Source organism: Cupressus sempervirens, chromosome 2 (assembly GCF_028749045.1).
Source record: "Cupressus sempervirens isolate cs-2001-9-10 chromosome 2, ASM2874904v1, whole genome shotgun sequence".
NCBI lineage: Eukaryota > Viridiplantae > Streptophyta > Pinopsida > Cupressales > Cupressaceae > Cupressus > Cupressus sempervirens.
In genome coordinates this window covers 217,617,061-217,689,149 of record NC_143119.1, presented here as the reverse complement: position 1 = coordinate 217,689,149, position 72,089 = coordinate 217,617,061, and positions in this window count along the sequence as shown.

Genomic DNA, 72,089 nt, shown 5'->3' with positions numbered 1-72,089 from the left:
GTCCTAGGACCTTAGGGACACATGTTGTGATGAAGTGGGTCGAATGGGGTCTTAGGTTAGCCTACAACCCCATTTGATCCATTGCATGAATTACTCTATGTCCCTAGGGGTCCTACTACCCTAGGGACACATGTCATGATGTAATGAGTTGAATGGGGTTTTAGGTTAGCCTACAACCCCATTTGACCTATATGATTGATTACCCACATGTTCCTAGCCTAACCTACGACCCCATTTGACTCATTGCATCATTACATGTGTCCCTAAGGGGCCTAGGATGACCCCATTTGACCCATTGCATGGAAACATGTGTCCCTAGGGATCCTTCCTAGGATGACCCATTGCATGGAAAAATGTGTCCCTAGGGGTCTTAAGACTGCTAGGGACACATGTCTCAATGGAATGGGTTTAATGGGGTCATAGGTTATCCTATGACTCCACTAGTTTATGACCCCATTTGACCCATTACATCGATTACCCTATGTTGCTAGGGGTCCTAGGACCCCACATATCATGATGCAGTGGGTTGAATGGGGTTGTAGGGTAGCCTATGACCCCATTTGACCCATTACATTGATTACCCTATGTCCCTAAGGGTCTCAGGACCCCTAGGGACACATGTCATAATGGAATGGGTCGAATGGGGTCATAGGACCCCTAGGGACTCATGTCATGATGCAATGGGTTGAATGGGGTAATTGGTTAGCCTATGATCCTATTCAACCCATATGATTGACTATATTAATATTATTATAATAATATTAATCATATATTACTATATATTATATAATAATAATATTAATATATTATTATATTATTATATTTCCCACACTAATTGATTTTATATATTAATATATAATATATAATAGTAGTTGATTTCCCACACGTTCCCAATTAATTTCCCTCTAAATTTTGGGTAATATTTTCAAGTATCTGATATTAGATACCTGATATGAAATTGAATACCCAATATAGGATTAGGTATCAAAACTATTTTACTGGTAAACCTTCCCCAAAATATTCTCTATCACTACAAACTCGACAATCACCCTTTTTTTGGCATTTTCATGGGTTTAGAGAAAAAAGCTTGTTTGGGGCCCATTGTCTGAAAAGGTTGTTACAAGGTTTGGTTAGGTGTCTAGTATTGTTTTTGGAATGGGATCAATAGTGGTCAAAAGGCTAAATGCAAAAGGAAGGTATTGAATGAAGACATTGTAACATATAGAGAAAGATATAGGGTAAATTAATGAAGGAAGAGACAAGATATGTTAAATGTGAATCAATTTGATGATGTATTGATCAAAGTTGAAATCATAGAGTTAGAAAATGAATATGTTAAGTTGGGGAATGAAAATGTACCAATTAATAATAACAATGCTAGGATTGAAATTTGGAGAATGAAAATTTACCAGTTTATAATGTAAATGCCATGATTGACCATGTCAAAAATGAAAATGCATAGGAATGTTACATATCTCCTAATTATAACCGAAATGAAGGTCCTAGAACACCAAAATGGATAATTGAAATTGATGAAATGATTATTACTAATTTGGAAGGAAAAGAATCACAAAGAAGCATTTAGTTATGGGATTCAAGACTATATAAGATGTTTTTTGGCAACAAGACAGTGGTGGAGCAATTCCAACTTTTTATGCACTTATTAAAGATGCAAAATATGAGACCTATGCTTTCCAAATTGAAGATTTGTGTCAATAATAAAATGGAAAGAAATGCCATTATTGTGAAGAATTTTTTTAGTGCTCTCAATAGCATTGGGAAAAATAGCAGGGAGAAGGATAAGAGAGTTGCTTGAAGCTTTATTACAACCCCTTTGGTAAGTCTTCATTTTAGAAAGGGTAGATATATTAGAAAAACTTGTATTGACTTGAACCTAAATCATACTACTTTAAGAAGAGCACTTACTGGACAAGAGAGAATTGATTATCCTCTTCAAAATGATACATGGGCTTTTGGTTGGATACTTCCATATTTTGATAAGAAGTTAACTAATGATGTGAAGTAAGAAATTACACACTTTTGGCACTCTATCTCAAGAGTCTCACCCAATGCTAAAGATGTGTTGAAGTTTAGAATTAGCATTAGAGACTGCAAGCCACATCCTAAACATTATTTGGAGGTAATTCAAACTATGTTGTTCAAAGAATTTAGAGAGAGTCATCCAAGATTGCATATATCACAAAGGGCTTTTGAATCTTTGAAGCCATTTTATTGTGTGCCACTTAATACATAATATATATTATTGCAAATATCATGTAGAGTTTTCTATGCACCATGAACTATTACACTCCATCTATTCTACTTTGCATAGTAATGAAATGTTGGAGAATTTTGGTGCTAGTGGGCTTCCAAAATCATCAAGAGACTTGCTAGATCAATTTTTCTATCCTAGAGTTGATGGCTATTTCTTTTATAGAAATGCTTGCTTAAATGAGAAGCACTTAGAATGTGGTGGCTTATCGAAGTTTGACATATATTTCCATGAGGTATGTTAACAACATCTTGGGAGGACAATAGTGAAAAAAATGGTATATGAAATGGTAAAATATACATTGAAGAGTGGAGGTGAGGAATCTAGATGTGAATTGGTTGCAAATTAAATCATTGTGGTGTTGGTAAATAGATTTTTCTTCACTCAATAAACCACTTGGTTTAACTCTTCAAACCCAAAATCAACCCAAAGACAAAATAGAACCAATAGTTGGGTTGCATTGAAATGAGATTGTGCAAGCGCCCTCTGAATTTTAAATGGTACAACTCCCTGATTAGATATACAAAGAATGACTTCAACAAATGGTTTTAACCTAAAAGAAAAGGTTGCCCCAGCTATTCTTGGATAGGGGAAAATAACTATTACCTAGTTCACATAAACACCTCACAACCAAGGTAAAGACGTGCAATCCTTTACTTTATTATGAGCTAAGAGCATAAAAGAGATGACAAATACACAAAAATGATACACTTATAACTGCTGAACAAAATCAATGCACAAGGAAATAAAGATCTTAAAATACTCCATGATTCACACCATAACCATGAAATGAAGAATAGAATGCATAGTCTCAATATCCTTCAAGGTACTATTTCATTTCAAAAATAGACATATCTCATAATATCATGTACAGTTTCATTATTCAGAAAAACCACAAGAAACAAAAACTACTATTTTAACTTTCCATTTCTTTCCCTTCCCAACATAAAATTTGGTAAGATAAGAAGATAGAAAATGACTCCTCCTATCATGCAACACCCTGTCTATAGAAAAGTGGAACCTTGGACTCAGATTTCAATTGCATATTTATGCTCCTCTTCTAGTAAGTTCTTTTCAGTTATTAAAATTGATTCTCATACATCCTTTATCACATTTATTCTTGACACCTTTTTCCCTTTAACATTTGGTGTTTTATAAACACTCCATTTACAAGGATGGAAATGAAGACATTTATCAATTCAAGAGCCTGTATAATCTGGACAACCATCATGTAACTTAATTTTTATTTTTTTTGGCCCAACTATTGATAGGGGCTGTGTTCATAATATCTTTCCATTTCTCTTCTCAATATCATAAGCAAGTGTAACTTAATGAGTGATGCTCTATCTCATTATATTTGTGTGATTCTCAGGTTCCATGTTGGTGTTATGACCCTTGACTTTTATATTTAACTTCATGGATTGAAGGAATTGAGAGAAGTCAATCACCAAGCAAGTGGTATGAGATGCCACTGAGAAAACATAATTGGAAGCTCTGCAGTCATACTTCCATTAGAGGCTCGAGATATTGCAAGGTATTTGGGTATTGACAATGACTTAATTTTGATGGTTTTAATGCAATTCTGTCATCAAAAATTTGCACTCAATGTTTGAGTGATATTTCTTTTTGCAAAATGAGTCTTTCAAACATTTTAATGTCCATTGGCAATGGAGTCACCTTCAGTGTCTACTAGGATTCTTGATTCATAGTTTAGATGAATCACCCAAACAATGATCTCACCCCTGTCAATGAAGTTGAATTCATTGATGTCATTGAAATGTAAACCAAAACACATTTCAAAGAACTTAATCATTGGTGTCATTTTGTGAACATGCACAGTCGATAGATATGAAGAAAAAGTGATGAGTGATTGTTTAAAATGGGTTTTGAAGACATTGAAAACCTGATCATGTAATTCCTTTGAGGGTACACCTCTAGTCTGAATGTACATTTGGTGTCATGATGCTTTTACCATGTGTTGGTCTATGGTTTTCACCTTAAGATCAAGCCATATCCTCACCATTTGACAATGACATCTCTATTACATCTCATACTGGGTGAGCCCAACCTTCAATACACCTATTAGTTTCAATACCTTACTAACCCAATCATCACAACACTCTATCAAATGATTCACATGTGTTTTTTGTGCTTTCACATATTGATCTTGTAAACTATCATCAGGTTCCTTCTTTATTGCTGGGTTGAGCCTTGATTCCTATCATGATCCAATATGTTTGAAAATGAATACAAAATGTGTACCCAAAGATTTGAGGGTTGGGTACTGTAGGAGCATCACAAAGCCTTATTCTTCATACTCACTATTGGGGACTCTTTTATGTTTTTGACATTACCATTCCAACTATTATGTTGATCAAGACTTTCTACCTCTTTAAATAGTTGTTGTGACCTCATATTTATTGGAATCATGTTTCTGATATTAACAATTTTTAACTTCCACTTTTGAAAACTTTGCCCCAAATTCCTCTTAAATGTTTATGACATTCTAAAGACTTACAAGCATGTATTATTATATCTTTAGAGAACAACAATGAATAGGGTTTTTCCATTGATATTAAATTTGTGAACTCATTGAAATCTACAGGTAGGTCAAACACATCAAATGGGATGGAGCACACCTTTTACTTTGACCTATTAATTATTTTAGAATCTAGATTTAAATTGGTGTATATTAAATAATCTAGTTGAGGAGCATTTGAACTCAAAAACCTTTATGATCTGGAGTGTTTGAACCTTTGTGAGAATCTACACAAGTCAATTTTAACCATATTTTTCTGGATGGAGAATCTGCATTTGAGTTTATTTTGATGTAACAATGAACCATTGTATTTGAATATTGAATCTTCTTGTACCAATTGTACTAGATTGAACTACTAAAGCTATGAACTCTTTGTAACTAAAACACTAAAATGTTGAATCTGAACTTTTGAAATCTGAAACCTCATATTGTGATGTCCACCACTGAAGATATGAACTTCAAGATCTTAATCAATGATGGAGTCAATATAAACATGAATCCTTGAATCCTTGAACTACATTTCAAACTTGACAAGGTGAACCTCTGAACTTTTGAACTAGTTCAAATGGTACAAAGGGGTTTGGAACCACTTCATACTAGTTTGAGACTATTATAAAACTAGTGAGTTGACCCAACATCCAAAACTTGTCTTCCACAGTATAAATTTACATAATATTTCCAATATAAATTGAAGGAGAATCAAAGAAAACCAATGAAAGGCCATTAGGAGGATTGGATCTTCAAGTTTAAAATTGGAGTTCAAAACACCAACTAACATGTGGCTAGTTTTATTTCATATTTCAAGACAAATATTTTCTACAAGTATGCAAAGCATATTCACAAGTCTTAGTAGTTGGATCAACAATTTAGATTGTGTAAGGAGACTTTTCCCATTGGCACTATTATATTAGTTGTTGACTTTGCAAAGAACTACACATTGCAGCCTCAAAATGAGACACAATCTCAATATTACAAACTCCATTAAGATTTCTATTTTTGTCCACATAACATATAGTCAATATAAACTTGAATCCTTGAATTGAATTTTAAACTTGACAAGGTGAACCTCTGAACTTTTGAAATAGTTCAAATGGAACAAAGTGGTTTGGAACCACTTTATACTAGTCTAAGACTATTATAAAACTAGTGAGTTACCCAACATCCAAAACCTACCTTCCACAATATAACTTTACACAATATTTCCAATATAAATTGAAGGAGAATCAAAGAAAACCAATGAAAGGCCATTAGGAGGATTGGATCTTCAAGTTTAAAATTGGGGTTCAAAACACCAACTAACATGTGGCGAGTTTGATTTTATATTTCAAGAAAAATATTTTCTACAAGTATGTAAGGCATATTCACAGGTCTTAGTGGTTGGATCAACAATTTAGAATGTGTAAGGAGACTTTTTCCATTGGCACTATTAAATTATTGTTGACTTTGCAAATAACTACACATTGTAGCCCCAAAATGAGACACAATCTCAATATTACAAACTCCATTAAGATTGCTATTTTTGTCCACATAACATATAGACATGCCCCTAATAGTGTGGAAGATAATTGAAATATTATTAGAGAGTGCCATTTTTACATGAGTGATGATAGATCTCACTTGATGTAACAACTAGTCTTGCTTCTACCCTAGCTTCTTCTAGGGTCTCCTTAGGTCTTTCTCTTGACCTAATAGGGTTTCTAGTTACCCTAATCTCCTTAGGATCCTATCTATGAGATCCTAGCCCATTCAACTAGTGTACACCAATTAGGTAGAACAACAATTCTTCCACTACTTCCTGGGCTTGCTAGGCCTTCTTGCTTTCTTGACAACAACTCCAAAATCATACCTCCTTTTGATCAAAAAGAACCCCATGAACATACATATGTATTTTTGGAGGTTAGTTGAACCCTTTTAAGATCCAAAACCACTTTGTAGATGGGAACCCTAATCAATTTCACAAAAACATATTTGCTCCCAAAACTGCCAAATGGGGCTACAAGCAATTAGCCCTCCTAATGATGAAAAATTGGAATAACTTGGAAAATTCATTAATAAGGGGGTAACCTAATCAATTATTTAGAAAAAAAAATTATAGAATTTAAGGATTCTTGGGGTCTCATCCTTCCAAGACATATGTATAGTACGACCTATAATAGTGCCTAAAAATCAGGGTTTGCATAGAATTTAAACTAGTTTGACAAGAATTAAGTGTTACCATCCATAGAACCTTTATCAATGCCTCCTCTTGTAGTTAGGTATTCAACACACATCCCTCTATCAAATTACAAGCTTTTATTGAAGCATACCAAGCATTCAATCCCTCCTAACACCCTTGCATTCAACTGTGATCCCTAACCATGCATCTCTGGCTCACCTAGGGCATCACCAAAAAAACACTTCCTTTGCTTCCCATGGACCCTCCTTCACTATAAAATATATAAAATTATTCATCTTCCTATTCCCAAGGCTTGTGCAAGGTCCACAGTGGGAAGAGGAACTATGACTCCATTTTTGCTCAGTTGCCTGATTCAAAACAACATATAGGTAGGAAGCAAAAGAATTTTATTAACCAAAAAAAACTTTGTCAAATCACAAAATATTAATCTAAAAAATCTTAAAATGAACTCCTCTAATATTTATAATCACTTATAACCAAATTTCAATCCATGAAAGTGCCAAAATACTTAGAAAGCATAAATTGTAATTGATTCCTTTTTGTTCAGTCCGTACACACCAAAAACCAAAAACATCCAAAATTTTCAAAAGGTTGAGGTTGGCCTTAAATACACATCCCTTGTCCCATCCTAATTATTTTATAAAATTTCAAAGCCCCATCTACAAATTTTCTTGAATGCAACAAAAAGTTGTCAATGTTTTCAATGACAACATTGACAATTTTTTAGCAACTTTTACATCTCTTAGTATTTTTCCTTCAAACTTGGTCCAAAGCCTCCAAAAATTTACCAAAAGCCTTTAATGGAATTAAAACATGTAAAAAGGACCTTAAAACACTTAATTTTCCATTCTACCCTCCAAAAAAAAAAAAATCCCTATTGACCTAATCATGCAACTAGGAGCAACTAAGGCCTAATGAGGCTTTCCACACTTAAATTATCTCACCTTAGGATTGGGACCTTAGTAATAGACTAGTCCCATTATTGTTCTAGTGGTGTGGCTAGCATCACTATAAGAAAAAATAACCAAGGATCCCTAGGTCTATCATGAGCCCTACCTAGGTGCCCTGCACCATACTCCTCCACAAAAGAAAACTATGTCACTCTTGGGGACAATAGGTCTTGAGGGATGCCTACTTTATTGAAGTCCACCTTAGCAACCCAATTTTCTTTTTAATCTAACTTGTGCCTCCACTTGATGAGGTGTTCCATGTACACCTTGTGTTTGGTGGCTTTCTTGACCCTCGAGTCCAACACCTTTTTAGCTTCTAACTTGCATGTTGAAGGTACTGTTGTAGGCTCAAGATCATCACTAAATCCCTTACTATTGTGAGAATCTTGAGGTATCGTACCTTTGAATTCAACTAGATTTTTCATATTGAAAACAAGAGAGATGCCCAAATCTAATGGCAAATCAATTTTATAAGCATTGGCCCCATATTTGGCTATGATTTTGCAAGGCCCCACTCTTTTTATTTGTAGCTTAGTTGACACACCCTTCTACAACTTGGACTTGTTCAAATGCACCATGAAATAATCTCCAAAATAAAACAAAATGTCCTTCCTCCTTTCATCTACCTTGGCTTTCAATTTTTGGTTCCTATCTTGAATAGTTTTCTTCACTTGTTCTTGGATTTCTTTCATGGTTTTGGCAAAATCTTTAGCATGTCCACTTCTATATTCCATTCCCCCGAGATCCCCCAACTCACATACACCCCTTGGATGCATTCCATACACAATTTCAAATGGGCTTCTACCTATGTTCCTATTCTTGTTGTCATTATAAGCATACTCTGCTTGGGGAATGATCACATCCTATGTTTTCCCATACTCCATAGATAGGGACCTCAAGAGGTTACCCAACACCTCATTAACCACCTCAGTCTGGCCATTAGTTTGAGGATGGTATGTTGAAATGTAAATGAAAGGTTTGAATGAAATATTCTCCACAAAGTCTTCCAAAAGTGACTCATGAACTTTACATATCTATATGAAACTATTCTCAAGGGAAGCCCATGAATCCTCACAACCTCCTTAAAGAATAAATGTGCAATGTGACTAGAATCATTGGTAGTCTTGCATGAAATGAAGTTCCCCATCTTACTAAATCTTTCAACCTACCCCTATTGTGTCTTGGGAAGACCTGCTATGAAATCCATGCTCACACACTCCCATGGCCTATTTGGAACTGATAAGGGCTAATAGAAACTTGCATTACTCATTCCACCCTTATCTTTCATACACAACATGCATTTCTCAACATATCTAGTCACATCCTTGACTAGTTTAGGCCAATACTAGAGCCTTTGAACTAATTCTAAAGTTTTTCTCAAACCAAAGTGACCACTTAGACTCCCATTGTGCTTTTTCTAAATTAGGCTCTCCCTTATTGATCCCCTTGGTACACACAAGTGATTTCCCTTAAATAAAAATCCATTATGTAAGGTAAATTCAAAGAACTTGCTATGGAAACGGTTCTCAAAGTCATAACATAACTTATATGCTTCTCTAAACTCTTCATCCTCCTTATAGAGACTCTTGAAGCTCTCTATCTCAATGCTATGCAACTAAACCTCTTAGAAAGTTAGCAATCTCCTTCTTAAGGCATCTACCACTTTGTTCATCTGCCCTTTCTTATGCTTAATTGTGAAAGTGAAAGCTTGTAAGTACTCCATCCATTTCAAGTGCCTATTAAACAAATTTTCTTGAGTGTTGATATAGCTAAGAGCTTGATTTTCAATAATTAGAACAAATTCCTTGGGCAATAGAAAATGTCTCCACTTCCTAAGAGACTAAACTAGGGCATAAAGTTATAGGTCATATAAAGAATACTTCTTTTTGGCTTCATTTAGTTTTTCACTAAACTAGGAAAATGAAAAAAAGGTTGGGTAGCTACTTGTTTCTTTAGCATCTCAAAGGATCTATCTGCTTCTAGAGTCCACTTAAACTTAGACCTAACTCCACCCTTAATGGTATCTAGCAAAGATGCGCATATGCCACTAAAATTCCTAATGAACTTCCTATAAAATTGTGCTAGACCATGAAAAATTATTACCTCAATAGATGTAGTAGGTGGTGGCTAGTTGAGAATAGTTGCTACCTTCTATTGACCCATCTTCAAGGACCCTTTTGACACCTCAAAGCCCAAATACAAAAGCTCTTATTTAAAGAAGTCACACTTCTCAAGATTAATGGGAAGCTTCTCCTCATGCAACCTCTACAATATTGCTTCTACATTTTTGATGTGCTCCTCCTTTGTTTTTCTGAATATTAGTATATCATCTAGATACACAACCACAAACCTTACAGTGAAATCCTTAATCACTTCATTCATGAGCCTCGTGAATGTGCTAGTAGCATTTAAGAGACCAAATGCTATCACAAGCCACTCATACAACCCATTTGTTGTCTTGAATGATTTCTCCCATTCATCACCCTCCTTGATCCTGATTTGGTGGTATCCATTCTTCAACTCCAACATGGTGAAGTATATTGCCCCCCCAAGACAATCCATAAGATCCTCAATCCTAGGTACGGGAAACCTATATCTGATAGTGATCCTATTTATAGCCCTTTAGTATGTGCATAGACTCCATTTTCCTCCCTTCTTCAATGCTAGTACAACAAGGACTACACATGGGCTTATACTTTCTTGATCAATCCTTGATCCAAAAGTTCTTGCACTTGTCTTGCTACTTCCAAGTTTTTTTCTGGAGTAAGCTTATATGTTGCTTTGTTTGGTAGGGATGCAGTAGTGAAAAAGTATATTTCATGGCTTATCACCCTTCTTGGAGGTAAGGTGGTAGGAGTTCCATCACTCACAATGTCTTTGTACTTTTCAAGAAATGCTCGTATCTCTGCAAAAAATGGGTCTTTGACTATCTTATATTCTCCCTTGGACTTCAACACAACTACATAGCTTTGGCTCTCATCATCTTTGAGATCCTTGACAAATTATTTTCCACACCATTGCAACACACTAGGCACCTTAGACTATGGTTGATCTCCCTCCAACAAAGATTGGATTTTAAACGTTTTACCTCCTTTCTTGAAAGATATGGAGTTTTCCTTCCCTTCATATACTGCCTCTCTATCAAATTACCAAGGCCTACCTAATAGAAGATGGAAAGCATCCATGGGTAAGATGTCACACATTATCCTATCCTTGTACCCTACTATGGAGGAATCAACCCAAGTCTATCTATTCACCAGTATACTTTGACCCTTGTTGAGCCAAGTCACCTTATATGGATTCACATGGGTATCTTGGTCAACTTGAGCTTGTTGACTGATTCCTCTAACATTATGTTATTAGTAGACCTTGAATCCACCACTACCTTGTAGACCTTCCCAAGAATCTTGCATGTAATCCTAAACAAGGCCCTCCTCTACTTTGGTTCATCAAGAGCTAGTTGCTTGATCAATACCCTCCTAAACATGAGGTTTTCTCCTTTTTATGATTCTATGTGATCCACTTCATTTTCCTTGCCACTAGAATTATCCTCTTGAGCATATGCCACTCTATTGTTATGGGTTGAAGAAGAAGAATTTTTAGGGCATCTATATGCTGGATGACCTAGCTGACCACAGTTATAACATGCCATGCTAGAAAAGTAAGAGTTACTTCTACCTGATCCTCTACCTCTACTAGAACCTCCTTGGTTACCTCTTCCTCTACTATAACCTCCTCTAGGAATTCTTTCAGTGGCTTTCTCAGTGAGCTTGGTCTTACCTTAGTTCCTCTACTCATTACCTATACTTTGATATCCCCCTCTTTGTCTCCTCTAACTTCTTTCCTTTCCTCTATCCTTGAAGTTAGAATCCCCCTTCTTCCTAGTCTTCTCTTACACCTTTAGGGCTAGTGGATGGAACCTTTGAATAGTGGTAGGTGTCCATAGGCTTATCTCATCTTGGATATTCCTCTTTAGACCACCCAAGTATCTAGCCACCTTGATTGGCTCTTCTTCTTGCTTCTTCGATCTAAGGCATAACCTATGAAAATCCTCTATATAAGAGGCCACATCCAAGTCTCTTTGTTTTAGTCCTTGTCTCCTCTTGTGAAGTTGAATTTCAAAATCCTCATGTAGGAAATTCTCCTTTAGTTTGGTTACCACGGCATTCCAATTCCCTATAGGCTTCTTTCCCATCCTAACCCTTTCATCTTGGACATATTTCTACCATGTCAATGTTGAACCTCTAAGTCTTGACTTAGCTACTTTGATCTTTTGTTCTTCTAACACCCCTTCACATTCAAAGTGATTCCCCATCCCATCTAACCAATCCATCACTACATCTATGTCTATCTTCCCACTAAATAGGGGCACACCTTCTAAAGACTTCCCTCCTAGGGCTTTTATGGCTTTCAAGAAAGGCTCTTCATTCAAGAAAGGGTTTGGCTTAGGGAAAACATTTTCTTCTATTATCTCCTTACACCTAATATTGCTTTCTTGTTCCTTTTTCTTAGCTACAACAACTGTATCCAACTTTATCTTCACCTCTTCTAAGGCTTATTCAAGGAATCTATTCTTCTCCTTTTTCTCATCAACCTCTTTGGATATATCTACATTTGTCACCATGCTTCACTCACCCATTGATTCTCCAATAGCTCCAGACATACACTAACTTCCCAAGTCTTTAACTAGCTCCAATACCACTCTGATGTAACAACTAGTCTTTTTCCTACCCTAGCTTCTTCTAGGTTCTCCTTAGGTCTTTCTCTTTACCTAATAGGTTTTCAAGTTACCCTACTCTCCTTAGGATCCTATCTATGAGGTCTTAGCCCATTCAATGAGTGTACACTAATTAGGTAGAACAACAATTCTTCCACTACTTCTTAGGCTTGTTAGCCCTTCTTGATTTCTTGACAAGAACTCCAAAATCATACCTCCTTTTGATCAAAAAGCACCCCATGAATAGGAATAGTTCTTTTTGGAGGTCATTTGAATCCCTTCTAAGATCCAAAACCACTTTGGAGATGGGAACCCTAACCGAGTTCACAAAAACACAACATTTGCTCCCAAAACTGCCAAACAAGGCTATAAGCAATTAGCCCTCCTAATGATGAAAAATTGGAATAATTTGGAAACTTCCTTAATAGGGGGGTAACCTAATCACTAATTCATACACCCTTTTTAGAGAACTAAAGGAGTTTTGAGGTCTTAGCCTCCCAAGTCATTTGTACAATACAACCTATAATAATGCCTAAAAATTAGGGTTTGGATAGAATTTAAACCAGTCTGACAAGAATTGAGTGTTACACTCCATAGAACCTTCACCAATGCCTCCCCTTGTAGTTTGGGCTTCAAAAAAAATCCCTCTATCACATTCCAAGCTTTTATTGAAGCATTCCAACCATTCAATGCCTCCTAACACCCTTCCATTCAACTGTGATCCCTAGCCATGCATCTCTGGCTCACCTATGGAATCACCATAAAAAAAAACTTCCTTTTTCTTCCGAGGGCCCCTCCTTCACTATTAAATATGAAAAGGAGTCATCTTCCTAATCCCAAAGGCTCATACAAGTTCCACGATGGGAAGAGGAGCTATGATTCCATTTTTGCTCAGTTGCCTGATTCAAAACAATAGACAAATAGGAAGCAAAAAACATTTATCAACTAAAAATATCTTGTGAAATCACAAAATATTAATCTAAATAATCTTAAAATGAAATCCTATAATACTTCTAATCATTAAAAATCCATTTTCAACCCATGAAAGTGCCAAAATACTCAAAAAGCATAAACTGTAATCGATTCCTTGTTGTTTAGTCCGTACACACCAAAAGCCAAAAACTTCCAACCCTTTCAAAAGGTCAAGGGTGACCTTAAATACAAGTCCCTAATCCCATCCTAACTATTTTAGATAGTTTCCAAGACCCATCTACAAGGTTTCTTGAATGAAACAAAAAGTTGTTAATGTTGTCAATGACAACATTAACAATTTTTTAGCAACTTTTACATCTTTTAATGTTTTTCCCTCAAACTTGGTCCAAAGGCTCCCAAAATTTACCAAAAGCCTTAAATGGAATTTAATGTGTGAAAAGGACCTAAAAACATTAATTGGCCATTCTACCCTCCAAAACACAAAAATGCCCTACTAACCTAATCATGTAACTAAGAGCAATTAAGGCCTAATGAGGCTTTCCACACTTAAACTACCTCACCTTAGGACTAGACTAGTCCCATTATTGTCCTAGTGGTGTGGCTAGTATGGCTACAAACCAAAATAACCAAGGAGCCCTAGGTCTATCATGAGCCCTACCTAGGTTCCCCTACACCATCACTCTCACAAGTTTGTGCAACATTGTTTCGAGAATTATTTTGATTTCTTATAGGAGCATGACATTGCAATGGATACACATATAATTTGTTCAGATAATTCACAGGTCAATTCAAGAATGCTCACATGTTTTATTGGTTGTGTAGGATGCACATAGAGAGGTGGATGCATCATATTTGAAGTTTTTTTCAGTTTGGCCATGGGAAAGGGGAACATGATGGAGCAGAGGCATGTGTGAAGAGAGCTCTATTTAAGGAGCAGTTGAAGATTTTAAGAGCAGAGCTTCTTGATGATTGTAGCATTTTTTATTGGTGTAGTTCAACATTATCACAAGGGGGACTCTTGATTTAGTAGTACATAGGTTCTTTCAGTTTGTTGAGGAAGGTTCCATAGGTGATAGATCAAATTGTGCTACTATTAGAGATTCATTAGAAATGCATTCATTCTAGAGTTCTGATTCTAGTACATGGACCATTTGGACATGAAAACTAGCTTCCTTTTGTTCTAGTTTTTTTCAATGTGACTAGGATCATTGTGAGTTGAGTGAGTGGGTAGACACATGGGCTCTACATTTTCTTACTCCATTGTTTGTCATACCCTCTATCAAAAATGATGACATGGAAAGTTTAGTTGAGTATAAGCATCTATAGATCTTCTTCAGCTAGGACATGTCTTTGCATTGGTTGCACCATAGGGGAATGATGAGAAATTATATTATTGGTTAGCACATTATGTAAGAGGTAAAAAAAGCTTGCACAACTGATTATAGATGATGATGGATTCACATATCCTACTCTTTTAGTTGTCATTGTTGGAACATAGTTGTAGACATACATGCTTAAAAGGAATAGAATTTCCGCATTCGAAGACTATTAGAAGCACAAAATAATTCTCATATATTCACATATTATTATAGAAAAAAATGTGAAGTTGTTGAAACATCAAGGAAGACCAAAATTAAAATAACTTTTTACTATTACTAATTTTGATCACGAAGCCCTATTGGAGACCCTCAAATAGAGAGCTTTAGGAACACTCAACTAGGTATATTTACTTCTTATGTTCTTTTGTTCATAATGATTCAATGAACTAATGATTATCTTATTTAATATGATTATTTAATAATTTTTTATGATATTGTAATGTAGGTACATATGAAGAGTAGCTGTGCATGAAGATAAAAACTAAATAAGGAGCAGAATGAAGAAAAAACTATTCTATTTTTTATACTATAATTTTTAACACTAAAATCTTTGACACTACAATTTTTGGTAGTTGTGTATTGATTTAATAATGATTAAACACTTGAGATATTGTAAATGTAAACTTTTTGATTTGATGTAAGAAACAATGATGTTTTTACTTAATGTAATTAATGTGGAGGGACCTAAAAAATGATGATTTTACTTAATACTAATACCAAACTTGCACTATTCCCAATGCCAAAAACTTGAGGGAGCTGAAACATAATGTTTATACTTAATACTAACCCTATTGACACCCTTGTTCTAGGTGAAAAGAGCCTACAACATTCATGGCCACCCAGTACCGAAAGAGTCTCCAAGGTGCTCTAAGTTCGTTTGGAGGCTGATCTTCCAAGGGTCATAACTTTAAGATCATGGGGGATATTGGTAAAAATTAAAATTCTATAGGATAGTGATGTTGAGATCTAAAATAACCTATCTCATTTTGGAGAGATCACATTTTTTTTGGATTGGACACAATGATCTTACTGGATGCCAAATCTTGTTGTGTGCCTCAGTTCATTGGTGCATCACTGTGTAAATTTGAAATGATTGATCTTGGCATTGAATCATCAACACCATTAGCTCTAAATGGTTGGGTAATCCCTAGTGACACCCTTTTTCTAGCCACAGAGAGCCTTCAACATTCATGGCCATTCTATACCAAAGAGTCTCCAAGGTGCTCTAAGTGCATTTGGAGGTTAATCTTTTGAGGGTCATAACTCAGAGCTTGTGGGATCTATTGGTGAAATGTTGAATACTAAAATATGGTCATTTTGAGGTATAGAATAACCTATCTCATTTTAGAGAGATCACACTCCATTTGGATTCAGCACAATGATCTTGCTCGATGCCAAAACTTGTCGTGTGCCTTAGTTCATTGGTGCATCATTGCGTAACTTTGAAAATACTAATTTTGGCATCAAATAAAAAATGCCATAATCTCTAGATGTATGGGTAAATCCTAGTATCACCCTTGTTTTGGCTACAAAGAGCCTCCAACATTTGTGGCCACCCCATATTGAAGATTCTCCAATGTGCTCTAAGTGTATTTGGAGGTTGATCTTCCAAGGGTCATAACTTGGAGCTTTTGGGGGCTATTGGTGAAAGGTCAAATGATACAAGATGGTAATGTTGATGACTACAATAATCTATCTCATTTTGGAAAGATCAAATTTCATTTGGATTTAGCACAGCAATCTCACTCGATGCCAAAACTTGCAGTATGCCTCAGTTCATTGATGCATCGCTGAGTAACTTTGAAACCACTAATCTTGGTATCAAATAATCAGCACTAATAGCTCTAGATTGGTGAGTGAACCCTAGTGAAACTCTTATTCTATATGTGGAGATCCTCCAATGTTCGTGGCCACCCCCTACTAAAAAGTCTTTGAGGTGCTCTAAGTGTGTTTGGAGGTCAATCTTCGGAGGGTCATAACTCAGAGCTTGTGGGGACTATCGTTGAAATGTTAAATGATACAAGATGGTCATGTCAAGGTCTAAAATAACCTATCTCATTTCAGAGATATCACATTATTTTTGGATTCATCACAATGATCTCGCTTGATGTCAAAACTTGTAGTGTGCCTTAGTTCATCAATGCATCATTGTGTAACTTTGAAACCATTGATCTTGGCATAGAATCATTAGTGCCATTAGCTCTAGATGGTTGGGTGAACCCTAATGACAACTTTTTTCTTACCATGGAGATCACCAAATGTTCATGGCCACCCCGTACTGAAGAGTCTCCAAGGAGCTCTACATGCATTTGGAGTTCAATCTTCTGTGGGTTGTAACTCAGAGTTCATGGGGGCTATCAATGAAATATCAAATGATAAAGGATGGTCATGCTGAGGTATACAATATTTTATCTCATTTTGGAGAGATCACGTTCTATTTGGATTTGGCATAATGATCTCACTCGATGCTAAAACTTGAAATGTGCCTCAATTCATCGATGCATCACTGTGTAACTTTGAAATCATTAATCTTGGCATCAAATCATTAGTTCCATTAGCTCCATATGGGTGAGAAAACCCTAATGACACCCTTTTTCTGGCCATAGAGATCCTTGAACATTTGCGACCACTCTGTATGGAAGAGTCTCCAAGGTGCTCTAAGTGCATTTGGAGGTTGATATTATGAGGGTCATAACTTGAAGATCATGGGGGATATTGGTCAAATGTAAAATTCTATAGGACAGCCATGTTGAGGTCTACAATAGCCTATCTCATTTCGGAGGTATCACATCTTTCTTGGATTCAGCACAATGATCTCACTCAATGCCAAAACTTGCAGTGTGCCTTAGTACATTGGTGCATCACTGTGTAACTTTGAAACCACTAATCTTGGCATCAAATTGTTAGTTCCATTAGCTTTGTATGGGTGCGTGACCCCTAGTAAAACCCTTGTTCTGGCTATGGAGAGCCTCCAACATTTGTGGCCACCCCATACTGAAGAGTCTCCAAGGTTCTCTAAGTGCATTTGGAGGTCAATTTTCCAAGGGTAATAACTTAGAGCTCATGTTGGATATTGATGAAATGTTAAATGTTATAGGACACTCATGTTGAGGTCTACAATAACCTATCTCATTTCAAATAGATCACTTTTTGTTTGGATTCAACATAATGATCTCACTCAATGCCAAAACTTGTAATGTGCCTCAATTCATTAGTGCATCACTGCATAACTTTCAAATTATTGATCTTGGCATCAAATCATCAATGACATTAGCTTTAGATGGATGAGCTAACCCTAGTGACACCATTGTTCTAGCCATGAAGAGCCTCCAACATTTGGGGCCACCCCGTATCGAAGAGTCTCCAAGGTGCTCTAAGTGCATTTGGAGGTTGATCTTCTGAGGGTCATAACTTAGAGTGTTGGGACTCAAAAGTGGATCCTTGATTTGACTGTCATTTTAAAATTTTGAGCCCCTATAAGTGCATTTAATGCATGTGTATTCAGTTGTTCTTGTGAGGCCTATCAAGTGTTTTATGCTTCTAACACCTTGCATTCAGTATATCCATGCATCTTTTATTGATTCTAGCTATTTCATGTCTATGTTGTTTCCATAAGCATAGAAAATTCAGGGGTATTATCTACTATATAGATTCAGATACATGCTTTGATATTGGTACCATATGAAGAATATGAGGTTCACCTACCTTGTTTTTGTAGAGTCTAAAGCAAAAGGAGTATAGCCTTTTAGTTGGCCCCAGTGTTTGAATGGGTATGTTGTAGATGAGAATTAGCTACCCCTAGATGTTTTATGTTCTCACTATTGGGTTTTGAAACATGACATTTTAAAACACCAACATAGAGATCATGGGGGCTATTGATAAAACATCGAACATGACAGTCATGTCAAGGTCTACAATAACCTATCTCATTTTGGAGAGCTCACATTCTATTTGGATTCAGCATAGCGATCTTGTTGAATCTAAGATTGGTTTTGACTATTTTGTGTCAACACACTTAAGATGTTTACTAAGTTCATGCCAAGTAAAATATGTATAGATGCCGAGTAAATAGTTGATGCCAAGCTACAGTGTATGTTGGGTGAACTTCAGGTGCCAAGCAATCTTTAGGTGTCAAGTGAAGATTGAGTGTCGAGAAAAGTATAGGTGTCGAGTCACTATAGAAGCCAAGTGGAACAGAATTGCTATAGGAGCTGAGTGAGCTAGTTTTTCTATATGAGCCGAGCATCAGAGGTAACAAGTGTCAAGTAACATAGATTGGACATAGTTGTTTGTAATTGCACAAACATCTATGTAAACCATTTTTTTGAGCTGACATAGAAGAATCTTGAAGGATATTAAAGATAAGAATGAATATTTTACATTACCTATGCAATCAACATGTAGCCAATAAGAAAAATGGAGAAGGCATGCAACCAATAAGAAAAGTGCTTGAATTGAGTGGGAAATGAATATTTAATATGAATCATAGATTCATACCTAACCCTAAATATTTGAAATCTTTAAAAGAAGGATGAAACCCCATTGCATGCATGGATGAATGAAGTGTATGGGTGAACTATAGCAAAATTCAGAGGGAAGTGTGAAAAGACTTAGAAGAATAGAGTAGCATTGCAACATTCAGTTGATCAAGAATAGAGTACTAGGATATCAAAGAGTGACATATCAGATCAAGCAAGGATTAGGTCAATAAGAGCAAAACAAGGATCTAGAATCAACAATTGGAGATTGCTAAGTTATCAAGTCAAAAGTTTTCTAATATTCTCTAGCAATTGTATTAGATAATGGAAATCCTATGGACTTAGGTTGGCCTAGCAGCCATTTGTAAATCCTTTAATAGGATGGCATTCCAAGTGAATGTATTGAAGTCCTTTAACTAGGCCTAATTTTAGCAAGGTAGTGAAATCTTTTAACTAGGTCACTTTTAACAGAGTGTAAAGTCTTTAACAGGACAAGCCTTTCACAAGGCAGACCATTGGAAGTGGTGAAACATTGTAACCTTGAATAGTTACACATTGTTGTAGTGATATTTTGTGAGTGTCATCCCCAACCCAGTTTTACCTTCTCATTTTGGAGGGTTTCTAGGTTACCAAATTTGTGTGTTGTCTATTTTCATGCATGTCTTTACTTTCAAGTTCAATAGATAGATTGAATGCATGTGAATGGTTTTAGTTAAAAGAATTTAAAATGGTTAAAGATAGTTATTTTTGATTCACCCCCCCCAACTCTTAGAAGTAAATCTTCTCACTTGTTAATTCCAACAATTGGTATCAGAGCCACGTTATCACAAGAAGGAGCCTTACAGCTTGGAGAAAATATCTAAAAATGGAAGTCTACAAACTTGGGAAGATCATAAAGAATCAGGCAATTGATATACAACTTGTTTTACATGCTTTGGAAGAAGCTAGAGGAGAATTGAGAAAGTCCTTAAAAAGAAGAAAAGAAATTTCCATAGCTAAGAATGACACATAGTACAAGGAGACTGACACCTCAAATCTATTTTCAAATGGAGATTCCAAAGAGTTTGATGCAACAATAGCAGACCTAATGGAGAAGAATAGAGCTCAAGCAGAAGAAATCAAAATACTCAAGCTTGAACAAGAATCACAAGCCATGATGCTTTGTGAGGTAACTAAATAGAAGAAAAGAGCCATTGAAGACAAGGCTATGCTAGAAGATGACAAGAGAAATCTTACCAATAGACTGGAGGAAAAGACAATTGAGTTTAAAAAAATTTCCAACATGTAGCTAGACACCTTAAGCCATATGATGAATGCACATCATGAGCTGAATATGAAGAACATTGAGATCTCTACACTAAAGATAAAAAATGAACAATTGCAAAATAACCTAAAAAGAGAAAAGGAGATTATAGATAGCTTCAAAAAACCCAATGAGGCCATCAAATACTTTGAGTAGCTACTGAAATCATTAAGGGCCAACAATGATACTTTAGGACTTGGTTACACCAGCACTGAACAAGGAGAGTCCTCCAAGACTGCAAAAGAAAGGAGTAACAAAGGTAAGAACACTAAACCTACTTGTCATTTCTATGGTAAAAAGGGACATACTTCTAATGTATGTAGGAGCAAGAATGCTCATCAATATGATAAGCCTAAGAATGCAAGTTGTTGTCACAAGTGAAAAAAGCAAGGACATCAAGCACATGAATGTAGTACTAGGACTATCAGAACACCAAAATTTGAAGGTCACTACTACAATTACAAGAAGTATGGACATAGAGCTTTTGAGAGCAGATCAAAGCCTATGTGGATGTCAAACCAGGAAACAAGGGAAGGTAACCATGGTCATCACTACAATTGTGACTATAACACAAGGTATAGTTGTCATTATTGTCAAGAATATGGACACGTTCTTGAAAATTGCATACGAAAACATTTTAGAGGGAACTACAATAGATGGTTAAGTCAAACCACATGTTTTAGTTGCTTGAAGACTTGTCATATCAGTAGAAATTGCCCAATAAAGTCAAAGGCACCAAGTGAGAAGTCAACAAAGGAAAAGAGAAGGTAGATGTTGAACACATCAAAGGAGAAATGAATAAAACATGGAAGAAGAAAGATGAATGTACCTCATAAAATGAAGGAATCACTTCACCTAATAGGTCAAGTGATCACACTTCATTAAACTAAGAAATAGAAGGCATGTGGGACTGATTTACAAAGTTTTATCATGCATCAGTCCTAGAAAAGATAGTACTGAAAAGAAAAGATCAACATGATTAGAGATGCAAAGTTGAAATTCAAAGTTTTCACCAATGTTGTTGAGTTGTCCTTAGATGTCAAGTGAATGTCAATATATGTTGAGCTAATAGTAGGAGCTGAGTGATTGGTCATAGCCAAGTTGGCAATGGAAGTCGAGTAAAGAAGAAATCTAGTCGGAGCTGAGTGATAGAAAGTCAATGGAAGCCGAGTTATACTGAAATCCTTAAGGAGCCAAGCGTACAACTGTATATGCACTAAACATTTGATGTTATGTTTTGAAGAGTATAAGGTCAACTTTTTGATAATTTCTCATCATTTGAATGCAAAACAAGAATGAGAAGAGCACATAAGTGATTGACATATAGCAATTAAAGCTTTTAGATAGATTTCGACAAAGATCAAGTATCATTTTCATCAATCTAAGGTATTCCTCAAGTGTCAAGTTAAGCAGTTATAAAGTTTTATATCTTTTGAAACCCTAGATTTGCAATATGGCTTCTAGTTCAAAAAACCCTAAGGAAAAGGAAAGTTTTGATGTTCAGTTAGTCAACAATGAGGTTAAACAACCAGATTTTAGGCCAATTCCAGAAGTTGCATATAAGAACAACCCTGTCAACGTACTATCCATTATTCCACCCAAAGTCATGATGCTGCAAGATTTTAGGAAATGTTACAATTTCAAGGTAGGAGTAGTAGGAGACATGGAGATTCATCAAGCATATGATAAACTATGTGAAAATGGAGTGTTAAAGGAAGAATTTCAAATAGTTGAATGAAAGGGCTTAACCTGTGCCCTAGTTTTCCCCATAGTTTTCAAAACTAAATGGATAAGAATTGTCCTAAGAAAAATACATAATGGTTATTTATGGTTAGAAGGAGGGCCTATCAAGATAACAAAGAGAATCATGCATAGGGTTACAGGTTTTCCAACCCTAGATTGGTACAATACCCTAGGAAGTGATTCCAAGGAAGCTATTGAAAAGAACACCAGAGAAAAATGGAACAAAAAGGGCATGACTATTGATACAATCATAGATCCCCTTCTGGACTTTGTAGTAAGAATCATATCTCACAAATTTTATCAATCATGTAGATTGAATAGTGTTCCATGCATTTTTTTGGATGTTGCCTACAAAATTGTCAAGAAGGATCACACGTATGATTTAGCAGAATTGTTATTACAGCAGATCATGGAGAATCTAGGAGCAATAAGAAGATCAAAAGGTGCTTAGTGTAAGTTTGGATTAGTTCTGATCTATTTTTTTTTTGTGTTCTAGAAGAATTTCCCTCCTTTGGCAAAGTAAATTGGTAATAAGATAAGTCAATATTACTCAAATCAATGAGTACATTGAGCAAATGGGAGACAATTTTGAATCTCTAATGACTAGTTACTTTGAGGATTTCAAGAAATCCATGAAGCAAAGACTGAGGATACCACTATCCCTAGTGGAATAGCATATCAATGATATGTGTTTCTTAGTTGATATTGATTTTACTTATATCCACGCAGTAGTTCCAAGGGTTAGATGGCTAAGACCATTAGGCTATGAGATAAAAATTGATGAAGCATCATCAGCAATCACAGCATTGCTTGCAAAGGAGATTGATAAGGATGCACCACATTTTGGAACATATGATGTGGTGAGATCCAAAGTGAATATGAAATTGAAGACTGCCTCCACTATAAAGAAGAAAGGCAAGCTTGTAAAGAAGCTGAAAGAAAAGTTTGGAGTAGGCACTATAGAAGAAGAAGGTGTTGATGCTGAGGAAGATGATGATGATGATGATGAGGACCATCAACCTCTTGCATTGACACAAGGCTTAGGTGAGGATGAAGAAAAGGAAGAAGGTGTTGAGGAAGAAGAAGCTAAGGAAGCACCATCTCAAGCCAAGCCCAAGAAGAGAAAGGCCAAAGCTCTTCCTACAGCCCAACCTAAAGCAAAGAAGGTTACAAAGACAAGCCAAGCCAAGCCAACTACACCAGTAACAAGAGTCACCACAAGAGCCTCAACTCAAAAGGCCAAGGAACAAGACAAAGAAAAGAAGAAGGCTACTGAGCAGACTGGTCCTATGTAGAAGAAACCAAGGAGAAAATATGTTGCACAACCAGAGTCAGATGATGAGGAAAGGATAGAATCTGAAGATATCAGCCAATTTAGAGTGGTAAACCATGCTCCTAAGTCAATTGTTGATCAAATTTGTGATAATGTTAGAAAGAATGCAGATTTTTCTGAGTTGAAAAATATTGATTTTAATAAATTAAGTAGAGAAGATCATAATAAAGTTGAAGAATCAGTATATGCCATGATGACAGAATTCAAGAACGCTCCTCTTGAATTAGACAATACAATGCCCAAGGAGCTATATGAAATTGTTGAAAATAAGTGGCATTATTGTTTAAAAATGGAAAAAGAAATAAGAGAATCCACATTGGCACAAGTAATACCAGAATTGAATAAAGGTCAAATAATTAAGGCAAACAAGAAACATGGGAGCAAGTTTGCACCAAAATATAGAGCCTTCAACATCTTGCAGAATAAAATTGAAGAAGTTGTCAATAAATCAACAAGAATGTGGAAGTTGATATATGGTTGGACTATTGTCAAGGATGGAGAAGAAGATCCCTTTGAGGGACAGAACATTGAAAAGGATAAAGATGCAAATAAGGCTAAGGCTAGTAAGAAAGAAGAAGAAAGAGAACAAGAAAAGGATGAAGGAGAAAAAGAGACAGAAAAAAGAAAAAATGGAGGAGGAAACAGAAAAAGAAAATGAAATGGGAACATCTGAAGAGGAGCAACAAACTGAACAAAATGTACAAGATACACAATTGCCACCTCCTAGTCCTCCACATACAACACTTGTAGTTATAGTCATTGAAAAGGATGTTCCTGAAACTTTTTCTTAGAACACCAACCCTTTAACTATAGAGGATCTCAAGAAGATCCTTCATCAATCAACACTACATGCACAACTATGCACAAATCCAGTATTGGTGAGTGTTGATGAGCTATAGAAAGTTGTAGAAGAAATAACATGGGAGAAGGAAACTACACAATAACAATCCTCACAACCTCCCACAGCTGCAGTAGATCAACCTAAAGAGCAAGAGGTACAAGACAAAATTGCTAAGGTTGATTCTACAACAAAGGTGACAACTACTACCAAGGAGCCTACAAAGGAACCAATAGGACAAGATGTTCTTGCTGGACAAATCCTAGATGTACCTCCTCAAATTGTCATAATTGACCAAGGCAACAAATAGAGGAGAAAGAAGTGGAGAAAACCTTGAAGGAGCAGGAGGCAATACAAATATTGATAAACTTTCCTAGCTCAGGGACTCCTCAGAAGAAGCCAAGCACTAATGCAATGCCATTCTAAATCTCTACACCAGTCTAAAGCTCTACTAAGGTTACAAGGGTACTTCACTATGGAGACCTACATTAGATGAAGAAATAGTCATACCAAGCTATAATTCAAGGACAATGAACTTGTAGTAGATAAATGAAGTGCAAGAGGCACTTGAAAGGAGAAAGAGGCAAGAGCTACTCAAAAATGAGTATAAGTAGAAGCAAGCACTAGTGGAGATCAAAGAAATATTTCTTGATGGATTCAACTTGCAGACACCTAATGAAACCAAGCCTATATTGGAACAACTAACAGATATTGTAGAACATGTGACTAATGCAAACTAGGAAACCAATGTGAAACTCAAGGAATGGTCCGAGAAGAAATTCCAAGGAAAAGTAATGAAAAGATATCAAGTGAAATAGCACTATCATAGGTTGAATTGGTGAAAAGATTGAAAAGGTAAAAAAGGTACTTGAGAATGTATTCTCATTATACAAAAAGTTGTGTGATTTCTCTTATTTCACACAAGAGACAAGCCAAAGAATAATGAACTTGGAGTGAAATCTAAAGATTTCCAGCACTCAACTCCCAAAAGATCAAGCTCAAAGTGAGAATCATTTTTCTCGAATGCTTCACACATAGAAAGAATTAGTTGTGTTGGCCAAACTGATGCAGATATAGTCTTCCATAGCCCCACATCTAGAAGTACTCCATTAAGAACAAGCCTATGTAAAGAATGTTCTCAAGAAAGATCCTAATCTTTCTACTTTGGAAGGACTTGTTCATCTTGCAGCAAAGATGGCTATCCAACATAAATCATTGGAAATTGCTTTGGATAATTGGGATGCATCTCTCAAGATGATTATGGAGGTCAATAAAACATTTTTGGCAAAATATGGTCTTAATCCTTAGAACCTTTTGACATAAGTGTCAAAAAGGGGGAGATATAGTTAAGGGGGAGAAATAATTAAGAGGGAGATATAATGTTTTGGGGGAGTTGTAAATAAGAATGGAAGGTAACACAGATACATAAACTCAAGGGGAGCACAAGAATTTTGGTTACAGTTACAGGATCGAAATGGCACATCGACTTAGGGGGAGTTACAAAACTTTTGAGGTATATATATATATAGTTTTTACAAAATTTTGAGAAGTTCTAAAGTTTTGTATATATGCCGAATTGTATGCATATTTTACTCAAGAAGATTAGACTTTGATATACTGCTAAGTGTTTTTGACACTCATGTCAAAGGGGGAGATTTTTGAATCTAAGATTGGTTTTGACTATTTTGTGTCAACACACTTAAGTTGTTTACTAAGTTCATGCTGAGTAAATAGTTGATACCAAGTTACAATGTATGCCAAGTGAACTTCAAGTGCCGAGAAATCTTCAGGGGTCGAGGGAAGATCAAGTGTCGAGTCACTATAGAAGCCAAGGGGAACAAAATTGCTATAGGAATCGAGTGAGCTAGTTTTTCTATATGAGCTGAGCATAAGAGATAACAAGTGTCCAGTAACATAGATTGGACATAGTTGGTTGCAATTGCACAAACCTCTATGTAAACTATTTTTTTGAGTTGACATAGAAGAATCTCGAAGGATATTACAGATAAGAACGAATCTTTTACATTACTTATGAAATTAGCATGCAACTAGAAAAATGGAGATGGAATGCAACCAATAAGAAAAGTGCATGAATTGAGCAAGAAATGAAGATTTAATATCAAGTAAAATATGTATAGATGCCGAGTAAATAGTTGATGCCAAGCTACAATGTATGCCAAGTGAACTTCAGGTGTCAAGAAATCTTTAGGTGTCGAGTGAAGATCAAGTGCTGAGTCACTATAGAAGCCGAAGGGAACAAAATTGCTATAGGAGTCGAGTGAGCTAGTTTTTCTATATGAGCCGAGCATCAAAGGTAACAAGTGTTGAGTAACACAAATTGGACATAGTTGGTTGTAATTGCACAAACTTCTATGTAAATATTTTTTTGAGCCGACATAGAAGAATCTCAAAGGATATTAAAGATAAGAATGAATCTTTTACATTACCTATGAAATTAGCATGAAACTAATAAGAAAAATGGAGAAGGCATGCAACCAATAAGAAAAGTGCATGAATTGAGCAAGAAATGAAGATTTAATATGAATTGTAGATTCATACCCAACCCTAAGTCTTCAAAATCTTTAAAAGGAGGATGAAACCCCATTGCATGCATGGATGAATGAAGTGTATGGGTGAACTATAGAAAAATTTAGAGGGAAGTGTGAAAAGACTTAGAAGAATAGAGAAGCATTGCAGCATTCATTGATCAAGAACAGAGTATTACGATATTGAAGAGTGACATATCAGATCAAGCAAGGATCATGTCAATCAAAGCAGAACAAGGATCTGGAATCAGAAATTAGAGATTGCAAAGTTATTAGGTCAAAAGTTTTCTAATATTCTCTAGCAATTGTATTAGATAATGGAAATCCTATGGACTTAGATTGGCCTAGCAACCATTTGTAAATCCTTTAATAGGGTGGCATTCCAAGTGAATCTACTGAAGTCCTTTAACCAGGCCTACTTTTAGCAAGGTAGTGAAATCTTTTAACCAGGTCACTTTTAACAGAGTGTAAAGTCTTTAACAGGATAGGCCTTTCATAGGGAAGACCATTGGAAGTGGTCAAACATTGCAATCTTGAATAGTTACACATTGTTGCAGTGATATTTTGTGGGTGTCATCCCCACTGCAATTTTACCTTCTCATTTTAGAGGGTTTCTGGATTACCAAATTTATGTGTTGTCTATTTTCATGCATGTCTTTACTTTCAAGTTCAATAGATAGATTGAATGCATGTGAATGGTTTTAGTTAAAAGAATTTAAAAAGGTTAAAGTTAGTTACTTTTGATTCACCCCCTCTCAAAAGTAAATCTTCCCACTTATTAATTCCAACAGATATCACTTGATGCCTAAACTTGCAGTGTGCCTCAATTCATTGGTGCATCACTTTGTAACTTTGAAACTGATGATCTTGGCATCAAATTATCGGTGCCATTAGCTCTAGATGGGTAGGTGAACCATAGTGGCACCCTTATTTTGGTCACGGAGAGCCTCCAATGTTTGCAACCACCCCATACCAAAGAGTCTCCAAGGTGATCTAAGTGCCTTTGGAGGTTGATCTTCTGAGGGTCATAACTTGAAGGTTGTGGGGGTTATCGGTGAAATGTAGAATGCTACAAGATGGTCAAATCGAGGTCTACAATAATCTGGTGACACCTAGTGAGACCCCTATTTTGACCATAGAGCCCCAATAATGTTTGTGACTAATACATACTAAAACATCTTGTAAGACCAAAGATGGGCTCTTGAGACCAAATTGGCCACAGATTTGGCTACTTGTAGACATCTTAAGGGATTGCAAAGATCATTTCAAATTAAACATATATGATATAATTTCAAATTAAACATTGCATCAAAATCTAATAATAAAGGTTTTTAAAATGTTCTTCACAAATTATTGCATTTGAATCAAATATAACAAACATGATCAAAATGAATTATATTCCATAAACATGAACAATACACATGATCCATGATAAATTGAACAATATTACACTAAATTAGTATGTATATCCTTGTGCAGATAAATGACAAAATATATATTAAAATACATATATTCATAGACAAATTACACAAATATATATCAAAGTTCATGTATCCATAGACAAATTATGCAAATATATATCAAAATACATAGATGCATATACAAAATGTGGTTGATCGTGCCATCGAAATTTGTATAATATCAATGTTTCTATATACAATGTGGCATATGCCATCTCAAAATGTCTCATGACACATCCTATGAAAACTATACTATCATATGTTGTAGGTGGATCATCAAAATGTAGCCTCTTTGCTAAACTAAGGGGATTAGATGCCTCCTACACAAACAAAAAAGGAAAACCCAAAGTTAGACTACTAAATTTATATGATTCTATGTATCTAACATTGAATTACTCAAATGTATAATGATCCTTTTTTTAATTAATATTTATAGTATTAAAATTTCATCATAAATACCTCTCTTGTCGACCTCCTATAGCGGTCAGGAGTCCTCTCAAATGTCGAGATTTTTGGGACCTGGTTGGTTGCGGCCTGTATATGTTCAAGTATGTTTGTTAGATGGACCTAAAAATTAAACTATAACATTATAACTCATAGCATACTAAATTTATAACATATAATCAATAATTCAAACTAAAACTTACCTCTATCGACTCCTCCTCTAGATATAATGGCCGTGTGAGCAAAGATGCAAAACTCTGACATCTAGCCTCCTATGCACTAAGTTTTGCCTATGACATACAACAGCCTAATTGTTAATATCATGGAAATTAGTTTTGAATTTGTTTGTGAAAATAAGGAAAATAAAAAATAAATGATACTTATACATATGATGGGGCTCTCACTTTGAATGGAAATGCTAGAGGGTCTATGATGTTGAATCTACTTCGACTCATCACTAGTTGCCACACCCTGTACAATAAGAAATGTAATTAATTTCATTAGCACAAACATTTTACAAGAATGCATTGATATTTAATCACTTTAAAAGAAACTAATTACCTTTCCCTTGTCAATGGGCTATTCCTCACCCCTTGCACTCTGCCCCCATTGACAGGTGATACTTGCAAGAGAAAAGAAAGATTAGAAACCATGTATGTTCCAATATCAAATAGAAAAAAAATGAGAACACAACATAATGTACAGAATATGTCTCAAGGCTAAATGAAATAGCTGAGAGCATTACATCATCAACATGTCTAAGCTCCTCCTCAGTCATCAACTAAACATGATCGAAGATCACGTACATGTATAAATTAGTATGGGTTAGAATTAATCTATTGTAAAGATTAACTTTAAATCACATATGCCATAACAAAAAATGTAGACATGTACTGACATAGAAGGATCCCATGCCTCTGCATGCCCCTCCTCTCTAACTTTAGGGTGTGTAGTCTTTGTAGGCACGTCTAGTGTATCGTCCTCCTCAAATACAAACTGATACTTAGAAAGATCACCTATGAGACCCAGATAAATATTCTTACATGTTATGCAAGTATGGGGCACACAAACATGTGATGAGCTTGCCGATGATGAACTCATGCCAACATCATTAACACGAGGAGGCAACATTGACCTAGCCTAGGATATCAATAGGCTACTCAATCTATGGATGACTCTAATAGTTTGAGAGCTAACTTCGACAATGATATCAGGATGTTGCATGGGAGGAGGGGGGAGACATTAGTAGGGGGGACAAAAGTGTCATTTTTCTTTTGCTGGGCAAAGGGTCTATCCTGAGGAGCTTCTCCTCCTACGCCCATGTTGGGCCTCATGCTCCAATAGTTGACCCTAAGGCCCAACACAAATTCAGAATACAATTTTCTAATGAAATAGAATGGAACCTCTAAATTGTTGTGTGGAGGTTTGTCAAAAACCATCCACCAATGATCCCAAAAGTTCACAAGCATAGCCTCATTTGTGCACCATTTAATTGATAATTTGTGCTTTTTGCAGTTTACTATTTTACCAATTTTTGGCTCTGCAAAAAGGTTAACTATATCATCTTTAGTTATGTTTAGGGTTGTGACCTCATCATAGTCCAACCCATCATCAAACATGGCATGCATTTTCTCATGCTAGTGAAGAGCATCATTTTGTTCATTGGTAAGTGTTTGAATATTATCCACTCTAGTTTTTAATGTGGATAACATGGGAGCCAATGCAGGTATGGTGTTATATGTGGTTTGCAAACCCCTCAGTTCGGTGATAATTTATTGTATCAAATTTTCAATTTGAGGTGGGTTTTGAGGGGGTAGGGTATCGTTTGGTGGATGGTTTTGAGGGGGTGCTAGATTTTTTGGTGGAGGGTTTCAAGGAACATTGTTTTGTGGCTCAGTGCCATCATTTAGGTCAGCAATACCTATTAAATTGAAAAATAACATTTCTATTAAAAAACTAATTTTCAAAAATTTATATTTTTAAAAACCTCAACAATTTCTATTTAAAAATATCTTATTTTAAATCAAATTCATTCAAAATCATTAAAAAAAAAACAAAAAAATTGCTACCTATATCGTATACTTGTTCTTGGATCTGATACTTGAAATAGAGGTAAGTCAAAACATTGTGAATGCAAATGCCTAATTTGGTCTTGAATTTTTTATTCTTTTATAAATTGCTAGTCACAGGTTTCAGGTATCCGATCTCATATTAGATACCCGATATTATATTAGATACTCAATAAGTTTTGGCCCAATCTTCTTGCCTTGGTATCAAGGTGGGTGGAAAAAGTCAGAGTGGATTTTCAAACACTTTTAGATGTTTTAAAACTCCACTTTTTTCACATTGCCACTTTTTGGTACACCATGATCCTACACATACCCAAGTATATTGTAGGTCCAATTTCAAAGTTTCACAGATATTTGGGAGAAGTGGGTGTGTAAAAATCATTGATTTTGGTGAATACAAGCAGACCCTTTACAATTTACATAATCCATTCCCTGTTAATCCTTGTATGAGAAGTTTCCCTCAATTTATGAATAATCATTCGCTAATTGGATTTGATAAGGAAGAATACAATCAGGGGCCCAAGGAAATGCAAGTAGATGTCGAAAAGGAGTCATCTATGGGGAAGTCTAGTAAAATTATGAAGAGTTTGATTCTGGGTGCAAAAGCCTTCTCTAAAGATTGATCAAGAAATAAAACAAGAGCAATTTGTTAGAGCAAAAAATTAAATATGGGTGCAAAAGCCTTCTCCAAATTTCATAGTTATTCAATTGAGCTATCCAACACGACTAATAAAGGAATACTCGAGTAGGCTCCTACCTAGTTTATTTTCCTTGTGGTCTCTTAAGGTAATTCATGCCAAAATGTACTCTAAGTACTCTAATAAGGTAGTCGTGGTCACAATGCTCGACAGTGGAAACTTTGTGTTGTTAGATGTAGTGTTATTTGGAATCATCTAGTAGAGTTTTGACTATATCCTACAAAGACCCTCTTGCCTTGTGAGATGCTCAAGCCCAATGATAACATGCTTTCCAAGTCTTCAACTACAAATTTCTTAGCAGGGTGATTTAAGTTTTCCATGCAAGGGGATGACAATCTGGTCCTTTATTCTTTGGAGTGCTAGGGGGACCTTGACAATTGTTGCTAGTCTTCTGTGAGAGAATATATCTATGAGGTGAACCTACTTGTCATTTTTCTTTTTTTCCTTCTACAAAGTTGCTTCCATGGAAGCTTTAGGAAGAACTACAAATGGCGTAGAAAGGTTGGAAGCTTCAAGAAATCTTTTAGATTTTTTAATTTTTTTCTTTTGATTCTTCTAATGTTAGGAAGTTAATGTTAGAAATTTTCTATTATTAGTAATCAAAAATGAATTTTCTTCTTTCTCGAACCAATGAAGATTTAGATTAATGATATTTTTAAATTTTGAAAATAACTATTAGTTTTGAACCATTGTATTTTTGTGAAGCAAAATTCAATACTTCAATGTGATTGGTTGATACAAAAGTTGGCTTAAAAAATTGGACCTTAAGGACTGCATTAGTTTCTTGCCTTGGTAGGAACCAACAATATCATGTTTAAATATTATATTTGCAAAAATTCTATTATGATTTTTACAACAAATGCATTGATATTAAATTAATGTTTACTAGTTTGACATTTATACAAAACATAAACACTTCTAATTAAAAAGGATAAACAACCACAAATATTAGCACCTAAATATTGAACTAAATTAATGTTCAATAATTAAAATTCTATTATGATTTTTACAACAAATGCATTGATATTAAATTAATGTTTACTAGTTTGACATTTATACAAAACATAAACACTTCTAATTAAAAAGGATAAACAACCACAAATATTAGCACCTAAATATTAGCACCTAAATATTGAACTAATTTATGATTCAGAAATGTTACTTATTATTGTAGTTGTCATAGGCTAGTACTATTGCATTTAATTTGAATGATTAATGAATTAATTTATAATCTATTGACCAATCATAATGAATTATTTTTTGATTAATCAAATATTTCTAAAGTTTATATATTAATTTATTATTGAATCTAATTTTCTCAACAATGATTGGCTCATTTGATTTGGTCTTATAGGACCCCTTTTTGGAATGTTCTCATAGTGATTTATTTTTGCTATATTTTAGATTGTTATGTTTTATTAATATTTAATATTCCTATGTTTTTAATGAAGTTATTTATAAGTTTACTTATAATTATTTTAATCTTTTTCTATTAAAAATTACTTTTTTATTATATATATAATGGTTTCTTTAATATTTTATAATATTGCATTTATTTTTAGCAATCAATGAATTAATTTATAAATAATTGACCAATGATTGTTTTCCATTAATCATAATATTTTAATATAAATAATACATAGAAAAAAATAAAAAATATTTATTTTATAAAATACACATTTATTAGTATTTAATATTTTTATATTTCTAATAAACTGATTACTTCTAATTACTTGTATCTTTTACTATGAAAATTTATTTGTTTATTAACTCTTAATGCATATGATATTATATATTTTATAAAAAAAAATTTATTTCACAAAATGCATATCAAACTAATATATTTCTAAGTTATATTATATTATTTTATAAAACTATTTGTATTACAATATATTTTACGGCAAGTACATGCCACTATGTGGCACTTGTTCACTTTTTATAAAAAAAGTTGTATTATAGATGTAACAATATTAATTCAATATTACAGAGGTGCAAACTAGAATGTTAATACACTGACTAAAAAAAATGTTTAATACAGAGGTGCAAGCTAAAATGTTAATACTAATTTCAGATTTAGAAATGTTACTTATCATTCATTTGCTAAACAAGTTGTATTACAGATAAAACAATATTAGTTCAAATAGATGAATAAAAATATGCCAACACATACTTTGTACCTTAATATTATACAATAATATTATAGAGGTGCAAACTAAAATGTTAAGACACTGACTTACAAAATGTTTAATACAGAGGTGCAAGCTAAAATGTTAATATACCTTAATATTATATAATACTACGAAGGTGCAAACTAAAATATTAATACACTGACTTACAAAATGTTTACGATTGGATCACCCCTGACAAATATTTCATATTAATAAATTAATGTTAATTCTTATTCACATTTATATAGTTTCAAATTGATTTAATTTAATAAAAACATAAAAAATCAAATATTTCTAATGATTGTTCCCCATCTTCTATGACTACAAGTGATGGCATAAATATATTTTTTAGAACTTTATATATATATATATATATATATATATATATATATATATATATATATATATATATATATATATATATATATATATATATATAATTTTACATTTCGCTAAATATATTACTGATTATATTAATAAAACATTTAAAATTAATACAATTACAAAATATTCATAATTCATTTTTTTTATAATCAATCTTAAAACATTTTTAAAAAAGAATAAAACCCTAATTAAAAATCTATAGGATAGATAGGGGTGAGTGTCAAATTCCTGACCTTTTTTTGATACCCTTCACATCGAGATTCCTGAACTGTTTGATAAAATTCCATCGAGATTCACTCTTCATAGAACACCATGATTACACGATACTCAAAATGGGATAAGACAATGGATGCTTGCGAACTGTTTGACAAAATGCCTGAACAAAATGCCATGACTTTTTAATACGCTGAACAGGGGAAGTGGAGTAAACCTCTGAATTCTTTGATAAAACGCATGAAGAAATCCTAGAAATGAAGCAGATTACATGGAGAAATCCTGAACATGAAGAAAATTGCTTTTGGAAGTGTTCTCATAGTATGTGCAAATGGTTTAATACTTAGCTTCGAGCCAATCTGTGCCTGTTTTTGTAATTAAGAGTTATTTTTAGTCGAGTTCTTACTCTAATTCTGGTTCTGCAGAGGATGCGTGGAAAGTTTTTGCTTGCATGATTAGAGATTACCTCATAATCCTACTAGAGGATCACTGTGCATGGATCATTAACCTAATTTTCAGTCGAACGGGCAACCTAGATGTTGCAGAGGGCATACTCAACATAATACCTATTGCACCAAATGTTACCATTTGGAGTGATAAAAACATAATAGTTTAACTGCTTATGCCCACATACAGAAAAGATCTATTGTACTATTGAAAACTGCAGGATATGTCCCAATACCAACTTTGGGTTCTATGATGTGGAGCAAAAACAAAAGAAACTTGCTATATGCTACCACGGTGAGAAGCTTGTCGTTGCATTTGGAGTAATTAGCACATCCCCTGAAACAACAATTTGAATTATCAAAAACCTGCTAATTTGTGGTGTCAACCATTCAGTTATCAAGTTCCTGTCTTAGATTGTTAGGCGTGAAATTGTTACAAGGGATGCACGTTGCTAGATAATGATAAGGATTGTAAGTGTTTCTATAGGAATTATTGGTGATGATAGTATGTGCATCTTGTTGATATCAGAATCAAAGGTCAATATTTTGAAGAAACTCTTGTTGTAGGAAAAGACCATTAAATAAATGGGGTTTCTTTCCTTTAAGAAATACTGGTCAAACTCATGAGGATACCCAACTATTCATTTATTTCTGAGATAACCCCGACAGGATTATTGCTTCTTTTTAACACCCACAACTCAACTTCAAGAATTAAACATTTCGTCAAACAGTTAGCAATCAAGCGCTGATGACCCTCACTATAAGAGTCACTTGAATACAGTACGGGAGTATAAGCCTCTTATCAAATACTTGCCATAAACTAAACTAATGAATAACAATATTGACCAAATCAGGAAGAGATTCAGTTGCAAAGAGCTATAGTATTAGCTATTCGATTTTATTAAATTACTGGGCACAATATTGGAAATGGAACCTGTTGCTGGTTGCTTGAAAAACGTCTATGCTCGCAGATTGTAGGAGTAATGGGTGCCTTCGTCCCTTCTAACGCACTACAGACTTAGCGGGGTCGAAAAAACCCGTCTGATGCGTGGTCGGAATCCGTCTGATTGCTCCCTGCGGGTTTATGGGTGGAGCCCGACTATGATCAGTTTGCGTTTTGTGAAGACGCCCGTCTATTGATAGTTCGAATCCACCGGTTGGAGAAATTATCGCGCCCCTGCCTTCAGTGATTCATCGTTTCTCATGGCCGGCTAAGGAGAAATTTGTTCCACCATACTTTCGTTCGGGTAGGGTTTTTCTTAAAAAAAACTTTGTCTAGCGAATTTCTTAGCTGCGGATCCCGCCGGTTACTTCTGTTTGCCACTAGGAGGAACGCATCCAACCTTCCGGATATATCGTTGACCATGCATATGCTGAAACTGCCTCCTTCCGCGGGAAATGTGGGTTTCTTGTACCGATTTCGTCACTGCTCAAGACTCCAGTTCATCACCTCCAAGGAATCCGAATATGCAATTGGTTTCAGCATGAAATGGCTAAAAACCATCTCCAATGTGCAACCCTTCAGGGGAATATTTCACCTCCTCAGTTATGCAGATCCAGGGGAGTTTTCGTTCCCAAAGACCTAATGGAAATTTGCAGACCAATGACCACAAATTGCCTCAATTGAAATAGAAATCGAATCCTCAAAATCGCTTGTTCCAAATGGGAGCCTTATGTCCTCTATTTATTCACTTTGCTGAGAAGTTTCTGGAAATTTTCCGGAATCATCTTTTATAATGTACTTCAATTATTAACTTTATAAAATTAAATAAATAACTTTATAAAGTTAGAGTACAACCTTAATTTAATATTAGGACGAGTAGGCCCCACTTACTTAATTATTATTCTTCGAGAGCAAAATTGTAACCATCGGAAGACAAAATTGACCCTCTTCCCATAATCATTTGCCTACGAGAGTCGATGATAGGCAAATCCCCTGTTACAATTATGTCGCTAAAAAGGGGACATGACAATTTCATAGGAAAATGCCAGAATTAACTGTTCTTGGAGGCTGGTTGAATTGGGTACAATGGAAAGATTAATGCAACAAAGACTTGGCTTCAAATCCCACCAGAGAACTGATTTGAGCAGGTTTTCTTAATATTCATTAATATATCTAGGTATGACTGTCTGAATATTTTTACTATTGACATTTTTTATCATATTTAATGGTATTTACTATTGAATATTTTTACTATTGACGTTTCTGACATTTTTTATCATATTTAATGGTATTTACTATTGAATATTTTTACTACTGACGTTTCTGATCATATTTAATGGTCTATCATTAGAATAAGAGAATACAAAGATGTAAAATAATCTAAGAGGATTTTGAAACACTTTTAGATGTTTTAAAACTCCACTTCTTTCACATCGTCACTTTTTGATACATTTAGATCCTGCGCATATCCAAGTATATTGTAGGTCCAATTTCAGAGTCTCATGGATATTTAGGAGAAGTGGGTTTGTGAAAATCATTGATTTTGGTGAATCTAAGTGGACCCTTTACAATTTAATAATCCATACCCTGTTAATCCTTGTATGAAAATTTTCCCTCAATTTATGAATAATCATTTGCCAATTGGCTTTGATAAGGAAGAATACAATCAAGGGCCCATGGAAATGCAAGTAGATGTAGAAAAGGAGTTGTCTATGGGGAAGTCTAGTAAAATTATGAAGAGTTTGATTCTGGGTGCAAAAGCCTTCTCTAAAGATTGATCAAGAAATAAAAGAAGAGCAATTTTTTAGTGCAAAAAAATAAATTCGGGTGCAAAAGCCTTCTCCAAATTTCATAGTTATTCAATTGAGCTATCCAACACAACTAATAAAGGAATACTCGAGTAGGCTCCTACCTAGTTTATTTTCCTTGTGATCTCTTAAGGCAATGTCATGCCAAAATGTACTCGAAGTACTCTAATAAGGTAGTCATGGCCACAATGCTCAACAGTGGAAACTTTGTGTTGTTAGATGCAGTGTTATTTGGAATCATCTAGTAGAGTTTTAACTATATCCTACAGAAACCCTCTTGCCTTGTGAGATGCTCAAGCCCAATTCGTAACATGATTTCCAAGGTTTCAACTACAAATTTCTTAGCAGGGTGATTTAAGTTTTCCATGCAAGGAGATGACAATCTGGTCCTTTATTCTTTGGAGTGCTAGGGCAGTCTTGACAATTGTTGTTGGTCTTCTACGAGAGAATATATCTATGAGATGAACCTACTTGTCATTTTTCTTTTCGTCCTTCTATAGAGTGGCCTCAATGGAAGCTTTAGGAAGAACTGCAAATGGAAGAGAAAGGTTGGAAGCTTCAAGAAAGCTTTTAGATTTTTTAATTTTTTTCTTTTGATTCTTCTAATGTTAGGAATTTAATGTTAGAAATTTTCTATTATTAGTAATCAAACATGAATTTTCTTCTTTCTTGAACCAATGAAGATTTAGATAAATGATCTTTTTTTAATTTTGAAAAATAAATATTAGTTTTGAACCATATATTTTGTGAAGCAAAATTCAATACTTCAATGTGATTGGTTGATACAAAAGTCGGCTTAAAAAATTGGAGCTTAAGGACTACGTTAGTTTCTTGCCTTGGTAGGAACTAACAATATCATGTCTAAATAGTATATTTCCAAAATTCTATTATGATGATTACAACAAATGTATTGATATTAAATTAATGTTTACTAGTTTGACATTTATGCAAAACATAAACACTTCTAATTAAAAAGATAAACAACCACAAATATTAGCACCTAAATATTGAACTAATTTCTGATTCAGAAATGATACTTATTATTGAACTTTTCGTAAGCTAGTACTATTGCATTTAGTTTGAATGATTAGTGAATTAATTTATAATCTATTGACCAATCATAATGAATTATTGTTTGATTAATTAAATGTTTCTAAGGTTTATATATTTATTTATTAATATAATTTATTATTGAATCTAATTTTTTCAACAATGATTGGCTCATTTGATTTGGTCTTATAGGACCCCTTTTTTTTGAATGCTCTCATACTGATTTATTTTTGACTATATTTTATTAATATTTAATATTTAATGAAGTTATTTATAAATTTACTTATAATTATTTTAATCTTTTGCTATTAAAAATTACATGTTTATTAACTTTATATATATAATAGTTTCTTTAATATTTTATTATATTTTATTTACTTTTAAGAATCAATGAATTAATTTATAAATAATTGACCAATGTTTTTTTCATTAATCATAATATTTTAATATAAATAATACATAGCAAAAAATAAAAATATTTATTTTACAAAATACACATTTATTAGTATTTAACATTTTCATATTTGTAATGAAGTGATTAAATCTAATTTATTTCTTTAAGTTATATTATATTATTTTATAAAACTATTTCTACTAGCTTATATATATATATATATATATATATATATATATATATATATATATATATATATATATATATATATATATATATATATATATATATATATATATATAATGCCGAGAGTAATCGTTCTCGAGGCGCCTATTTTCATTTAATCCCAAGGTTATTTTAATCACAGTTGGGATTTATGAAAATGAAAATAGGTGCCTCGAGAACGATTACTCTCGACGTAATATATATATAGGTATATATAAGCTAGTGGTAGTCGCGACGCAAAAGGAAAAGTATTTTTTAGTTTTTCTATTTTTGATAAGGTTAGTATTGATTTTTTTATTTCTTTTTAAATATAGTTGTATAAATTTACTATAAAATAGTAGTAATATAAATTTAGTATAAAGTTATTCAACATTTTATTTTTGAATTCTTATCACTTTAATTCAGTTTTATTTTAAGGATATTGTTAGGTAAATTGTTATATTGAAGAGTAGAGTTAGGGTTAGGGTTATTGTTAGGGTTAGGGTTAGGGTTAGGGTTATAATTAGAGGTAGAGTTAGGATTAGGATTAGAGTTACAATTAGAGTTAGGGTTAGGGTTAGGGCTAGGGCAAGGGCTATTTTTAGGATTACGACTATTCTTAAGGTTAGAGTTAGGGTTAGGTTTAGAATTAGAGTGGTTTAGTGTTAGGGTTAGGGTTAGGGTAAAGACAATGGTAAAATTAGGGTCTATTATTGTTAGGATTAGGGTTAGAATTACAGTTAGGGTTGAAGTAGAGTTAGAATTAGAGTTAAAATAAGGGTTAGGGTTTTAGTGAAGATTAAAGTAAGGGTTAAGGTTTGGGTTAGAGTTTTGAATTGGGGTTAAGGTTAGAGTTAGGGTTAGGGTTTTAGTGAAGATTAAAGTAAGGGTTAAGGTTAGGGTTATAGTTTTGAGTTGGGGTTAAGGATAGAGTTAGGGTTAGGGTTTTAGTCAAGATTAAACTAAGGGATACAGTTAGGATTAGAGTCTAATTATGGTAGAGTTAGATTTATAGTTAAAGTTAGAGTTAGGGTTAGAGTTTTGGGTATGGTTGGGGTAAGGTTTAGGGTTAGTGTTAGGGTTAGAATTAGAGTTAGGGACAAGGTTAGAGATAGGTGTATAGAAAGGGTTAGGGTTAGGGTTAGCTTTAGGGTTAAAATAATTGTTAGGGTTAGAGTTAAAGTCCAATTATGGTAGAGTTAGATTTAGCCCTAAAATTAGAGGTAGGGGTAGGGTTACAATCATGGTTAGGGTTAGGGTTGGAGTTAAAATAATTGTTAGGGTTAAAGTCTAATTATGGTAGAGTTAGATTTAGGGCTACAATTAGAGGTAGGGGTAGGGTTATAATCAGGGTTAGGGTTAGGTTTAGAGATAGAGAAAGGGTTAGGCATAAGGTTATTGTTAGGGTTATGTTTTTATAGAGATAGTTTTATATATAGAGGTAGCATCAGGGTCAAGGTTAGCATAAGGGTTTGAGTTAGGGTCAAGGTTAGAGTTAGGGTCAAGGTTTGAGTTAGGAAAACAATTTAGAAAGCATTATCACCAATTTTAAAAATAGAACAAATGTATACTTAATGAGAGGGATAAATATTTTATATCAATAATGGTCTTGAAAAAATAGAACGGGTCACTTAGTACAATCAATTGTGGAGAAAATGAATATAAAACCAAAGTGTATTAAAATTTGTAATGAAACTTTGGGTATTGAAACATGGTAATATTATGACCATTCATGGATAGTGAAGAATAGACAAACATAGATTTCAAATATTGAGTAGCAATGTATCGGTTGAAAGTAATGAAGCAAAAAAAATATGATTTATTTCAATTGAAGAATGCCTTTAGAATTTGAATTAATATTATAACTTTAATTTGTGGACCTAATTGATGATCATAGTTAAATTTACAAATCAGAGAATTAGTATAATAAAGTTTCAGCCTAATGGTACTTGCAAGCATTAAAATGTGCAAATAATAAGGTTATCATGTCAGATTGAGCATATCAAATTATAGTTTTCATTAATTGTGGAATATGAACTATCAATGTGCATAATAAGAATAAAAACATAATAGTTGACGGTGATGATCACATAATGTAGTAGAACAAATGAATCTTTATTATTAAATAATATGTTTGAAAACATCAATAATTTTCAAGACTTCTTAGTCTACATTCTTCTACTTTTCTCTTTGAAAGTTGTTTCCCACTTTTCATTTTCTCATAACGGTCGTATGTAAAGGGTGGCATTATCCTCAAACCTTCCAGTGACTTAACACAAGATATGCCCACAAATGTCAATCCTTCTCTTTCTCTTGGACCTATGTCAATTGTGGCTTTTGAAAGAGTTAGCCCTTGAGATTTGTGAATAGTCAATGCCCATGCCAACCTTAATGGTAGTTGGAAGGTCCTACCCCTTTGCAATGGTGCTATTGGTATTATGTTTGGATGGTGATCATCAAATGGTACTCCAGAGTAATTGTCAAATTCAACTGTAACATATGATGGTGGCTCAGGTGGAGGCAGTTCCTGGTTTGTAGACAATATCTCTGATATATCCCAATGATCCATTCACAAGACCAACTTCTATCCATAGATGTGTAGTCAACATTACTCTTGCATTGTTACTAATCAATAACTCTGTATCAAGTTCCTTGCTTGATAAATCTTCATTTCCATTACCATTCCTTGACTTGGTTGCAAGGCTACGTGCAACTGGATGTCTTAAAGAATACAACATCCTCATGTTATGGTTACAAACATTGTCATTTGTAGAGAATAAATGCACTGCCTTATCAAAGTCATCATTGCTTGCAACATCTAATCTTATAGGTTTTTGTGTCATAAGCAAGTTCTAGTCATCTATTTGTGGATTCCATCTCTCACATTTGTGAGAAGCTGACGAAATCTTTGCTATTGGATATTTTCTCCATCTTGCCTAAATACTTTATCTAGTGTAACCATTGTCTTGAATTCTTGCCATAATAACTTTCCCCACCTATTGCTATCATATGATGGTCTATCATTAACAGGAGGTAATTGCCCCAAATCACCAACTAAAATAATAGATACACCTGAAAGATAGTTGCAAAATTTTTAGTTACATATATAAAGTAAAATCAAAAGGTATGCATTCTATGTGACCAATCTTAATAAGAATTAGAAGACATTAATAACATCATGTGATGTACGGAAAGGGATACCTCCAAAGCTTATGTCTTCTCTATGTGGGAAGGCTTGTCTAAGTCGACTATCTATATTTTCTAGCATGTTCTAGCCAATGAAGCTCATTTCATCAATCAAAATATATTTGATATTTTCCATCTCTTGTTGAAATCTTGTAAGTCTTGTCCCTTGTAGTTGGGCAAAATCTATAATTGGAATTCTCAACTTTGAATGAATGGTAGATGCTCCTATTTTGAAAGCTGCAACTCCAATTGGTGCAAGCAATAGGAGAGGAGAAGGATTTGTCATTGATGCCATTTGAAAAGATTGATTGATGGCACCAATTAGATAAGACTTTCTCGTTCCTACTATTCCTTGAATTATCATAAACAAAGGATTTCCCACTTGATTGCTATGGTAGTGTGTCAAAATAATGTCAACTGCCTTTTGTTGCTTGTGACTAAGAGTTGTAATGTTGATACACTATGGAATGTCATCATACATAAGAAATCCATGCTTTTTCATGTTAGGTATGAAATTTATTGCTCGAATTGTCTCCTCTTCACTTTGATATGCACTACACCAATTTGTATTTCTATCAATATCTCTTCTTCCCAACATGTCAATTTTAGAAACTGGCATATGTTGACCACGATGTAACCTAGATATTATTTCCACTCATGTTCTGTAGTATTTTCCTGAATGGCTCCATTATCTTCTGTCTCTGAATCACTTGAAGGTTCATTATTTTGTGCATGTTCTTGCCTTCGGACATGCCAAGGATTATAATTGAGGAAGTCCCAATTTGCTACTATATTATCATCATCACAACCAATGTCTCTCTCAACATTATGAAAAGGTTTGTATAGTAACAACTCAAACAAAAAAAAGCTCACCCACTTATCAAAATCTCGTGGAGGAATAGAAAAATACCTAGGAAAAACTCTAATAATAGCTACTTTCTTTCTTGGCCCCCATTTATTATCTCCTCTTCTTATAGGATTATATAACCAGGACCTTGCTGCATCAATCAAACTGATACCTTCCATACAAAGTGGTCTTGTTTTATAACCATCAACAAAAGATTTTGTGAGTTCTTCCTCATTTCTGTCATCATTGATTACCACGGGTTTGAAAACTTCATGTGTGACATTTAGATTGACAAAATTTCTACTACACTCCACCAACGAAAGTTCTAATAACATATGGCATGTTTCTTGAGCTCCAATATCTCTTTCTATAACTGTCTCTGTTAAAAGCTTTCTATATGCTTGTGATGCTAAATCATTAGGATTTTCAAGATTTGAAAGATGCATCAACATTTATTGATATGTTTCAGAGCTTCTCTCTACTTTTGCTGCATACTTTGCAATATATTTGATAACTACATGTCTTGAAAGGACAGGTTGCCAATCAACATTAGCCCTCCACAATTGCAACTTATGTATCGATTGTGTGTATTAACTCTGTCATCATTTCTTGCTAGTTCAAATTTTTTCTCGCCCGATTCTGCATCGGTATATAACTTTGATCCCTCCAAATTTAATTTCCAAGGAGCATTATACCTGAAACATTGGTGAATACATATGTAGTTAACCCAACTTGTTAAAAAATGTGAAATAGAAAATTTATACATTATTTTTTTTGAATTTGATTAACCTACAAACCATTCTTCCTCTTTTTTTATGAAGGCACGCTCCCTCCTTACAAACAGTGTGTCTCTTAACAGAATTGAGTATCTGTTCATAATCCTGGTCTATATCCATCTCAACTAGTTGCATTGTATGCTTCAGGCATGGATGCTCACCAAAATTCCGGAAGACCTATAAATGATAATTCATAGATTATTCTATTGGATACAGGTGAGAAACACATATTAATATTTAACTCATTTATAATATGAAACTTACATTTATGTTTCTTTGATGTGGATCATGTCTAGGATTCCAAGCATGAATAATGGAGTCAAAATATCTCTCAGCACATTTTTGTTCATCCTCATTTGACCAATTAATAGTGTTCATATTTGGTGCCCCTTCAAGCCATAAGAAGCCATGAACATGAGGTGAACCATGATGTTGCCACTCATATCTACACCAAAAGTCCTTTACTTTCATACCTTTTTCAAGTATTTATTTCATGAACATTGTATTCCTTAAGTGCATGTAATAAGTGATAATATGCGGATAGTCGATGATATTCTGCCTTCTCCATCTTTGAGCCTCTCATGGATTAGTAGGTGTTGTACCAGGCATTAGTGCATGTAAATCAGGTCATTGCATATCCACTTCACTTAATGTGAAGAAAATTGTAGGTGTTCCAAGTTGGTCAAGCAAGTCAGTTAATTCTGCTTTACATTTTGCCCAATATGATCTTGTTCCTCTTAGACTTGTTCCAAATCGCATTACCCTATCTGCAAGATTATTGCAAGGCATATTTTCCATATGTTCACGCAATTCATGAATAGTTATTGGCATTTCCTGAAAGCTCCTTTTTGCAAAAACAGATCCTGAACTTTGTGCGTGATGTCTCATTACCATGTTCTGCACAAAATACCTAAACCTTGGATGTTTTCCAAAGTGATGATCCCTATATTTGATCAAATGCTTTACAAATTCATGCAAGTATACCCGCTTCATTCTAGGCTCTAACCAATCACAACTTCCATCTGGAAACAATGTTGGGAAAGCCATATCCAACAACCCAAATGTGACATACTCATTGATAGGTGATGCACCTATAGATGGCCACTCAATTAAAGCAGATGGAATTGCATCAGGATTATTAACCCAAGCATGAATTAATTCCATTTCCCTTTGAGCATTAGGTGGCCTTGAAGCTATAGAGTTTGTGTGCTCAATTATATTACCTTCATCTATCTCCATGAGAGGAGCTAGGAATACAACTTCATTTGCATCAGAATCAAACTCCATGTGCACTGTCTTTAATCTATGAAAAATATTCTCATCCCTATTTGAAGGCAAGTCATTAAGAGCACTTTCATCTATCCTGACATCTGCATAAAATTTATCATTTTCAACTTTTTATTTCAATGCTCTATAAAGATTATCCCTATTCATAGTAAAGTTATATCCTGTACCACGTTGATCCCTTCTTCAAACAATGATGATTGGTAAATGATCAATTGTGTGTGGAAAGACTTTTGATAATTGTTCAACATGCCAAGGAAAACTAATGGTATGTCCTTTATACTTATACTGACCGCCAATTGCATGTGTAACTTGCAATATAGGGTTTGCACGTGCAATGAGCATCTCTTCAACTTGAGTTAAATTTGCAAGCTCTGGTGGTTGACATTCTGGATCCATATTATTTGAAGATGAAAATCTATGAATTCCTATCTCTTGACGACACCTATTGCATATTGGACCCTACTGGTGCGATATACTTTCATTCCTACATATGACTCCTGACAAACATAACACATCTTTGGTGTTTTCAAACTATCTATCTGATATCTAAACTGCATTTGGAATCTTCTAAATTCGGATTGAAGCATACCATTTGGATTGAGCATGTTTTCTCTATCACCTTCTAATTCATTATTCACATGGATTTGACTTTCATGTTGTGGTGTTTCTGGGACACGTTCTACAGATGGAGACCCTTCATACTGAACATTTAGTTGATTGTTTGCATCTATAGGACATTCATGTATGTCACTTGCTTGCACTTCAACATGTTGTACTCCACACCTTTGTGTATCTGGAAGGACCCTCTGAGAAGTACATTGACGATTATTTCTTTGTACATTTCTGCTCTCTCTTTCATCATTTTCTAGTTGTGCAACTGACACTTCAGACCTTCTTCTACCATAACTTTGCCTATTTCCTTGATTTAATGATATTCTTTGTTGTTTTGTTTCATTTTCTGTTTGTTATTGTTGTTGTTGTTGATGTCTACAGTATTCTCTGCGATATTCTCTTTGATATTGCCTTTGGTATTCTTTTCTTGCCTCCTCTGATTCAAAATTTAACCTAGGTCTCACCATAGCTAGTAGAAAACTAATATTAGTGAATTAAGCTATATTTTTCATGACACTAAATAATTTTCCATAGAAACCATATAAATTAGTAAACTTCATTTATTAGAATGTGTATATGATTTATTTAAAGGATACTTTATTTAGTAGACATCAAAAAAATTATAGCAATGAAGATTATTATATAAGTAGTTAAATTTATATATAATGTTTGCACGAATGAAGAAAATTTATATTTAAAATGAGTAAAATCAAAGTATCTATGAATGGAGACAAACAATTTAAAGATTTAAAGATTGTTGAAAAATATATTAATTAAGAATAAATGAAGAAAGTATGAACAATAAATAAGAGAATACATTAAAAAGATTATGAAAATACATTTTGTTAAAGAAATATACAAACATGAAGATATATAATGATTTTTTATTTATGAAACATTGGATACATCATGTAAATATATTATTTTATTTATGAAAACCTTGGATACATCATTTTTAAAAACAATGGTCTAAAAGACCTTTTATTGCAAAACACATGTATACATGATGTCAAACTTTGCAATAGAAAATGGCAACACCAAAAATAATAGGCAATCCACTTTATGAGACAGTGAATTCCCATTTTCAAATATAATAGAGTAATACCCAAAAAAGATGTCAACCTCTACTAAAAAAACCCAATAACATATTCAGTACCATTGTCTTAGTATCCACCTTCCATTAACCCATTCATGAGATCGATGTAAGTGCGCTCGAGAATAGGGTTGAAGAGTTTGAGTATGTGGAAAGTAAACTTTGTAAAATTGTCGTTGACTAAATGGAGACTTAAATTTATCAACAACAATGCCTGACCACCAAGAATCATTTTTGAAGACGTCTACTGCAAAATCCAATGGGATGTACTATGGAAGAGAAACAATTGGAGGTGTAGGTCTAATATCCTTTAGAAAAAGCTCCTCTACAAGAGGTTCTTGTGTGACCTCATCAGTTATAAAATTATCATATTGAATGAAAAACTTAGGCCTAGGAGCATTGGCCACATGTCCAATAATAGTGCCAGGGAACCATGCTCCCTGGAAACCATCCTCATGAGAACAAACTTCAACTTTTGTCCCATAATTGAAGTTCATGTTTTATGTATACCTTTAGCATTAACACAATTAAAAAAAAGTATTTCATCATTTCATTATAAACATCTAAATCAATCCTCAACAGAAAGTTAAAAATTTCTAAAATATTCATAATAAAATGCATATGATCACATAGATGTAAACAAAGTAATATTTATTATTCTATAGAATATTTGCATTCTAATGTTTTAAATATGGTGACATTGTCATCCACTTTTGTAAAATTACATATATTTTTAATTACAACTAACAGTATAATAAATTGCTTACTATTATAATATTTTAAAAATGGCGGCATTGCCTTCCACTTTTCAAAGATTGATGCCTAAAACAGAATTTTGATTCTTTTAAAATTGCACATAAAAAATAAACATAAATTAAATGAATATATGGTTACTCTAATTTTCAAATAACAAAATTGAAAGTATAAATTTAATTTTTCTTATTTAGAAACAAATAAATTGATATTCTAATAAAAATATATGGTGGCATTATCATCCACTTTTGAAACATTACAAATATTTTTAGATATAGCTAACATTATAATAGATTGCTTACTATTATAATATTTAAAAAATGGCGGCATTGCCTTCCACTTTTCAAAGATTGATGCTTAAAAATGAAATTTGATTATTTTAAAATTGCACGTAAAAAAAACATAAATTAAATGAATATATGGTTACTCTAATTTTGAAATAACAAAATTGAAAGTATAAATTTATTTTTTCTTATTCAGAACAAATAAATCGATATTTTAATGAAAATATATGGCGGCATTATCATCCACTTTTGAAACATTACAAATATTTTTAGATATAGGTAACATTATGATAGATTGCTTAGTATTATAATATTTTTAAAACGGCAGCATTGCCTTCCACTTTTCAAAGATTGATGCGTAAAAGTTACTATTTATTCTTTTAAAATTGCATATAAAAAAAAGCATAACTTAAAATAAATATATGGTTACTCTAATTTTCAATCAACAAAATTAAAAGTATAAATTTGATTTTTTTATTTAAAAATAAATAAATTGGCACTTTAATAAAATATTTAGAAAATGACAGCATTGCCATCCAGTTTTCAAATATTAATATATAAAGATTAAATTTAATCTAAATGTAAATTACAAAACTATTATAATTGAAATAGTAATCTAATTCAGGTACTCCAAATCAATATACTAATCTTAATGAAAACATTACAAATATAATTAACATTATAATAAATTGCTTAGTATTATAATATTTAAAAAAATGACAGCATTGCCTTCCACTTTTTAAAGATTGATGCCTAAAAGTTAATATTTATTATTTTAAAATTGCATATAAAAATAACCATTAATTAAAATAAATATATTGTTACTCTAATATTCAAGTAACTAAATTAAAAGTATAAATTTGATTTTTCATATTTAAAAATAAATAAATCGGTACTTTCATAAAATATTGGAAAAATGGCAGCATTGCCATCCATTTTTCAAATATTAATATGTAACAATTAATTATAATCTAAATGTTGAGTACAAAACTATTTCAATCAAAATAGTAATCTAATTCAGAATATTAATATAAATCAATATATTAATCTTAATTAAAAAACTATTATAAATCAAACTACTTTTGCAAATGGAAATAGTAATCATTAAATTTATAAATCACTATTAAAAAAAAATATTGATATGGCGGCATTGCAATCCATATGAAATATTATGGAAAAAGAAATACAACATTAATTTATAAAAAATATTGAAAAATATGAAAAAACAATAATCTACCAAATCATATCTAAATATATAACATGCAACTATATATAAATAATGCATGAAACATGCAAATGTAAATTAGAATAGAACAATGTAAAAACTAAAAAATCTAATTTAAAAACTAAATTACAACTAAATGTAAATAGTGTAACTACAATTCTTAATGTGGATAATAATCAAAATGCAAAATAAAACTTAATAGAAACAAAAAATAAAGAAAAAACTTTGTTTTTTGATCTCCTTGTTGATCTTTAAATGTAGAATGCTTTTCCAAATGATTTATCTCCCTCTCTTCTTCCTAAACAAAGTGTACTCTACCTCTCAACAAAAACAATGAAAGCTTTACTTGTCTACAAATGTATTCTTCTACAAATGAAGAGCAAAAATGAGAGGAGATGAGTGTTTTATAATGAGAGAGATAACTCTTCATCTCCCATTAAGAGAGTCTTCAATTTCCACTAAAAAAACCTTTCAATTTTCATTACTCCACTCAAATTCAAAATTCAAAATAAGACTGTAAAATTAAATTTTTTTAAAAAAAGACATATGAGATGTCTACACGTCATCAACGGTTTTCTTGATAATAAAATTTTGAAAAAAAAGCTTATAACGGGATGCATTTATAACACGATGCGTTTATAACGCGTTGCGTTTTGAAAAAATAAAATAAATTGTTTTAAATGAGGTGACGGGCCACCACCCCCGCCACCCCATGCTTCTGTTTCGTAGCAGTGAGCCGCTGCTGTTAGCGGTAGTTACTGTCATCACTGACACATGTCAGTGACGGCAGTAACTGCCACTGACAGCAGCGGCTGTCACTACCGTAGGCCGCGACCACTTGTTTTATTATGTTGCGTTGTTTTTGTTTTTTGGTTTTTAAAATTTTTTTAAGAAAATTTTTTTATAAAAACTTTTTTGTTATTGTTAATTTTTTAAAATTTTAAAATTTAAAATAATTTTTTTAAAAAAAAAATTTCTAATTTTTTAAAAATTATTTTCGTATTATTTTTTTTCATATTTTAAGAAAGAATATATGTATTTTTTTTTTAAATGCAATTTTAAAAGAAAAGCATTATCATATGATAATGCTAATTTCTTTTTTGTTTCAAAAAATTATTTATTTATTTATTTAAAATAATAAATGTTGATTTATTAAAATTTATAAGAGCCTATTTTTTCAGACCCTATTATTTCAGGCTCCATTTGGCTTCCTCTTATTTTTGCCAACTATTATTTCAGGAATATTTTTTATTCTCTTTTATGTTGGCCATCTATTTTTTCGAGAATATTTTTTATTTAAAATTAAAATTTGTAACTGCTCCATTTTCTTTTTTATTGACAAAGAATCTTGGCATATTCCCGTGTTGGGCATTTGTGCTGCCATTGTATAGAATGCCTCTCGGCATAAATATATGGTTACTCTAATTTTCAATCAACAAAATTAAGTGTAAATTAGATTTTTTTATTTAAAAATAAATAAATTGGCACTTTAATAAAATATTTGGAAAATGGCAGCATCCATCCAGTTTTTAAATATTAATATATAAAGATTAAATTTAATCTAAATGTAAATTACAAAACTATTATAATTGAAATAGTTATCTAATTCAGGTACTCCAAATCAATATACTAATCTTAATGAAAACATTACAAATATTTTTTTAGATATAATTAACATTATAATAAATTTCTTAGTATTATAATATTTAAAAAAATGGCGACATTGCCTTCCACTTTTTAAAGATTGATGCCTAAAAGTTAATATTTATTATTTTAAAATTACATATAAAAATAACCATTAATTAAAATAAATATATTGTTACTCTAATTTTCAAGTAACAAAATTAAAAGTATAAATTTGATTTTTCATATTTAAAAATAAATAAATCAGTACTTTCATAAAATATTGAAAAAATGGCGGCATTGCCATCCATTTTTCAAATATTAATATGTAACAATTAATTATAATCTAAATGCTGAGTACAAAACTATTTTAATCAAAATAGTGATCTAATTCAGAATATTAATATAAATCAATATATTAATCTTAATTAAAAAAACTATTATAAATCAAACTACTTTTGCAAATGAAAATAGTAATCATTAAATTTATAAATCACTATTAAAAAAAAATATTGATATGGTGGCATTGCCATCCATATGAAATATTATGGAAAAAAAAATAAAACATTAATCTATAAAAAAAATTGAAAAATATGAAAAAACAATAATTTACCAAATCATATCTAAATATATAACATGCAACTATATATAAATAATGCATGAAATATGCAAATGTAAATTTGAATAGAACAATGTAAAAATTAAAAAATCTAATTTAAAAACTAAATTACAACTAAATGTAAATAGCGTAACTACAATTCTTAATGCAGATAATAATCAAAATGCAAAATAAAACTTGATAGAAAAAAAAAGAAAAAAAGAAAAAACTTACTTTGTTTTTTTATCTCCGTGTTGATCTTCAAATGTAGAATGCTTTTCCAAATGATTTATCTCCCTCTCTTCTTCCTGAACAAAGTGTACTCTACCTCTCAACAAAAACAATGAAAGCTTTACTTTTCTGCAAACGTATTCTTCTACACATGAAGAGCAAAAATGAGAGGAGATGAGTGTTTTATAATGAGAGAGATAACTCTTCATCTCCCACAAAAAAAACTCTTCATCTCCTATTAAGAGAGTCTTCAATTTTCACTAAAAAAACTTTTCAATTTCCATTACTCCATTCAAATTCGAAATTCAAAATAAGACTATAAAATTAAATTTTAAAAAAAAAGGACATATGAGATGTCTACACGTCATCAACGATTTTCTTGATAATAAAATTTTGAAAAAAAAACTTATAACGAGATGTGTTTATAACGCGTTGCATTTTGAAAAAAAAATTTAAAATTTTTTAAATGAGGTGACGGGCCACCACCGTCGCCACCCCATGCTTCCATTTCGTGGCAGTGAGCCGCTGCTGTCAGCGACAGTTACTGCCGGCACTGACATAACAGCATCGACTATCAGTATCGCAGGTCGCGGCCACTAGTTTTATTATGTTGCATTGTTTTTGTTTTTTGGTTTTTAAATTTTTTTTTTATTATTGTTAATTTTTTAAAAAAATTTAATTTTGTTTTTAAATTTTTAAATTTTTAATTTTTAATTTTTAATTTTTAATTTTTAGTTTTTAATTTTAATTATTTTTTTAAAAAATTTCTAATTTTTTAAAAATTATTTTCGTATTATTTTTTTCATATTTTAAGAAAGAATATATGTAATTTTTAAAAAAATATGTAATTTTAAAAGAAAAGCATTATCATATGGTAATGCTAATTTCTTTTTCTTTTCAAAAAATTATTTATTTATTTAAAATAATAAATGTTGATTTATTAAAATTTATAAGAGCCTATTTTTTCAGACCCTATTATTTCGGGCTTCATTTGGCTTCTTCTTATTTTTGCCAGCTATTATTTTGGGAATATTTTTTATTCTCTTTTATGTTGGCCACCTATTATTTCGAGAATGTTTTTTATTTAAAATTAAAGTTTGTAACTACTCCATTTTCTTTTTTATTGACAAGTAATTTTGGCATATTCTTGTGCTGGGCATTTGTGCTGCCATTGTATAGAATGCCTCTCAGCATAAATATATGGTTACTCTAATTTTCAATCAACAAAATTAAAAGTGTAAATTTGATTTTTCTATTTAAAAATAAATAAATTGGCACTTTAATAAAATATTTGGAAAATGCCAGCATTGCCATCTAGCTTTCAAATATTAATATATAAAGATTAAATTTAATCTAAATGTAAATTACAAAACTATTATAATTGAAGTAGTAATCTAATTCAGGTACTCCAAATCAATATACTAATCTTAATGAAAACATTACAAACATTTTTTCAGATATAATTAACATTATAATAAATTGCTTAGTATTATAATATTTAAAAAAATGGCGGCATTGTCTTCCACTTTTTAAAGATTGATGCCTAAAACTTAATATTTATTATTTTAAAATTGCATATAAAAATAACCATTAATTAAAATAAATATATTGTTACTCTAATTTTCAAGTAACAAAATTAAAAGTATAAATTTGATTTTTCATATTTAAAAATAAATAAATTGGTACTTTCATAAAATATTGGAAAAATGGCGACATTGCCATCCATTTTTCAAATATTAATATGTAACAATTAATTATAATCTAAATGTTGAGTACAAAACTATTTTAATCAAAATAGCAATCTAATTCAGAATATTAATATAAATCAATATATTAATCTTAATTAAAAAACTATTATAAATCAAACTACTTTTGCAAATAAAAATAGTAATCATTAAATTTATAAATCACTGTTAAAAAAAATATTGATATGGTGGCATTGCCATCCATATGAAATATTATGGAAAAAAAAAATACAACATTAATCTATAAAAAACATTGAAAAATATGAAAAAACAATAATCTACCAAATCATATCTAGATATATAACATGCAATTATATATAAATAATGCATGAAACATGCAAATGTAAATTTGAATAGAACAATGTAAAAACTAAAAAATCTAATTTAAAAACAAAATTACAACTAAATGTGAATAGTGTAACTACAATTCTTAATGCGGATAATAATCAAAATGCAAAATAAAACTTAATAGAAACAAAAAATAAAGAAAAATCTTACTTTATTTTTTGATCTCCTTGTTGATCTTCAAATGTAGAATGCTTTTCCAAATGATGTATCTCCCTCTCTTCTTCCTAAACAAAGTGTACTCTACCTCTCAACAAAAACAATGAAAGCTTTACTTGTCTACAAATGTATTCTTCTACAAATGAAAAGCAAAAATGAGAGGAGATGAGTGTTTTATAATAAGAGAGATAACTCTTCATCTCCCACGAAAAAAACTCTTCATCTCCCATTAAGAGAGTCTTCAATTTTCACTAAAAAAACCTTTCAATTTCCATTACTCCACTCAAATTCAAAATTCAAAATAAGACTGTAAAATTAAATTTAAAAAAAAAAAGACATATGAGATGTCTACACATCATCAACAGTTTTCTTGATAATCAAATTTTGAAAAAAAATCTTATAACCGGATGCGTTTATAACGCGTTGCATTTTGAAAAAAAAATTTAATTGTTTTTAAATGAGGTGACGGGCCACCACCCCCACCACCCCATGCTTCCGTTTCGTGGCAGTGAGCCGTTGCTGTCAGCGGTAGTTACTGCTGTCACTGACATGTGTCAGTGCTAGCAGTAACTGCCACTAACAGCAGCGGCTGTCACTACTGCAGGGTGCGGCCACTTGTTTTATTATGTTGCGTTGTTTTTGTTTTTTGATTTTTTTAATTTTTAAAAAAAATTTTTGTTATTGTTAATTTTTTAAATTTTTTTAAATTTAAAATTTAAAATTTTAATTTTAATTTTTAAAAAAAAATTTCCTAATTTTTTAAAAATGATTTTCGTATAATTTTTTTCATATTTTAAGAAAGAATATATGTAATTTTTAAAAAAAAATGCAATTTTAAAAGAAAAGCATTATCATATGGTAATGCTAATTTTTTTTTTTTTCAAAAAATTATTTATTTATTTAAAATAATAAATGTTGATTTATTAAAATTTATAGGAGCCTATTTTTTCGGGCCCTATTATTTTGGGCTCCATTTGGCTTCATCTTATTTTTGCCAGCTATTATTTCGAGAATATTTTTTATTCTCTTTTATGTTGGCCACCTATTATTTCGAAAATGTTTTTTATTTAAAATTAAAGTTTGTAGCTGCTCCATTTTCTTTTTTATCGACAAAGAATCTTGACATATTCCCGTGCTAGGCATTTGTGTTGCCATTGTATAGAACACCTCTCGGCGTAATTATTGACAAAGAATCTTGGCATATTCCCGTGCTGGGCATTTGTGCTGCCATTGTATAGAACGCCTCTCGGCGTAATTACAATATATTTTACGGCAAGTACATGCCACTATCTAGCACTTGTTCACATTTTATAAACAAGTTGTATTATAATGTAACAATATTAATTCAATATTACAGAGGTGGAAACTAAAATGTTAATACACTGACTTAAAAAATTTTTAATATAGAGGTGCAAGATAAAATGTTAATACTAATTTCAGATTTAGAAATGTTACTTATCATTCATTTGCTAAACAAGTTGTACTACAGATAAAACAATATTAGTTCAAATAGATGATTAAAAATACGCCAACACATACTTTGTACCTTAATATTATACAATAATATAGAATATAGAGGTGCAAACTAAAATGTTAATATACTGACTTACAAAATTTTTAATACAAAGGTGCAAGCTAAAATGTTAATATACCTTAATATTATATAATAATATGAGGGTGCAAACTAAAATATTAATATATTGACTTACAAAATGTTTACAATTAAATCACCCCTAACAAATATTTCATATTAATAAATTAACGTTAGCTTTAATAAATTAATGTTAATTTTTATTCACATTTATATACTTCCAAATTGATTTAATTTAATAAAAACATAAAAAATAAAAAATGTCTAATGCCTAGTTGTCTACAGATTGTTTCCCATCTTCTATGACTACAAGTGATGGTATAAATATATTTTTTAGAACTTTTTATATATATTATTGTTGATTTGAAAAACATATGATTTTTTTATATATATTATTAATTTATACTTATTTTCTAATTCTACATTTCACTAAATCTATTACTGATTATATTTAATAAAACATTTAAAATTAATACTATTGCAAAATATTCATAAGTGAAATTGTTGATAATCAAATCTTAAAACATTAAAAAAAAAAAAAAAAAAACCTAATTAAAAATGTATAGGACAGATAGGGGCAAGTGTCAAATTCCTGACCACCTTTTTTTTTGATACCCTTCACATTTGACATGACACCATCATTGGAACAATCCCAAATTTTGCGACTGTTCAAATACACAGATTTTAAGATTGCGTCGTTGCAAAGATTCTTCCGTGGACCAAATCAAAAAAAAAATCGATTGTAAAGAGAGTAGAGTCTGTGTTCGATTGAGGAAAATTATGAAATTTACCGCAGCAAACCCATGATAAGCCGTCTTATCGACAATGCATTGCATCAAAATCCTTGGCAAAGGAAAAAAATTGTTCTTAACTATGTGATAAAATCGGGATTGTCTCCTGGATTTTTCTCAGGAACCTTATGTTTGACATGTATGCCAAGTGCAGAATGTTTGAGAATGCGTGCTAACTGTTTGATAAAATTCCATCGAGATTCCCTCTTCATAGAACCCCATGATTACACGATACTCAAAATGGGATAAGACAATGGATGCTTGCGAACTGTTTGACAAAATGCCTGAACAAAATGGGCTGTCACGATGCCATGATTTTTTAATACGCTGAACAGGGGAGGGGGAGTAAACCTCTGAATTCTTTGATAAAACGCATGAAGAAATTCTAGAAATGAAGCAGATTACATGGAGAAATCCTGAACATGAAGAAAATTGCTTTTGGAAGTGTTCTCATAGTATGTGCAAATGGTTTAATACTTAGCTTCGAGCCAATCTGTGCCTGTTTTTGTAATTAAGAGTTATTTTTAGTCGAGTTCTTACTCTAATTCTGGTTCTGCAGAGGATGCGTGGAAAGTTTTTGCTTGCATGATTAGAGATTACCTCATAATCCTAATAGAGGATCACTGTGCATGGATCATTAACCTAATTTTCAGTCGAACGGGCAACCTAGATGTTGCAGAGGGCATACTCAACATAATACCTATTGCACCAAATGTTACCATTTGGAGTGATAAAAACATAATAGTTTAACTGCTCATGCCCGCATACAGAAAAGATCTATTGTACATTAGATAAAGTTGATGTACTATAGAAATGATCAGAACTGAACATATTATATTATTGTTAATGACTTTTAAATTTGGATTTGTCCATTTGGCTTCTAATAAGCATATAGATGGAGTGACCTTTCAATTTTCATGAAGATGTATAAAAAGACTCAAGATGAATTGAATAGCAGAATGAGATGGACATACATCTTGTTTGTTGAGATTGCCAATTTGTATCAGATCTTAGATCTTATATACAGAGTTCATGGGCAGACATCTCAACCACAGGATTGCCCAACTCCTATAGAGTTCATGGGCACACATCTCATTCACGGGATAGCCCAATTTTTACGAGCTCAGACACACAACTCTTCCACGAGTTTGTCCAAATTTGATTGATTTGCAGGCATACATCTCACTTACAAGATTGTCCACAATTGTATGAAATTTTATTTAATAATATGAATAAATTAAATTCTTGATATTGTTTATTATGCTTTTACAATACCATTATTTCTTCCTTTGGTACTGTCCTCTGAATTGACAAAATGGTTCAGATCATGAAAACTGCAGGATATGTCCCGATACCAACTTTGGGTTCTATGATGTGGAGGAAAAACAAAAGAAACTTGCTATATGCTACCACGGTGAGAAGCTTGTCGTTGCATTTGGAGTAATTAGCACATCCCCTGAAACAACAATTTGAATTATCAAAAACCTGCTAATTTGTGGTGACCACCATTTAGTTATCAAGTTCATATCTTAGATTTTTAGGCGTGAAATTGTTACAAGGGATGCATGTTGCTAGATAATGATAAGGATTGTAAGTGTTTCTATTGGAATTATTGGTGATGATAGTATGTGCATCTTGTTAATATCATAACCAAAGGTTAATATTTTGAAGAAACTCTCGTTGTAGGAAAGGACCATTAAATAAATGGGGTTTCTTTTCTTTAAGAAATACTGGTCAAACTCATGAGGATACCCAACTATTCATTTATTTCATAGGAAAATGCCAGAATTAACTGTTCTTGGAGGCTGGTTGAATTGGGTACAATGGAAAGATTAATGCAAGAAAGATCTAGCTTCAAATCCCAGGGGAGAACTGATTTGAGCAGGTTTTCTTAATATTCATGAATATATCTGGGTATGACTGTCTGAATATTTTTATTTCTAACGTTTCTGATCATATCTAATGGTCTTTACTATTGACATTTGATCATATTTAATGATCTATCATTAGAATAAGAGAATACAAAGATGCAAAATAATCTAAAAACTTGATATAAAAATATATGACACATTTCAGATATATTCATGCCATATATTGTGAAAATCTCATATATCTGATATTTTTAAGATCTTCTAAATGCCTGTTGGCTGTGTGCCTAATGTGTTAAGGTTTAGGGATCCGCTGCAAAAACACTCATTCTTCAACCAAGAAATTAGGCTTGCAGAATTCTGAAGGTGACATATCTTGATCTCTGGAGAAGGAAACTCCACCGTAATATGCAGTGGAATTAACGCTCTCAAGGAATGTACCCACAGATCTTTCCAACTACAATTTGGTGCCCAGTAAGTTTGCGGTGATACATGATTTTTCTTTTTCTGGGGTTCCTCCTATGGGTGTGATCCATGAATTTATGCAACTTATTAATGTTAAGGATTAAAAAGGGATGGTACTTCGATTCCTATTTTCTTTGGTAAATCGACCTTTATATAACAATGGAGAGTACTTTGCTTCACCTTGGTATGATTTAAAAATATCTGTTCTTTCAAAATCATCAAGGTCCTGCACCTGGGATTCAAGGTGAAATAAGGTTTTTGGAACAAAATTTGAGGGATGATCTCTACAGTTGAGAGCGATTGATTAACATTGATTAGCATTCATTCCGCCAAAGTCAATATAAGGCATAGACCTAACCTTAACTCTCATGTACTGCACATTCAAAAGATTTTAACCTTGGCGGTGGCATAATCAAGGAACATACCATCATCTTAAATAGTTTGGCTCAACCAATTGGCGATGGCATAATCAAGGAACATACCATCATCTTAAATAGTTTGGCTCAATCAATTGGACGACAGCCTTTTGATATGTTTAAAATTTTGAGTGTGATATCATTGATGATCTCAATGTGAATGTATATTTAGAGAATGTGTAGGCATTGAGTTACACTTCTACACAGAATTGACTGTTTCTATCGAGGGTAAGGATAAATGGCTCCTTGATGGATAATCTCACTAACCACAAGTAGGTTCTAAGCAGGAATATTATCTCATCCAATATTCTCATTGATATTTACTTAAATATTTGTAGGAACAAACACAATCCTTATAAAAAAAATTCTAAAACAATAATTAATTAAAAATTATATAAAATGTCTAAAATATTAAAAAAACTTTTATACCTGATAGTGTATGTAAACTTAAAGCTCTTGGAATTGAAACTCCACCTTTACATTTGGTAATCAAGGTTTATTTAGTGAATGCTAATTCAATCAATATTTATGAAAGAAGTGGACCTCACTAATTACCACATTTTAGCAAGGATGAAGTATACAAATTTGACTATTTGACTATTGAAAGTGTGATGCTTGAGTGTAGGGAGATGGAATACTTAGTGCACAAAATGTCTCTATATAATATACTATATTCTTATCATGATTGGCATAGTAACATGAAATGACCAAATAAAAGAAATGTTCTCAAAACTACTATTTTAATCTTCAAGGTAACAAATTGACAATAGAAATTAAATAATCCCATTCAATATTTTTAAGGAGGATAAAAGTAGTACATCAAAGAATATTAATGTCAAGAATGAATTTAACATAGTAGTAGATAAAATATTAGCAAATATCTCCACAATTGAGAAATTGTTAAGTTCAATACAAAAACAAAAATCTTAAAGACTTTCAAGCATTAAGGAGTCAAGGAGGTTAGCATGTTTGATCTCATCCTTTATGTTATTCTCTCACATGAGAAAGGCAAGTGTCACTAGGGAGTATTATAAATAAACTCAATAATCAAATCCATCATAAACGTCTAATTGATTTTTGGCTCAATATACAGACTTGAAACATATTTAGCAAGCATCACTCCCTCATCGCCACACTTCTATTTCAACCATATACAATGTCCTTTAAACAAAATATTTGAAGAAATCCATTCTTGTAATGCAATTAAGAAGAAACAAAAAAATTGAGATGCTATTTTGATGGTAAAATCAAAGATTTCATCAGAGTTAAAGGCATTTTTGAGCATCTAGGTATGTGCAGGATCATGTTGGGAAAAAAACTAGCAATGTGGAAAAACACCTATTCCAGAATCATCCAAAAGCGATTTGAAATTCACTTTCACTTTTTTCCCCCAATCCTAATACCAAAGCAAAAAAAAAAAAAAAGCTACCACGACATATCAGGTATCTAATATATTGGGTGTTTGATATACTAGATACCCAAAATCTACACATAGATTTTTTTAAAACAAAACAAACGCTTATTTTCTCATTTTCTTTCAACATTAACAACCTCTACTATCGAATATCGTCTTCTAAATCGGGTATATGAAAATTCCTTGCCATTTTCTCACTCCACATTGCATCCAAAGACAAGTAAGTTCAATTTTTATTATTTTTTAATTGATTTAGTTTTTTTTTTTTTTTTAAAATTAAGTTTTTGTAATGAAAATGAAAGTTTTTAAGTTTGATTTATAAATTGTTCATTCAAATTATAATTATATGTTCATTTGCATTATAAACATGCATGGAAGACCCTAACCAACCTCCAAATAATCCCCTGCCAAACGATGATCCTAAAAAAATCTAGAACCACCACTACCCCCTCAAAGCCCTCCCAGATTTCAAGACCTAATTGAAGAAAATCTAAAACAATTGAGGGTTATGCAACAAATATATAACACTATCCTATTTTATCTCCCATACTAGCCATCCTTAATACTATTGTGGCTACTATTGAGACCCTTACCGACTAGCATGGTGCAACTCTTCATTGGTGTGATGAGATGCACCACTAGTTTGATGGTGGCTTGGATTATGATGGGATTGCAACCCTTAATATTAGTAAAAATAATTAACCAACCTATTTTCTGACCCCAAAAGTGTTAAAAAATTTGACCCTAGAAAACCAAAATTATCAATCAAATGGTGCACTAATGAGGCCATTAAAACTCATTTTTGGGGTCATTGGTGGATGGTTTTTGATAAACCACCACAAAACAATTGGGAGGTGCCCATATATTTCTTGAGAAAATTATATGCTGAGTTTGTCAAAGGGCTTAAAGTTAATTATTGGAGCATGAAGTTGACTATGGGCATGGGTGATCCCACAATAATGGGTTTCACTTTTTTACCAATTTTGACACTAAAATCAATATTTTTGCAACAAACATCATGTTCAAGTGACTATATCTCCAAAACTATAAATAATTTCAAGATGACATAAACTAGTGATTTTGAGTACTTTGTAACCAGATTTTTTAATCTAAAAAAAAAAATTATTTATGTCAAATTTTTTTATCTCCTCTGAAAAGTGGTACATAATAAAATTCAATATTTCAAAGAGTGACAGTTTGTTTGACACACATAACTTTTTTTCTAGAAATGATAATGAAGTAATTCTTTCAGCGTTAGATTTGTAACATCAATATCCGGAGGATGCATTTGGTTTGATTTATTTTGGTTGAATATTGAATAGTTTATGAAGTTTTGAAGTGACATGAACCGTAATTTAGGCATATGTTCCATTTGACACAGATAATTTGAAGTCAATTTATCATAAATCTTTTTTTTTTAATAGAAAGGTATCTTAATAAGCTAGTTCCTACATATTTTTCAAAAAAAAATTGACCTAATTTACTAATCTTCCCGAGGTGTCAAAGTCGGTTGATGTTCAATCGGTAATGAACCTATAATGAGTTAAACTCATATTTGAAAGTCTTAACGACTAAAATATGTATTACAATTATAGTCATTGGAAAGCTTGCTCCGAGTAGAACATTTTGACATTTTTTATTTTACAGTAGGAGATCATTCTCCTACAATTATGGAAGTCAAAAGAGTAATATATATATATATATATATGGAAAAAAAGTTAAATTTTTTTCTAATTTTGTATGATCGCGCGAACATACCTCTCAAATTTTGCGGTGGCCAAAAAAAATTGGGCGGTATGTTTGCTCAAACATTGGGTATGTTCGCGCGAACATGTCTGATGTCAACGTGTTCGTGTGAACACTCTAAAAAATTTGAAAAAGTTGCCATTTATAAAGTAATTTTCCATTTGTAAAATTATTTTCCATCAACCTGACCTATTGTGCATTGTCTGTCTTTGCCATAAATTTCGTTCGCAAAATCAAAGACATCAGTGTGGTAAAAAAATTGTACATCTAAATTATTTATTTATTTCTTTCATTAGTGAAGTTGTTTAATAGATGCATTGAAGTTAAATTAAAAATTAGTAACACATTAATGGTGTTAAAAAATGTATATTCTTATTGTGTTACTAATGGTCTCCTTGTAGCATGTGGCAATTGTGGGATGAAGACATGCTCATAACAAACTACTAATGCTTGCTTTGTAGGATGTTGTCGAAGACCATTGTGTGTTTATCAAAATCATGTGTGTGGATTTATTAGATTAAATAACACTTCGTTTGGTGATTAAAATGAACTTTTTATTTTCTGTCTGACATGTCTACAGTGTTTAAATCCCTAAGAGTTGCATTGGACGTATCCTCTCCCCTCGCCATTCGTGGATCTTGGGTGTAAGAGAAATCCATGTAACTTCTATAGGAGGCCTGCCTTGGACCAAGATACTCGATATTGGGTATGCTAGGGGACGACCTCAGAGCAGTAACGGGCCAAAAGCTAGGTCAATGTTCCAGCCGCTATATAAAACTCGATTACGGTGAAAGTCACGTTGGCAGTATTGCTGAGTCACAGCTCTCCTCCAGTACCCTTATGGTGCATCAAACCTCATTTCTCGAGGTTGGGAGACCTTCTGAGGAAGTTTATCACTCACTTGCTAAATGGAATGCCCTTACTAAAAACCATGTTTTAGTGGCCAAAATCCTTTCTATCCACTAGCTCAAGGGGTCACCCATGCCCATGAAGACATCCTACATTCTCGCGGTCCTTAGTAGAGACAACAGTCCCTTGGGAAGTCATGCCCCTTGAGACGCAGATCTTGGTAGCCCTGAGAAGTGAGTGCGCTGTAAGGGGGAGCCTGTGGTGCCAAGGTCCTAAGTTGTTTGCTTTGGATAAGCGCGGTTGAACTTTGGTTCAAGTAGGAATTCAATGGATACAGTCCTAAAGCCTAGGTTGTGGTGTCATTGTTCACTTTTAACAATAGCTATTCTTTTCTTAATGTGTCTTGTGTGTGTGTAAAACATAATCAAGATAAAATCCAACATTCAAATTTACACCTTGGAAACTTGCAAAACCTTGTCAAAACATTAAACACTATCAAAACCTTGTCAAGATTTCACCTAAGTTCAAAAAACCTTACGTATACCTCTATCATTAGCATAATCATATTCCTAAATGTCATTTTTGACTTACCCTAGTGGTATATCCCCCTCATATTGCATTGTTCACACCCTAGCATCATTTTCACTATCAAACCCTATCAAATTGTCCATCAACCAACTTGTCTTCTTGATCACCTATCCTCATTTTGCATAGCCTAAACGTCATTATCAACACTAGGAACCATCCCTTGCATAGTCCACTTTGCATACACCTACCTTTAGCATCTTTACCAAGTCCAAAACATAACCCTAACTTTCATTTTGCATATCATAATCTTCATCTTGCATACCTTCAAAATGACACCTTGCATTTGCACTTGCATAACATCCCCAGGACATTTGCAGTTTGCATATCAAAACCCTATGTTATTTAGCATTTCCTCACACTGCACAACATCCCTAAACACTTAAAAATCCCATAAACACTCATATCTTGCATACCCACATCTTAATTATCAAGTTTTGACCTCTTTTACCATCTGCACACTTCATGGGCAAAGTTGGTAGTTTCAGGGCGCAGTTGGTAGTTTTAGGGCACACTTGGTAATTAGGAGTTTCATTCTAAGTTCCAAAACCCTAATCTGCACTTCCACACCTTGCATTGCATCCCAAGACCCTAAGAAACACTCTAAATCACTCAAAACACTCAAAATTTGCATTTTAGGCACCCTACAACCCTCTTTTACCAACTGCAACCCTTTTTTTATCAACTGCACACTTCAAGTGCACAGTTGGTAGTCTAGGTGCACACTTGGGAGGCATAAAGTTCATTTAAGTTTCCCTCCACTGCATCTGCATTCTGAGGTATCATGCCAGCACTCACTAGGACACAACCTTTGGAGTTCTCAAATGCAATAATGGCACCTATAAGGTCTCATCAAGAATCAACTATCAAAATCTTCCAAGGTACATTTGAACACATCAATGTTAATCCCTTGTTTAACGAGATACCACCAATTTCTAAATATCCCAAAAGGACATTAAGACTTGATTTTAGGACTCACATCATTTGGAGCTACATCATTTCGAGAAGAAAGAAGGACATGAGAGCTACAAATGAAAGAGGGGATTTCTAACATTATGTTTGCTTCTTTTGATAGCCGATGCCATTGTCTTTTATGTAGCAATTTATTCTTGAAAAAACAGACTGATATTTTTCCATAAAATGAAAAGCAATTTATTTTTTAGGAGAAACATTCTAGTATTCATACCATGTTATTTGTTTGTGATTCAATGATGTCTTAAGAAGGATTTGGTGCTTTGCCACTTGTAAAGAATGTGACTCATAGATTTTAGTCATATTATAATGAAGAATATTTATGTTTTGTTGTAGATGACTGCATTCTATTGATTTCTGTCAAACAATTTAAAAGTACCAATAGCAACAGACAAATCTGTATAGTGATTTTTTTTATCTGGATATTGCACGAAATTTATCTTGAGGCAAGGGATAAATTATTATTATTTTATATTTTATAATGGGAAACAAGAAAGGAAGGCAAAACAAATATGCAAGGAAAATATCTGATGAAGCAGAACAAAGAAATATTCAAAAGACTATGGCACATTATCATCGAATTAAACAAGGTGAAGGAAATGTTGAAGAAGGCTCAACAGAAGTAGTAGTTCGTATGGGAGAGGGGTCAGAAATAATCCGTACGAAATTTCAAACAATGAATGTTGAAGAAGGTTCAAGATCAGTCCCAACAGAGGTTCAAACAACAAAAGTCAAAGAAGGGTCAGAATCTTTCCTTGTTGAATCTCAAACAATGGATGTTGGAGAAGGCTCAAGATCGGTCCTTGTAGAAATTCCAGTAACAGAAATCAGAGAAGGGTCGAGATCAGGTGCAGGAATTGGTATGGATGAGCTCTTAAATATTGTCCAATCTATAAAGTATGGTATTTCTCATAAGAATTTAGATCATTTACTTAAAATGGATGTAGATAAATTGAGAAAACTTGCAGCTAGTGTTCAACCATTAAGTTTGTCTAAGAGAAGGTCAATGAAGAAGAAGATAAGAGAAATTATGACTCAATTTGATAACATTGAAACACTTGAACAAGCTCAGTTGCTTTCACTTTTGCTTACACAAAAATAGTTGCAAGAGGCATTGAAATTGTTAGGTGTAAACACAACATCAAAGAAGAGAAGATTTTCTAACATGCAAACTGATTTGATTGAAAATGTTAAACAAGGTTTGAGAAACATAGGAAAACACTCTCAAACTAAAGATAAGTCCGTGGCAAGAAAAGTGATGTTGATGTCTATTGTAAGTAAAAATATGTCTCAAAATAGACAAATATCTTCAATTTCGTCTGAAATGGGTTTTAGTAGGAAAACAATGAGACAATATGTTAAGAGAAGATTAATTGTGGATGAAAGTACTATGGAGGGCAACTAGGCAATCATGTGTAGAGCACCTCGTTCTGATAGAATTGAAGAGTTATTAAAAAAATTAGTCATATCATTTTGGATTGATAACACTCGTCCTTTATCAAATAGTAGAGATGTTATCAGGCATAAGATTGCACCTAGTCAATATGAACATCAAACAAAACATTGGTTGGACACAACACAACATGAGTTATACGTGTCGTTTTGTAATGAACATCCTAATGTAAAAGTTGGGCAAACATTGTTTGAAAAATTGAAGCCATACTTTGTGAGGTCAAACAAAATGTTTGAAACTTGTTGTTGTCGTCATCATATTGAGTTTGATCTCCACTATCAAGTATTTCGAAAGTTTATAGAAGACACATATGGTTTTCATGCTACTCCTCCTAGTAGGAGAAGTGAGTTTATATCATCCATTTTGTGTGACAACAAAGATGATCCAATTGGTAAAATAAATTGCATCAAAGGATTATGTGAAACATGTGGTGAATTGGCTCTATTTCCTTTGAAAATTGAAAATATTGATATAACAAAAATATTGAATTGCAAAAATTACAAGTATGTGAAGAATGAAACAAAGTTGGGAAAAGAAACAAAAAGGTTGGAATATGTTGAAGAGGAGTTGCCTGTTCTAACATTTATGGATAGATTTAAGAAATTGATTCAACCTTATATTTGTCATGCATTTTTTGAAAAGTGGTAAGCACAACAGTTTCAAACTCTGAGAGATAATTTTCTACTTGGAACAATTGTATCAATTGTTGATTTTGCAGAGAACTATTCATTTGTTCATCATAAAGCAATTCAATCAGATTATTACTTTAATAAGAAGGTCACTATTATGGTATTTTTTTTTATAGACATGCACAGTTAGATTTGGATGGTGTTCAGAGTATAGTTCAAACATGAGTAATTATAAAAGAATGTCATTTTTATATAAGTGATGATAAAGAACATGACATTCACTATGTAGAACATTGCTTCAATACGTTCTTTTCTTATTTGAAAGAAAGAAACATAAATGTTGATAAACATTATGTTTAGTCTAATGGATGTGCCACACAGTTTAAATCATCTAGACCATTTTATGCATTGTGTAGATATCATTGCAATGAGAATATAAAACACATGGAATTTCTTTGAGAGTGGCCATGGAAAAGGTGAACATGATGGTGCTGGAGCTTGCATCAAACGTGCTTTGTGAAAGTATCAAATGAATTATCAGGGAGTTTGTGTAAATGATGCACATGCTATTGTTGAATGGTGTAAGACTCATTTTGCATTAGATAAGGTCAGGACATCATCAACAATGAGTCAACAGGCACCATATAGAGTCTTCTGAGAGATAACAGGTATGGATGTATACATCTGTTTAACTTTTATGCAATTAAATTATAAAATTTTATTGTTAAGTTTTATTTTTGAATTCATTGAAGTTTAAATTTAATTTTTCTATATTTTCAATTTAATGAACTTTCAAGTGTTAATAGAAAAAACATGCATGGTTGCAAGAGGATAGAAAAGACACGTTCCTTACATTCAGTCATGAGTACAGATAATTGCAATTGGACATTGAAGACAAGAGAATACTCATGTTTTTGTGACAGTTGCATTGATGAAAACTATGAAGAATGCATCAATTAGACACATGGATATACAGGTGCATGGATTTTGGTACCACTTGATGTTACCGATACATTTGATAAAGAAGATGAAAATTTTGATGATATTCCATTGATTTCTGATGATTATAATCATATCTCTGGATTGGTAAAAGTGGACGAGTATCATAAAAATTAATCTCAACTTTTTATTTAATTATCAATTTCAACTATTTTATATATATTGTACACATGCATTCATGTATACTTGTTATGCAGGAGATGTCTTTGTAGTGATTGTTGAGCTTGGAAATCATGAAGGTGTCAGTTATTATTTATTGCAATGTACTGTAGAGAGGACAAAGTTATATGACCTTGAAGAAAGTGATGGAATGTTGTTCCCCATAGGTAAATTATACATATACATGTACATGCACATATATATTTAAATATATATATATATATATATATATATATATATATATATATATATATATATATATATGTAACTTCATATCTATCAAATTTTAAAACACTTAAATTTGTGGTACAAGTTCTGTTGTGATACAGGGAACATATTTGAAGCAAGACAAAATAGTCCAACATGGAATACACTTTGTTGATTATCAACCTGACAACAAGGTTTTACAATACAACCACCTGGTCGTTGCTACAGGGCTTTGTCTGTATTCAGTCAAACTTAAGCATGTAAGTCGCAAGTGGAGACTAGACAGTGAAGATCATGAAAATATTGCATGTTATAAGTGTACATCATGGTTGATTAGACCTTTGAGATCTATTTTATAATAATTTGAATATCAACTTTGGTGAAATGTGTTTTCAATTGTACTATGGTGAAATTATGAATATCAACTTTGGTGAAATTGTGTTTTTAATCTGAATATCTGAGTCTCAGTTATCATTAGTTTATTTAAAAAATATAATATTAATTGTACTATGGATGAATTTAATAATTTAACAACTTGATATAAATAGGCTAGAAGCTAGTTCGAAGTTACACAATTTCATTATCTATGCTACAATTCTTAAATATCAACTTCTTTTCAAACTATTGAATTTCATCTTGAATTAAATGTGTTTAGATTAATTGTACGATCATAAGTTCTTAATTTTCATTAATTTATTAAAAAATTAGATAATTTAATAATTTAAATTAATTGTACCATGGATGAATTTAATAATTTAAATTTATTTATCAACTTTTTTTCAAAATAGATTGAATTTCATAAGTGATAAATTATATTTATTTTTCTACTTAATTAGATTTAAGGTTAGGTTCAATTGTACTCATTGTTAATAATGAAATTCAATTAGTTTTATAGTTATGGTTTAACAAGATTAGCATATAAAAAGTAAGAACTTATTTTTAAAAAGAATTGTGTGAGACTGCTTGGAATCCGATATCCGAAATAGCATAAGAAAAGGGTTTCCCTTAATCATCTACGATTCTCCATACTCCACCTTAAAAAGTTTCAAGGAAATTCAAGTAGTTGCAAACAATAAATATGGTGATTTTGTATCATTGTAAAATAGAATGCATACTTTCTAAGCCCACAAAGGTACTCCAAAAGTTATAATTAAAAACCATCCGTTAAAAAAGATCAAAAACATTATTATTATGATAAGCTTCCATGACAAACCACTTTAGAGTAAGTTCAAAGAAATTCATTGGACAACTGAAAATTGAACTCTTGTTAAAAAAAGAAGAAGGTATTTTTTGATTGTAGACCTTTATAAAACTAGTTTGAAAATGAAAAAAAATACTATTCTTAGTTAGGGTATGTAATCCTTTGATTTGACAATTTAAAATTAGTAGAGAACATTCTGTTCTGGTTAAAATCCTTTTCCATTTTTTAAGTAGTCTATTAATGTTGAGCTATTTACAAAAAAAAGAGCCAACACATTGATTAGGAAAAATTATTAGCTGAGGCTTTTGAGTGCATTATTTCCTTCACTTCCATCACAATGTGGGGAAACTCATAAAAAATAGATACACACAACTTAAATGTATCCCAAGTCGATGAAGAGCAACTTCTGCTCCACCAATACAAGAAAATAGAGAAAGTACTCTGACGCAATTAGGATATAATGATTTCAAGACTGATAAATGATATGCAACTGTATCTTTTTGGAATGAATTACCCAAACAACACAAGTGATCAGTCGAACAAGAAGTTCCATGAGTGTGATCTCTATCAAATCCTAATATAAACTCTATCTCATGAAGCTCTAGAGGGACGAGGTCACCTGGCCCCACCCATACCAAATTCCACTCTTCACACTTTTGAAGTATATATTTCTGCGCACTATCTTGCAGTTGCCCTCGTGAATTCTGAATCATAACTCTCAGTTGATCAATAAGGAGAGTGCCACATCATCTTGAGTCTATGGAATTCAATTTTGTCCTCTGATCCCATGAAGGCCAATACTTTTTTATTTGCAGAAGTGCTTCCTGAATAGTCATGGGGGGGAGAGGTTCTGCTTGAAATCGCTCTTCTATTGGAAGGTTATGCACATACCCTCTTGCTCTTCTGGAATCTAAAAAGAACATTGAGTCCACCAACTCTGGGTCAACACTATTAAATTGTTCGGATATTGTCTTCCAAATATCCTTCGATGCAAAAGCATCATTCTCATAGTAGAAAAAAGGTGGCCCTTGCATGAACACATTGATTTCCTTTGAACACGATCATAAGTTCTTAATTATCAAATTTAGTTTATTAAAAAACTATATAATTTAATAATTTAAATTAATTGTACCATTGATGAATTTAATAATTTAAATTCATTTATCAACCTTTTTTCAAACTAGATTGAATTTCATAAGTGAAAATTAAACATGTGTTTTTAAAATTGTAAGATTATAAGTTCATAGTTATCATTTAGGCTAGTTTATTAAAAAACTATATATTTTAATGTTACTTTATTACGTCTACGGTCATGTACTCTTAAAGTTTAAATTAGTTTAAATTAATATGTTTTTTTAATATTATATTTTGTAAAAGTTCTCTAAAATAATGTATTGGCTATTGTTAATTGAATTTCATCTTGAATTAAATGTGTTTGTAATTATATGATAATAAGTTCTTAATTATCAAATTTAGTTTATTAAAAAACTATATAATTTCATAATTTAAATTAAATGTACCATAGATGAATTTAATAATTTAAATTCATTTATCAACTTTTTTTCAAACTAGATTGAATTTCATAAGTGAAAATTAAACATGTGTTTTTAAAATTGTAAAATTATAAGTTCATAGTTATCATTTAGGTTAGTTTATTAACATATTTTTATCCACATAAAACTAATATTTATCTTTAGCAGGTTAGTAATTGATAATTTAAGAAATATGTATCTTTCTAACTTCCTACTAATTGATAATTGATATACATGTACACACGTCTCAAGATCATGTTCTATAGCTATAACACAAAAAAATACACATATGGACACATATACATGTCTAAAGAATAAACATCTACAGATCTAATATATCTCTATGTATTTGAAATGCAAACTATAAATTTCAAATAAATACATGTATGTAGCAAAATATAAAAAGTCATATATACGTACATGTGATGGTATCTAACTACTTAAATACTCAATAATCAAATAAATAGTGAAAGTACACGCATGTCATCAAGTAACTGAAATACACGTGTACGTATGTAAACTGGACCTCCAATATATAAATGCATCAAAATATATATAAATCTGATCTACTACTAGAAGGACCCCTCAAGACACATACGAAAAGAATGACCCTCTAATCGAGTCTCTTGTACATCCTCTCGCCGAGGCACATCAACCAAGCCCTGCAAATATATATACATACATACATACATGTGTTAGAGTTCTATCTTTAAAACATATATATAGATATGTGCATCATGTACATGTACATTCAAATTAAATATGAACTTTAAACAAACTATTTAAAACTCAAGTACTTGAGCACTACCAGGTACCTCAATAAAATCATCTCTCTCATGTACATGATGCCTTGAACCAACAGTATGTGTAACCATATATATATATATATATGAACTAAATTTTTCAATAAATGAACATATTTTTTAATTTCATATATATTTAAAATTAAAAATAAATTAT